This window comes from Hordeum vulgare, chromosome 4H, assembly GCF_904849725.1.
Source record: "Hordeum vulgare subsp. vulgare chromosome 4H, MorexV3_pseudomolecules_assembly, whole genome shotgun sequence".
In the NCBI taxonomy this organism is placed as follows: domain Eukaryota; kingdom Viridiplantae; phylum Streptophyta; class Magnoliopsida; order Poales; family Poaceae; genus Hordeum; species Hordeum vulgare.
In genome coordinates, this window is record NC_058521.1 from 128,681,260 (window position 1) to 128,753,348 (window position 72,089).

Sequence of the window (72,089 nt, forward strand, 5' to 3'; positions counted from 1 at the left end):
TGCTTACATTCTAGGCATTAAGATCTATAGGGATAGATCGAGATGCCTGATAGGACTTTCACAAAGCACATACCTTGATAAAGTTTTGGAGAAGTTCAAAATGGATCAGTCCAAGAAAGGGTTCTTGCCAGTATTACAAGGTATAAAATTGAGTAAGACTCAGTGCCCAGCAACTGCGGAAGATAGAGAACAAATGAGTTACATCCCCTACGCTTCAGCCGTAGGTTCTATCATGTATGCAATGTTGTGCACTAGACCAGACGTCAGCCTGGCCATAAGTATGGCAGGCAGGTTTCAGAGTAATCCAGGAGTGGATCACTCGACGGCGGTCAAGAATATTCTGAAGTACCTGAAAAGGACTAAGGAAATGTTTCTCGTGTATGGAGGTGACAAAGAGCTCGTCGTAAAAGGTTACGTCGACGCAAATTTTGACACCGATCCGGATGACTCTAAGTCTCAAACCGGATACGTATTTATTCTTAATGGGGGTGCGGTAAGCTGATGCAGTTCCAAGCAGAGCGTCATAGCAGATTCTAAATGTGAAGCAGAGTACATGGCTGCCTCGGAGGCCGCAAAGGAGGGTGTGTGTGGATGAAGCAGTTCATGACAGATCTTGGAGTTGTGCCGAGCGCACTAGATCCATTAACTCTGTTATGTGACAACACTGGTGCCATTGCCTTAGCAAAGGAACCAAGGTTTCACAAGAAGACCAGACACATCAAACGATGCTTCAACCTCATCCGCGACTACGTCGAAGGAGAGGCCGTGAATATTTGCAAAGTGCACACGGATCTGAATGTAGCAGACCCGCTGACTAAACCTCTTCCACGGGCAAAACATGCTTGATATGTCTCCAACGTATCTATAATTTTTGATGGTTTCATGCTATTATCTTGTCAAACTTTGGATGTTTTGCATGCCTTTTATTTGTTTTTTGGGACTAAATTATTATTCCAGTGCCAGTTCCTGTTTTTTTCCATGTTTTTGACCCCTTTCAGAGGAGATTTTGAAACGGAGTCCAAACGGAAGAAAATCCCCGAAAAGATTTTTTGTGGAACGGAAGAAGATCGGGAGACTTGGGAGCCAAGCCAGAAGAGCCCCAGGGTCCCCACAAGCCCCCATCCCGCGGCCAGGGGGCGGGGCCATGCAGGCTTGTGGGCCCCCTAGAGGTCCCCTGACCTAGATCTTGCGCCTATAAATTCCCAAATATTTCCAAAAAAATCAGGGGAGCATCGTAATCACTTTTCCGCCGCCGCAAGCTTCCGTATCCGCAAGGTCCCATCTGGGGCACATTCTGGTGCCCTGCCGGAGGGGGCGATTCGGACATGGAGGGCTTCTTCATCAACACCATGACCTCTCCGATGATGCGTGAGTAGTTCACCATAGACCTACGGGTCCATAGCTAGTAACTAGATGGCTTCTTCTCTCTCTTGGATCTTCAATACAAAGTTCTCCATGATCTTCATGGAGATCTATCCGATGTAATCTTCTTTTGCAGTGTGTTTGTCGAGATCCGATGAATTGTGGATTTATGATTAGATTATCTATGAATCTTATTTGAGTTTCTTCTGATCTCTCTTATGCATGATTTCGTATGCTTGTAATTCTCTTCGAGTTGTGGGTTTTGTTTGGCCAACTAGATCTATGATTCTTGCAATGGGAGAAGTGCTTGGTTTTGGGTTCATACCGTGCGGTGACCTCACCCAGTGACAGAACAGGTATGCTATTGTCTCTTTCTTCTTCCTTGCATTTGGTAACTATTGGTTGTCTTGCCAATTTGTTTTCCTATAAAATGCCTATGCATAGGAAGTATGTTAGACTTAGATGTGATTTTCACATTCTTTATGATGCTCTCGTTGTGCTTCAATCCTTACCTTTTATGTGAGCATAATTGAAATCAATGCCTAGCTAAGGGCGTTAAATAATAGCGCTTGTTGGGAGGCAACCCAATGAATTGATCTTTTTCTTTCTGTTTTGTTGCGTCCACACTTTCATAATTCTGTTGTGATTGTGTTTTTTGTGTTTCTTTTTGTGTTTGAGCCAAGCAAAGCCTTTATGACTAGTCTTGGTAATGGTTGTTTGATCTTGGTGGAAAAAGACAGAAACTTTTCGCTCACGAGATGATTTTTCATTTTTATTCAGCAAGAGATTTTGAGTTGATTCTTTTTGCTTCTGATTGAGATGCTTTTTCCCCAGACCTTCGTAAGTTTTCAGATTTTTTGAGGTACCAGAAGTATACGAAGTATACAGATTGCTACAGACTGGTCTGTTTTTGACAGATTCTGTTTTCGTTGGGTTGGTTGCTTGTTTTGATGAAACTATGGTTAGTATCGGGGGTACTAGCCATGGAAAAGTGAGAATACAGTAGAACATCAGCAATATAGATAGAATTCAAGTTTGCTACAGTACCAAAAGAAGTGGTAGTTTGTTTTCTTGTACTAATGTTATCACAAGTTTCTGTTTAAGTTTTGTGTTGTGAAGTTTTCAAGTTTTGGGTGATGTTCTCATGGACAAAGAGATAAGGAGTGTAAAGAGCTCAAGCTTGGGGATGCCCAAGGCACCACAAGCCAAATTCAAGGACACCAAAAAGCCTAAGCTTGGGGATGCCCCGGGAAGGCATCCCCTCTTTCGTCTTCAATCCATCGGTAACATTACTTGGAGCTATATTTTTATTCACCACATGATATGTGTTTTGCTTGGAGCGTCTTGTATATTAGGAGTCTTTTCTTTTTGTTGTGTCACAATCATCCTTGCTGCACACCTTTTTTGAGAGAGAGAGACATGCACTCATCGTGATTTTCCTAGAATGCTCATAGTGCTTCACTTATATCTTTTTGAGCTAGATACTTTTGCTCTAGTACCTCACTTATATCTTTTGAGCTAGATACTTTTGCTCTAGTGCTTCACTTATATCTTTTGACCTAGATACTTTTTCTCTAGTGCTTCACTTATATATTTTTGAGATAGATACTTTTGCTCTTGTGCTTCACTTATATCTTTAGAGCACGGTGGTGCGTGATTTGGTAGTTGGCTTATGCTATGAAAGTAGTCCCAAATGTGCTAGGTACCCAAAGAGGATGCAAAAACCTCCATCTTCATGTGCATTGAGTAGAAAGAAAAGTTTTGATTCCTCTCAATTAGTTTTGAGACATGGATTCGGGAATATTAAAAGCTATGTTAGTAGGGTGTTGTGAATCTAGAAATACTTGTGTTGAAGTTAGTGATTCCCGTAGCATGCACGTATGGTGAACCGCTATGTTAGGAAGTCGGAGCATAATTGATCTATTGATTGTCATCCTTTGTGTTGAGGTCGGGATCGCGCGATGGTTTACACCTACCAACCCTTCCCCTCAGAGTATGCGTTTAGCACTTTGTTTCGATTACTAATAAAAACTTTTGCAACAAGTATGTGAGTTCTTTATGACTAATGTTGAGTCCATGGTATAGATGCACTTTCACCTTCCACCATTGCTAGCCTCTCTAGTGCTACGCAATTCTTGCCGGTGCACAAACCCACCAAATTCCTTCCTCAAAACAACCACCATACCTACCTACTATGGCATTTTCATAGCCATTTCCGAGATATATTGCCGTGCAACTACCACTGTTCCGTCTTATGACTTGTGTCGTCACTCTCATATTGACATTGCATGATCATACTAGATTGTTGCACATCCCGGTACACTACCGGAGGCATTTCCTATGGAGTCATCATCATTGTGATCTTTGAGCTTTGAGTAACTAAAAGTGTGATGATCATCATTATTAGAGCATTGTCCCATGTGAGAAAATAAAAATAAAAAATAAAAAAAAAGAGGCCAAAGAGCCCAAAAACAAAAAAAGTTGAGAAAAGAAAAAAAGAGGCCTAAGATCCCAAATAAAAAAAAATGGGAGAAAAAGAGAGAAGGGACAATGCTACTATCTTTTTCCACACTTGTGCTTCATATTAGCACCATGTTCTTCATGACTGAGAGCTTCTTGCTTTGTCACTACCATATTCTAGTGGGAATCTTCGTTTTATAACTTGGTTTGTATATTCCAATGACGGGCTTCCTCAAAATTGCCCTATGTCTTCATGAGCAAGCAAGTTGGATGCACACCCACTAGTTTTCCTCTTGAGCTTTCACATACTTATAGCTCTAGTGCATGTTTTGTATGGCAATCCCTACTCATTCACATTGATATCTATTAATGGGCATCTCCATAGCCTATTGATACGCAGAGTAAATGTGACCATCTCCTCCTTTTTGGTCTCACAACCACCACCACACTCTATTCCACCTATAGTGATATATCCATGGCTCACGCTCATGTATTGCGTGATACTTATAAAAAGTTTGAGAAAGTAACAGTGCGAAAACAATTACTTGGCCAATTCCGGGGTTGTGCATGATTTACTTTAGTTGTGTGAGGATGATGGAGCATAGCCAGACTATATGATTTTGTAGGGATAACTTTCTTTGGCCTTGTTATTTTGAAAGTTTATGATTGCTTTGCTAGTTTGCTTGAAGTATTACTGTTTTCATGTCAATAGCAAACTATTGTGTTGAATCGTACGGATATGAACATTCATGCCACGTGAAAGAAGTTGCAAAGGACAACTATGCTAGGTAGCATTCCACATCAAAAATTCATTCTTTATCACTTCCCTACTCGAGGACGAGCAGGAGTTAAGCTTGGGGATGCTTGATACGTCTCCAACGTAACTATAATTTTTGATGGTTTCATGCTATTATATTGTCAAACTTTGGATGTTTTGCATGCCTTTTATTTATTTTTTGGGACTAACTTATTAATCCAGTGCCAAGTGCCACTTCCTGTTTTTCCATGTTTTTGACCCGTTTCAGAGGAGATTTTGAAACGGAGTCCAAACGGAAGAAAATCCCCGAAAAGATTTTTTCTGGAACGGAAGAAGATCGGGAGACTTGGGAGCCAAGCCAGAAGAACCCCAGGGGCCCCACAAGCCCCCACCCTGCGGCCAGGGGGGCCGGGCCATGCAGGCTTGTGGGCCCCCTAGAGGTCCCCTGACCTAGATCTTGCGCCTATAAATTCCCAAATATTCCCAAAAAAAATCAGGGGAGCGTCGTAATCACTTTTCCGCCGCCGCAAGCTTCTATCTCCGCAAGATCCCATCTGGGGCACGTTCTGTACCCTGCCGGAGGGGGGATTCGGACACGGAGGGCTTCTTCATCAACACCATGACCTCTCCGATGATGCGTGAGTAGTTCACCATAGACCTACGGGTCCATAACTAGTAACTAGATGGCTTCTTCTCTCTCTTGGATCTTCAATACAAAGTTCTCCATGAGCTTCATGGAGATCTATCCGATGTAATCTTCTTTTGCGGTGTGTTTGTCGAGATCCGATGAATTGTGGATTTATGATCAGATTATCTATGAATCTTATTTGAGTTTCTCCTGATCTCTCTTATGCATGATTTCATATCCTTGTAATTCTCTTCGAGTTGTGGGTTTTGTTTGACCAACTAGATCTATGATTCTTGCAATGGGAGAAGTGCTTGGTTTTGGGTTCATACCGTGCGGTGACCTCACCCAGTGACAGAAGGGGTAGCGAGGCACGTATCGTGTTGTTGCCATCAAGGGTAAAAAGATGGGGTTTTCATCATTGGTTCGAGATTATCCCTCTACATCATGTCATCTTGCTTAAAACGTTACTCTGTTCGTCATGAACTCAATACACTAGATGCATGCTGGATAGCGGTCGATGTGTGGAGTAATAGTAGTAGATGCAGAAAGTATCGGTCTACTTGTCTCGGACATGATGCCTATATGCTAGATCATTGCCTTAGATATCATCATGACTTTGGGCGGTTCTATCAATTGCTCGACAGTAATTTGTTCACCCTCCGTAATACTTGCTATTTTGAGAGAAGCCTCTAATGAACACTATGGCCCCCATGGTCTACTCCACACCGTATTTTCAGCCTTACACTTTTTACTTTGTGCACTTTCCGCCTTCAGATCTCACTTTGCAAACAATCTTGAAGGGATTGACAACCCCTTTGAAGCGTTGGGTGCAAGCTTGTTTGTGTTTGCGCATGTACTCTGGACTTGACGAGACCCTCCTTCTGGATCGATACCTTGGTTCTCAAACTGAGGGAAATACTTACTGCTCCTGTGCCGCATCACCCTTTCCTCTTCAAGGGAAAAACCAACGCAAGCCCAATCTCCGTCAACGTGTCAATTTCTGGCGCTGTTGTTTGAGAAGTAGCAATGATGAACACCAGAACTGTATGGGTGTTCGATTTATTACGATGTAAATCGCATGGTGATGTGAGGACTAGATTATTGACTCTAGTGCAAGTGGGAGACTGTTGGAAATATGCCCTAGAGGCAATGATAAATAGTTATTATTATATTTCCTGTTTAAAGATAATCGTTTATTATCCATGCTATAATTGTATTGAATGAAAACATAGATACATGTGTGGATACATAGACGCAATAATGTCCCTAGCAAGCCTCTAGTTTGCTAGCCAGTTGATCAAGGATAGTCAAGGTTTTCTAACTATGTGCAAAGTGTTGTTGCTTGATAACTGGATCACATCATTAGGAGAATCATGTGATGGACTAGACCCAAACTATGAACGTAGCATATTGATCGTGTCGTTTTATTGCTATAGTTTTCTGCGTGTCAAGTACTTGTTCCTATGACCATGAGATCATATAACTCAGTGGCACCAGAGGAATACCTTGTGTGTATCAAACGTCACAACGTAACTAGGTGACTATAAAGGTGCTCTACACGTATCTCCGAAGGTGTCCATTGAGTTAGTATGGATCAAGACTAGGATTTGTCACTCCGTGTGACGGAGAGGTATCTCGGGGCCCACTCGGTAATACAACATCACACACAAGCCTTGCAAGCAATGTGACTAAGTGTAAGTCACGGGATCTTGTATTACAGAACGAGTAAAGAGACTTGCCGGTAACGAGATTGAAATAGGTATGCGGATACCGACGATCAAATCTCGGGCAAGTAACATACCAAAGGACAAAGGGAATAACATATGGAATTATATGAATCCTTGACACCGGGGTTCAACCGATAAGATCTTTGGAGAATATGTAGGATCCAATATGGGCATCCAGGTCCCGCTATTGGATATTGACCGAGGAGTACCTCGGGGCATGTCTACATAGTTCTCGAACCCACAGGGTCTGCACACTTAAGGTTCGACGATGTTTTAGTATAGTTGAGTTATATGTGTGGTTACCGAATGTTGTTCGGAGTCCCGGATGAGATCACGGACGTCACGAGGGTTTCCGGAATGGTTCGGAAACAAAGATTGATATATAGGATGACTTCATTTGGTTACCGGAAAGTTTTCAGGCATTACCGGGAATGTACCGGGAGTGACGAATGGGTTCTGGAAGTTCACCGGGAGGGGGGAAACCCTCCAGGGGGAAGCCCAAAGGACTTATGGGTGGCGCACCAGCCCTTAGTGGGCTGGTGAAACAGCCCAAGAAGGCCTATGCGCCAGAGAAAGAAAACCAAAGAAAAGGAAAAAAAAGAAAGGTGGGAAGGAAGAGAAGGACTCCACTTTCCAATCCTAGTTGGACTAGGATTGGAGTAGGACTCCTCCTCCTCCTCCCTAGCCGGCGCACCCTTTAGGGCTTGGCCCTCAAGGCAAGCCTCCTCCCCCTCCCTCCTATATATAGTGGTGATTTAGGGCTGATATGAGACAACTTTTGCCACGTACAACTCATATCTAGACACCAAAGTTTTACCTCTAGATCGTATTTTTGCGGAGCTCGGGTGGAGCCCTGCAGGAGTAGATCCTTCACCACCACCGGAGCGCTGTCACGCTGCCGGAGAACTCATCTACTTCTCCGTCTTGCTTGCTGGATCAAGAAGGCCGAGATCATCGTCGAGCTGTACATGTGCTGAACGCGGAGGTGTCGTCCGTTCGGCACTAGATCGGAGCGGATCGTGGGACGGATCGCGGGATGGTTCGTGGGACGGTTCGCGGGGCATATTGTGGGATGTGAGGATGTTCCACTACATCAACCGCGTTTCTTAACGCTTCCTGTTGTGCAATCTACAAGGGTACGTAGATCCAAATCTCCTCTTGTAGATGGACATCACCATGATAGGCCTTCATGCGCGTAGGAATTTTTTTGTTTCCCATGCGACGTTCCCCAATAGTCGCCCCTTGCTGGAAACAGCCGACGACTCCTCATGACGGCTGATATAAGGTGTGGAGTGTATCCTATCTCGACTATATGAGAAATGAGCTTGTTGAGCCACCACCGTATTCAACATCTGAATGGCATTTCTAGCTTCAATCTCAATCGGGGTATTTCCGTGAATGGGGAGCGCCTACAAGTTACACGTTGTAGACAACATATTGTCAATGGGGTTGGAAGAGTGACTCTACGGGTGTGAAAATGTTGTGGTGATGGCTGAGCCAGTTGTGGTAGAGCCGTCTCTACCTGTCCATGAGGCGGATTTTGTGCAACGCATGGCGTGTGTGGACTGGCAAACAAACGAGTCAGCGTCAGGTTTTGCGGCAACCGAGACAGATGCCTCCTATGGTGAACTGCCTCATGAGTGTTCTATTGAAGCCCTAGCCGCCAGGCGTCTGTCCTGAAACGATCCAACTCATCTTGGATTTGAGCCTGTAACTCTGCCATCCTAGTGTTCTCGGCATCAATCTTCCGCTGAAACCTGACCATCTACGCGTGAAGTTTTTCTAATTCCACGTTACGCTCCTCCTGGTTTTCCACAGTGACAGGGCCCTCAAAAAGTTTGGCCATCTCAGCCACGAGATCACTCATGCCCCGAGTTGCCCAACCCGCCGGCGCCGTTGGTGGCTCCTTGTGCAGATGGACCCGGAGCCGACGCGACTCTAGCCATGTAGATCGTGACTTGACGAGGCGGTTCATCCGACTCCCTAGCTTGTTCTTCTTTCAGAAGGTCCCTAGGTCCATCACTAAGAGGCAAGATAGACCCAGTGTCTCCAATGAATGACTCACCATCATGGTTGTTGAGGATATCCTTGCTGCCTACCAACTCATCCGGAAGGCTGAGCCCCTGGGTGAATTTGATGAAAACGTGTCGACGACCGGCTTAACATCGATCGTTTTGCGCACATCGAGCCGGCTCGACGATGGTGGTGTAGATGTCCGACTCGGGCGCCAGCGTGTAGATCTGGCTGAAGGGGACCTGTTGGCTAGACTTGGCTAAGACGGCCTCAAAGTCCCGGTCTGGATTGTTGGTGTAGCGATCGCTACAGTGATTATTGATTATCATAGCAACCCCATACCTCCCAAACCCTGTGCGGGTTCCCTCTGAGGACTCAATTCAACCTTGTGATAGCCCCGTGGTGGGCGCCAATTATCGTGGTTTTGTCACGACAGATGTACTCATGAACGGACTTAGTGATGAGGCCATCGTCGCGGTGTGGCGACTCAAAGAGGTTAATCGGGAGCGAGAGGTGGATTTACCCAGGTTTGGCCCTCCGATGGAGGTAAAAGCCTATGTCCTTATTTGTGTCTATATTGATGGGTATCTCGATTACAAGGATGGTAATTGCTAACCTAGCTCTCGAGAGTTTCTTGCTTGATCTTTCTGACTCGAGGGCTCTCCTTTATATATAAGTAGATGCCTCGAGTTTACAACAGAGTCCGGTCAAATAAACACCCGTGACTTACTAGAACTCTATTCTATCATTCTTCCCAAGTTTAGGAAAACTTACGGCGTCTCTTGCCTTGTGGGCCTGGAGTCACCGTATTCAAGTGTTGGGACGCCATGCGGTTGATTGGATAAGCCCTTTGGTCCATCTTCTTGTCTTCTCTATGGTTTGACCCGGACCAGTATGGCAGGTTATACCATGGAGTTATATCCCCAACATCAGGCAAGACTTGTGTTGAGTCTATTCGCAATGACCTTTGAAGTAATCTTGTAAATCACATTGCATAAGCTAATAGGTCGAAACTGCGACAGGAGGGATGGATTCATTACCTTGGGAATTAACACAAGTATTGTGTCATTGATGCTCTCCGCGCTGCCTTCCCCCCTAACAATCTTGAGTACTGCATCAGTTACCTTTGTACCACATAGCTCCCAATGCCTCTGGTAAAAGTGCATCGGAAAGCCGACAGGACCAGGTGCTTTGGTCAGGAACATTTGAAACAGTGCGGACTTGACCTCCTCTTTAGAATATGGGGCACACAACATCTCGTTCACCTCCGGCTTCACCTTCCTCGGTACACACTCCAGGACATCGTCCATATTTCTAACACCCTCGTTGGTATATAGGGTCTTGTAGAAGTTGTGTACCAGTGCCCGTAGTTCTCCGGGATCTTCAGTTAACACCCCCAGCGAGCTTTGCAGCACCTTGATCATGTTTTTCTTCTGATGAATGCTAGCTCTCAGGTGAAAAAATTTAGTGTTCATGTCCCCCGAGGTGAGCCACTCCACCCTATACCTTTGGCGCCACATGATCTCTTTCCTGCGTAGGAGTTCCACCAGCTTCTCATTTATCTTCAGTTCAACATGTGTGGGTGCAGAACGGCTGGGTTTAGACCGCAGTTTTTCCAGTTCTAGCTTCAGGGTTTTATCTCTTTGTGAACACTGCCGAAGGTGTTAGTATTCCATCATCGTAAATCGTGAGCTACTACCCGAAGCTTTTCCCGTAGTTCCTCCACCCTATTTGAAGGTCCTCGGGATGACTATGTCTCTGCTATGGTTTTATTCCATGTTGAATGCCCTTACCACATAACCTTGTACTTGAAAGAACAAGGCCGTTGGGTTTGGTGCTGATCTCTGTTTAGGTTTGCCAGGATCGGACAGTGATCCGATGTGGCAGCCACCAGATGAGTGAGGTCCATCGCACGGAAAAGACACACCACTCAGAAGATGCCAGTGCCCGGTCGAGCCGTGCCTTTGTACACGTTCCTCGTGTAACTTTCTTTTCAAAGGTATAGAAATTCCCCACATACCCTATGTCAACCAACATGCAAACATCCACTGCCCATCGAAAGGCTTGTATTTGGGCATTGCTCCGCTGACCAACCCCCTCATGCTCGTGTGGGCGTAAGACTTCATTGAAATCCCCCGCACAAAGCAAGGGAAGGCTGCTAGATGTGCTTATATCCTTCATCACCCCCTGGTGTTGTGTCTGAGGCTCGTTTGGGCTTCTCCGTACACCACGGTCAGCCTCAATGGATCAAACCTAGGTTCAAGGACATCACAATCAGGGTGACAAACTGAATAACCCAAAACATCAACTTTTATTTCTTTATTCCAAAAGATACAGATGCCACCGCTTCTACCCTGACTATCTACAGCAAAACCATTATCATAACCAAGAGTTCCTGCTAATGCTTCTACTCTCGAGCCTTTAAGCCGAGTTTCAACGAAGCAAAGGAGGGTAAGGGCGAATTTCCTAGCGAAATCGCAAAGTTCTTGGACTGTCGCAGCCTTGCCCCGCCGCGACAGTTCCAGCAACACACACTCATTAGGCTCGACGGTGCTCGCCCATCGGGCCCGCCAACTTTAGATCACCCTTGGTCAATCCTCCATGGTTTGCTGCCAAACTCTTGTCCCCATCAACTTGAACACTTGTTCTCTTCATCTCCTGTGAGGTACTTGGCCTTGGGGGAATCACATGTGATACCAGCGCCAATTTCTTCCCCTGTTCCATGGCTGAACTCCAAAGTGTCGAGGCTGAAGATCCCCTCTTTCTGTTACTTTCTGCATCCAACATGTTTGCATCTAGTTCACCATCATTGTCCTCCCCCTCATATTGGTTCGACCTCCTCTTCGTCCTCCTCTGCAACATCTACCTCCATCAGGTCCTCTCCATGTATGCATAACCCAAGAGGCCCTGGGATCTTTAAAAACCGGTGCCGAAGGAGGGTGGATGCCATTGCCATGTTCCTTGAAAAGGTGTCCCATCATACCACAGACCACACACCAATCTGGCAGCCTTTCGTATTTGACCTTGTAGATTTGACGTTCACGCCCCTGATCATCGAGACGACATTCTTGAGAGGCTTATTGACATTGATCCTAGTCCAAACCCGATGGAAACTTTCGGTGAAGTCTTGCGACCGAGTCTCGGTGAACAACACCTCGCCCACCCTAGCCGCTAGGGACGGCACCAGATGGCCATAGAGCTCCGACACATCATGTATCTGAATCTAGATATCGATTGAGTCAAGCTTGACGATGGAAGGCTTCGAGGTCCCGTCATATTCCCTAATGATTACAACATCGCCCCAGAAGTGCCACGACCCCTCTTGCATGACCCTCTCCCAATCCCCAAGGCAAGAGAATTGAAGACCACATCGTCAAGGTCTTCCTCCTTCAGGCCCAACTCTTGCATCATCTTCTCGAAGTCGCTCATCCTAGACGAATTCGATGTCGATTCAGAAGCCATGTAGATCACTAACCCAAAAATTAGATCGGGCTGTTACGGGGAAACCCTAGGCTCCTTGCTCTCTCGTGGTCCCCCGCGGCCCGTGCAGCACCCTAGACAAATGAAGAGAAGACTCCACGGAAAAAACTTGACAGAAATGGTCAAACCTGACGGCGATGAGACGCGCAGTGAGAACCATAACCCTGTCGAGAGGAAAAACTAAGAAGAAAGTAAGTAGTGTAGCAACACTAGCCAGACTGAACGATCGGCCCAACCCAGCCCGGCACTAACTTCACTTCTCTCTCTCCAGCTGTCGTCTCCACCCCCAACCCCAAGCACCCAACCGCGCCTCCTCTTCTCTTCCTCCTCCGCCGCCGCCGCCGCGCGAATCTTGAGGGTTCGTGGCATGGCGGACACCCTCGACATGTCGCTCGACGACATCATCACCAAGAACAAGCCCCACCACCGCCGTGGCCGCCACAACCCAGCGTCCGCCGCCTCGGGTGGATCCGCGCGCCCACGCCGCCGCTTCCGCAGCCGCGCCGCCACCCGCGCCGTCGCCGCGCCCTACCACCAACTCAGCCTCCAGCAACAGGTCTATTCCTCCTCCTCGCCTTCTTCGTCGTGATTAAGCAGATGAACGCCCCGTCCACCGCCTCCCAGCGAGCAAAATACACTGCCACCCTCGAGCTCACTCAAATCTTCTTTCATCTCTCATGTTCTTGGAGAGCACAGGTGCCGCCAGCTTTTGGGTATGTTGCCCAGTCGATGGCCATGGTAACGGCGCCGTCTGCCTTGGACTCGCCCACCAAGCTCTACATCTCCAACCTCGACTACAACGTCTCCAACGAGGATATCAAGGTCGCTAACGCTCCTACTCCTACTTCCAGTCTTCTTTGCTACTCCCTAAAAACTGCACTTTCCTTGATTTGCTAAAAAGAACTCGTGATTAATTCACTTGCTCAAAAATAATAAGAGTAGTTAATAATCCCTAAAACTGCACTTTCCTTGATTTGCTGTCCCTAACAAACTCGCCATACATTCAACTCAAGAGATCTCAACGAGTACGTAGGTAATTCATCATCCGTAGCTTCTTCTAATCGGCTAAAACCTCTTGTGTTAACGGCTTCATTCTTAACTGACACAATCATGCACTGGTTCTAGCTTATGTACATAAATTTGCTTTCTTTCACCTTCCTTTACTTTATCTGTTAGCCATGAGTCAGTGCTGAGACCTGGGAGTCGTTTATCTTTAAGCCTTCAAAGCAACGAGTAACTTCTCTCTGTTTATCGTCTCCTTCTCCTAAAGTTTCTCTACAATGTATTGTTTACTTTGCTCAGGAACTGTTTTCTGAGATGGGTGATATCCAGCGCTACTCCATTAACTATGACAAGAGTGGAAGATCAAAGGTTTGCACCCCTCTCCCCGGCACACACACATGCACTTTCTTCACCTTCAATTTTGTTTGAATGGTCATGATTCATCACCATTACTGAATCTCCATTTTTCCAGGGAACTGCAGAGGTTGTGTTTTCGGCAAGATCGTCTGCTGTAGCTGCTCTTAAGAAGTACAACAACGTGCATCTTGATGGCAAACCTATGAAAATTGAAGTCATTGGGACAAACATTGAGGCACCTGCACCCATACCTGCTATTTTTGCTTTGGCTCCACCGCCTGGAAACTTCAGTTTTCCTTCCAAAAGGTTTGTAACATCTACCCCAGGTGCTATGTAGAAACTATTTATATTCTAGGACCACGACATCATAGAAAGAAGAGAATGCAAGATTTGCCGACATAGATGGGAGTTGAATTGGCTCCCTTTTGATGCAGCCATAGGTAGTTATCATTATGTTAAAACTTCATTGCCATATAAATCAATAATTTCAACTGTGTTGTCTCTGAAGATTTTGAGCAAGTGACGAATCAGCAATAAATTTTGCAGTGGACCTGCAATGGGTGTTGGCGGTCGAGGATGGTCTCGTGGCGGAGGTGGGTTCAGTGCTCGCAGCGGAGGTGGGTTCGGTGGTCGTGGCCGAGTCCGTAGCGACCATGGGCGAGGGAAGGGAGGGCGGGGCAACCTGGAAATTTCTGCTGCAGATCTCGACGCCGACTTGGACAAGTACCACTCGGCTGCAATGGAGATCAGCTAAATGGATCTGGTACTGCCTTGCGTCTGTTCTTGTTTTATTTGTAGTGATATATGGCCCTGACCTATATTAGTTGGATAACGATCTTTTATGCTAACCTGGCATGGTAGAAGGTAGCATTGGGTGATGAAAATGGAGGGGAACGTGTTTGTGTGATGAGGTGCCATTGCTTGGTTTGCGGTGTAGCAGGAGGGATGGAATTGGTCTATTTGAGATGAGATTTTCTGAAGCCGCAATCACATTCAACTTCCTGTTTGGCTGGTTTATGTCTTGTTGCTTGTTGTTGGCAACTGATTTGTGGCATGTTGCTTTGACAGTTGATTGATTTGTTATTCAATTAGGGGAGGTTGTAGCCTATGGTGATCTTCCACCAGAGAAGGGAGGAGGCTGTAGAACTACTGCCTATGATGGCAATGCTGAGAAACTAGAGTTAGAGCAGATCAAATCAATCCACGTACCCACAAGTAGAGAGTAGTAGCCCTAAATATGTACTAGGTACTCTTATGAACTAGGGCGGTACTGGGCGCCGGCGCGCAGGTCGCAGCCCAGTCGTTAGATCCACGGGCCGCATCGTTAGATCTCGTATGCAGCGAAAATCCCTCGATGCAGCAAATTTAGGTCATGACGTAGCAAATTTCATTAATGGTTGCAACAAAAATATGATTGTAGCAAAAAAAATATCAACGTGGTCGTAGCAAAAAAAAGGACCGGATTGTAACTCTGAGAACGTGTATGCAACTTTTTTAATGAGCAGTTGTAACAAAAAATAATACCGGTTGTAGCAAAAAAAAACACTGGTTGTAGCAAAAAATCCGACGAACTGAGGTTGCAACCAAACATATATGTAGCTTTTTTAATAAAGAAATATAGTAAATTTGGACACCAGTTGTAACAAATTTAAACGATTACCCCATAAGAAAATGTTGCATGACCATATGGCGGGTCGCGTGGACGACCTGAACGTTTCCCTACGAACTACTGGCTATGATGGCAATGCTGAGAGGAGTAGTATGTATAGCTGGAGTTTAATTACGGAGTATAGTAATAATTAATTGGGGCACACTTATCAAAAAAAGAAGAGAAGTTCCCTAAAAAAAAAGAAGTTCTTATGGATGATTTGTTTGCTGGACGGGAGACGTCAGTCGTCCCTCTCGGGCTCGGGCGCGGGCGGACCGGACCTGTGATCGAGCCATGCGATGATGTCGATGAAGACCTTGTCGATGTTCTCGGGCAGCTCGCCGGAGGTGAGCGCGTGCCACATGCCCGGGTAGAGCTTGAGCGTCTTGTCCGTGCTGGGCGCCTCCCGGCAGAGGTGCTGGCTGATGGAGGGGTCCGTGACCCTGTCGCCTCCCCCGTGCACGACGAGGAAGGGCAGCGTCACCTGCGTGAGCACCTCGCTCTCCACGCGGACGCTGGCCCGGAGGAGCTCCTCCGCCGTCTTGAGGCGCGGCCAGCCCTTGTAGCAGTAGGGGTTCCGGCGGATCTCGTCGCGCTTGGCCTGCGTCCGGTAGGCGGCTCCGATGACGTTCCGGGTGGGCACCACCTTCCACGTCGGGATGAACCTGGTCACGGCCTCCAGCACCTTGATCACCGCAGGGTGCGGCTTCATCTCCTCCGTGATCTTGCACATGGGCGCCACCAGCACGGCGCCCGTCCAGTAGGTCGGCCGCGCCCGGTGGAGGAGGAGCGCCACCGCGCCGCCCATGGACTCGCCCAGCAGGAACCGTGGCAGCGGCGGCCCTGCTGCTTGGTTAGCATTAGCAACGACGGCGGTGAAGTAGGCGGCGCAGTCGCCGAGGAGGACGTCAAAGGAGGGGACGTAGCCCCTGAGGCCGTCCGACTTGCCGTGGCCCTCATAGTCCATGCCGTAGACGGCGTAGCCGGCCTGCGCGAGCCGAACGCCGGTGCCGCGCATCGTCACGCTGCACTCCACCGCGTAACCTGCATACGTCGCAGGGATCCATAAAGCAATAATGGTGTAATGGTGCTAGCTAACTTGATCAATCAGCTCGATCGATCGATCGATGAAGGTACTTACAATTATTGTAGTATACGTGCTAGCGATCGATTAACGTAGTACTACGTACCGTGGCACATGAAGACGAGGGCCTTGATTGGTGTGGCATTGACGGGGAGCCATCGGCAGGTGAAGAGCCTCATCCCGCGCGCGTTCTTGATGTATTCTTCCTCGTATTCGTACCCATCATCGACGTTGCTGCTGCTGGTGCTGAGCTTGGCCATCGTCGATCTCTTCGACCCGTTGTGCAGAAAGAAAGCTAATAATCAAGATCGAAATTGTCTGAAAGCAGGAGAGCACGCGTTCGTATTTATAGATAGACCATGTGGGTGCATGCACGTTTAAATGTATATATAGGGACATACTCCTATATAGCTAGGGTATGTGGGTTCATATTTAAATTGGTATGTAGTTACAGATGGATCGTGCAAGGTGTGGATTGCACGCGTTTGCTTCGTCATTTGTCCGTGCGGATCAAGCAAATGAAACAAAATTAATCACCAACGTAGCAAATCGCTGTTAGAATAAAACGCTAATGCAAGATCATAGACGACACACCGAGACACGATATTTGTTAACGAGGTTCACCGATATGGCTACATCCCCGGGGCATGACTACGGGCGCTCCTCCCCAAGATACCGCAACACCGGCCGCCCGGGCGCCGGCACAAGTCGCCGGCTTCCCCGCGTACCTATTGCTATCCGATCGTCATGGGTTGCAACGTGTGGTGCCCCTCGATATATAAGAGACCTAGGATACAACGTGTCCGACTCCTACACGACTCATACCTATCCACACCAATTACAACTTCAAGTCCACGTAACCCCTTGCGTACATAATATTCGACACAAATATAACAAACTCCACCTTGGCGAATATTCTCCACCACCTAAAAGTCGTCCATGCATCGAGCCTCCATGTACTCCGGACTTGAGTTGTCTTCTTTGTAGCTTACTTAGAGCTACCCGACGGGTCTAACCCGCCGCCACCCTGAGACTCCACCGCTACTCCTGCAACTCCACTCTTCATGACTCCACCTGCAATAGTGCTCCCTTGCAACTTGTAAAGATGCGAAGCCGTCCTCTCTCCTATCATCACGGTCACCTCATCTTCTATGATTTCCATGGTCTTCTTATCCCGATCACAACAGAATTCCATACCACCATCATGAAGAACACCAAGCGAAACTAGATTCCTCCTTAGCCCTGGCACATACCTGACTCCCCGAAGCATCCGCTCAACTCCGTCAAACATCTTGATTTTGACGTCACCTATTCCAGCAACACGATAACCAGTGTTATCGCCCACAGAGGCGAAACCAAACTCACCAGACTTGTACGAAGAGAACCACTCCCTGTTGGGCGTCGCATGAAAAGAGCAAGCTGAATCCAACATCCACGCTTCAGTTTTAGTTGACCGTCTGTCTGATACTACGAGAGCATCACTACTGCTGTCTGAGTCTCCACCATTAGTAGACAGGTTAGCACTAGCCTCACCCTTCAGTTTTGGTCATTCCCTCTTTATATGTCCCCATTCCTTGCACTTGTAGCACTGCACCTTTTTCTTCTTTTTCTTCTCCGCCTCTTGTCCCTTTCTGAGATGATTACCTTTAACTGCCAACCCCAAACCTTGAGTACTATCCCTTTCAGCAGCATTCTTTTGCTTCCTCAACTCATGTCCAAGCAATGCTGTCGTGATTTCCTCATTATTGACGGTTGTCTTTCCATGTGTCAACGTAATGACCAAATGCTCATATGACGGTGGCAACGAAACAAGAAGAAGTAGTGCCTTGTCCTCGTCCTCAATCTTCACATCCAGCCGTGCTAGATCTGTGACCAACTGATTAAAGGCGTTCACATGCTCCACAAGATCCGACCCCTCCTGCATCTTCAGCCCATAGAATTTCTGCTTCAAATACAGCTTATTGGTCGCTGACTTGGACATATAACGACTTGCCAACTTGTCCCAAATTCCCTTAGGAGAATCTTCATCCATGACATGATACATGACCTGGTCTGCAAGGCACAACCGTATGTTGGCGGCTGCCCGCACTTGCATATCCTCCCACATGTCGTCGTCAACCTTGGCCGGCTTCGTCTCCTGCAAACCCTTCAAGATTCCCTGCTGCGTCAGAAGATCCTTGACTCTTGTCTGCCATAGACCGAAGTTACCCGTGCCATCGAATTTCTCCAGCTCAAATCTGGTGAACCCCGGCGCCATGCCGAGCCGCGATCTAACCGACCTGTTGCCGCCGGTCTGACCGCCCTTGCTTGCCTCCACGACTTCCTCACGAAGAAGATCTCCGATCCCAAATTCTTCGTCTGAAGCCACGCTGCAATACGCGATCTACCAAGAAATTTGATCCGCACGGACCCTTGTCCGCCCTTCAGAAAATCAGCGTGAAGCTTCACCAACGCGCAGATGAATCTGCTCTCCGTCGAAACCAATTGCTCCACCTTTTTCCTGAACTGCAGGCTATTTTCTGGTGTGCTTTTGCTACTCCGTACCCAGCCTTTTATTACCGCTGGATATAGCCGGCATTTTCTTTCCCTTGCCCGACACGGAAACAAGACACAAAGCCTTACGGACACGGCCTGCACAAGTCTCCTAACGTGTAGTTTCCTGATTCAAGTCTAATTGCTGATTAGTCTCCTACATCAACACGCACGCAGCCGCCATGCAGCCATGCCAACACGCGCGCAGCCGCCATGCGGCCATGCAGCCACTGCCAATTTAATTCCTAGACTCCTGCGCCAACCATGCAAACGCTGTCTAGACTCCTGCACCAACACGCGTTAGCGCACGCTGCCAACGGAGACCTGCTGCCACATGCTAAACACGCCTGTCTTCGCGTACACAGCCCTGTGCCGTCACCTTCCCTTTCTCGATCCGTTCACCTAGGGAAAAAACTCGCCGTTGTTTCCGGCGATAGCTCACCTTGTCTGATCTTGATTCTTCGTCAGCGATCTGTTACTTGCCATGTCGCGCGTACTCGCCGTACGCCAACCCTGTCGCAACAGACGCCTCCTCGCACATCGTCCGTGCACGAGCTGTGCCGTACCTTGGCCACCTGCGTTGCTGACACAATCCATCCGCAGTGCCTCGCCGCCGCCCTTGTACAGCACCAAGCGCATCATCTTGATGCTCTCACACTTCGATCTATCCGGCCGTCCCCCACGTCTGGTCGCCGGTCTGATCGCGAGTCGAATCCGTCGCCTCCGCAACGTCTTCAACAGCCACTACGCCGGTCCGATCGCCACGTCTAGCCGATCCTTACCGACCGCAGCCCATCGAACGGTCCAGGCCTCCTGCCCGAAGTGTCCGACACCACCGACCGTATCCACGATCGCCGCCGTGCTCCACCTTGCGCCAATCGGACGTTCCCTGGTACCCGTCGAGCATGATCCTCGTATCTCCAGATGATCTTCCGCATAGCCTTCTCGTAATCTTGCTCTGATATCACTTGTTAGAATAAAACGCTAATGCAAGATCATAGACGACACACCGAGGCACGATATTTGTTAACGAGGTTCACCGATATGGCTACATCCCCGGGGCATGACTACGGGCGCTCCTCCCCAAGATACCGCAACACCGGTCGCCCGGGCGCCGGCACAAGTCGCCGGCTTCCCCGCGTACCTATTGCTATCCGATCGTCATGGGTTGCAACGTGTGGTGCCCCTCGATATATAAGAGGCCTATGATACAACGTGTCCGACTCCTACACGACTCATACCTATCCACACCAATTACAACTCCAAGTCCACGTAACCCCTTGCGTACATAATATTCGACACAAATATAACAATCGCAACCGACGTTCACATGTACGTACGTGGACTATACGTGCACGCTCACAACTTATATTTATTTTGTTCAAAAAAAACAATTTATATTTTATATTTATACCATGGATATGGATATATGGATGGAATTGATTATTAGTACATAGACGGATTTATTCCCAGCATTAGATTAGTTCACTCCTCTGGATAGATCCACTTGGAAGAAAACTATTTCCACTTGTGTTTTCCACCAAAGAGACCATGCTTCCCTCCAAAGAGGCGCATGTGCTTGCCATGCTTGAACTTGCCGCCATGGCCATAACCGTAGCGTCCATGCTTCTTGAACTTGCCGCCGTAATGGTGATGGTAACCCGCAGGACGGTGGTAGTATCCGCCGTGACCGTGATGGCCATGGCTCAAGTGGTGCGCGCCATAGGCCGCCGTGGCCGCCGCACCGCCGGCAACAAGCAAAGATCCTCCGTGACCTGCATGCATGATCGATGGATACCCATTCATGATAGATCCATGGATAGAGTTGCAATTTAGCTTAGCAAGGCATATGTTACGTAGGTGGTGATCGATGGATAGATACAGACCGTGATAGCCTCCTTGATGGTGTGGATAGCTGGAGGGTGGATACCCGTATCCGTATGCTCCTGCTGATGGATAGCCACCATGTCCATGCCCGTATCCCTGTGGCTGCGGAGGGTGATAATTATAAGCAGGAGGGCATCCATGCCCGGCTTGTGGAGGAGGGTATGCAGGGTAGGCGATGGGTGGAGACGAGTAGGCGCTTGGGTAGTAGCCCCCAAGCCCTTTGCTGTTTGTGTCGCTACCGCACTCCTTGTTTCCACCTCCCATGGCGATAGATCGACTGGTCTATGCTCCATGTGCTAATGCTTTACTTATAGCCTGGCGAGGTAGCAGTAGCACACCAGCAAGCATCTTCTGAAATTCCTTCTCGATCGGAATCGCTATCTAGCTACCTTTTGCTTTCAATGGACGGAGCAAGTTAACTGCGTGCGTGCAGCTTCTCCTTTGGTTGGATTCCATTTGATATCCTTCTTTAATGCCAGAGATATTGCATGAGTGTGTATCGAACCCTATCCCTCCTCGTTTTTACATATCCTTCTCGTGTCCCATCTCGACAAATACTAGAAAGCATGCATCCACTTCCTCTATGGCCCATCGGCGGCGCGGGGTATTCGTGGGACTTCCTGGAATACCCAAGATTTAGGCTAATTTTTTTTAAAAGGCATCCTAATCAAGCCAGACTAACTCTAACCCAGCCAGCCCGACAACACTGGGGCAAATCATCCAACCCCTTGTAAAGTGGGGCAAATCATCCAATCCCCCTCTCCTCCCCTCGATCCCATCTCCCCTGCTCGTTGCTCCCCTCTCCTCTCGCCCTAACCTGCCCGCCGCCGCCGCCGCCGTCGTCCCTCTCCCTCTCCTCCAATCCAGTCGGCCGACTGGCGCCCGGCCCTCTCCGGCTGTCCTTCCCACCCCTCCGGCGACCCATCGACCAACGTCTAGCGAGGCAGCGACACCCGGCCGGGCGACGGCCGCTCCGGCGCTCCCCTGCCAGTTTTGCACTCTGTTGAGGTGCTACCTGCTGCCTGTGGGCGCTGGCCTGCCGGCTGGGCGGCTGGCCCTACTCCACCAGGCACCAACATAGCACATCGACTGGCGCAACACCGCTCCACTGTTCCACTCCGCCCCAGGTCCAGAATGTAATGTTATGATTATCTCGCTTACGAAACGTGTAGATGTGCCCCTTTCCGTTTGGAGGCCTCGCCCCCAAATAAGGAAAGGGTCGCATCTTAGTCGTTACAAGTTGGTAATCAGAGCCTTACGACCATAGGAACCTTTGTGTGATCAAACTTGGCCGAGTTGAGTCTAGTAAAACTATTTGAGTCTTAGTTATATCGGAGAGTAGGTTTTTTTTTTTTCTCCTCTTCTATGCTCTGGTGAGGTTCACGACTTAGGAAATCTTAATTCTACTCCTCTTCCCGCTCAATTTTTTTTAGGATCACGTGGATATTTTTGGAATCTATATGATGTCGATGTGACGGAGTTCTGTCTTGGTGCCTCGTGTCTGACTTGATTTCTTCCGGGGAGTTGAGCTCCAGGAGATTCTTGAGCACATCGCTATCATTCAGATTTCTTAGTATCTCAGGACGGAGGATGTTCGTAATTGCTTCAATACTAGTAGTGACGGGAGGAGTCCGGCTTCCCCAGTACTGGTGCAGAGAGTTCCGGATGTATCGCCACACTTTGTATCATTGTGATTACGAGGGTCTGTGTTAGATGAAGTTCCGAGATTCTGGTTATGTGTTGACGGATGTGATACACTGGACGGGTTAGTATAGGAGTTGAGTGATTTATTACTCCTTGTATCCGTGGACCAGATTGCATGACCAGATATTTCGGGAGTTCATAAGTGGGATATCAGGTAGTGACTTATAGGGCAATCTTCCTACAGATGCATGATGTGAGGTTGTGATTCGACATTCAGTGGGTCTATTTGTTCACGGTCGTCTTACAACGGTTCTCGTTGTGTCTTATGAGCCCTTATAGCTTGCTACGACTTGGGGACGCTTCGTATGTCGTGTGCACTACCTTGCACAGGATGACAACTGTAAGCTCGAGCCCGTGCGATCATATCCACGAATATATCGTATGAAATCTCTGTCATACGTTTGTTCCGAGCAGTTCTAGCTCATACTTGGTTTGCGAGTGGTCTTTAATCATATGTTGTCGGCAGTCACTTTGAGGAAGCATTCTTACTAATTTTTGTTCGAATGCGATTGCTAAGTATTCTTGTTCAGATATTTCTACCTATTGATTCAGCTTTACCTTGAATGTTATTCTCTGGTCTAACGTGTTGTCCATCTTCAGGATGGCTCCACCAACTCGCCAGAATCCGGGTCGCGAGGGTGCTGATGCTCCGCCATCGCCTCCTCCGCCTCCTCCACCGCTGCCTCCTCCTCCTCCAGAGGCATGGCAAGCGGTGATGGCTGCAAAAAATGCTAACACCCATATGTTAATTCAGTTGTTGCAAGAGAGAAACAATCAGCAACAGGGCAATTTCAACCATGGTGGTCATCAATCTGCTTCTCTAAATCAATTCCTGGCGAACCAGCCGAAGTCCTTCACGTCTTGTGACCAGCCATTCGACGCCGAGGACTAGATTCGGGACATGATCAAACACTTTGAGTGCAGCAATGTCCGTCCAGTGGACTTCGTCAAGTTTGCAACGTTTCAGCTCAAGGGGCAGGCATCAATATGGTGGCAGCAGTTAAAGGACTCGAGGGGAGGCAGAATGATCAGTTGGGACGATTTGTGCGAAGATTTCAGGTCTCACTATATCCCTTCTAGCTTTGTGGAAGAGATGCGTGAGAAGTTGAGACGCTTGAAGCAAGGAGGATGTGACAGCCCGATGCCGACGTTCCAGAAGATTCCCCCTTCTTTCCGTTTTCGTCGTGTGTCTATTTTCATTTGTCGCATCATCATCGCATCATTCACATCATCTGCATTGCATCGGCGTCTCTGTTGTCACCTGTTTTCAAAACTTGCATCCGTTGTTAGTTGCCGGTTATCGTCGTTGTTCGTTCCGAGTCTGACCGCACTCGCACGCGTCCGCGACATCGTCAAAACCCTGTTTTAAAAGTGTGCGTAAAACTTTCTCTGATCGAGATGAAACTTGGCACGCGGTCGTGATTAGATATAGCTAGGCCGCCTGTCAAGTTTCGTCGCGATCGGAGCTCTTTTGTTACCCGTGCCGTTTATTATATAGCTGCACTATAGCCGGTAAATTATCGGACATTTCGGTTTTTTTTCAAAATCGATTCTGGGTTGCCCGTTTTCCCTCTCATCCCTGCTGAGCCCCTCTACATAGTGCACCGACCTTACGCGCAGCCTAGTCCGAAAACCTCCCGGAACCCGAACCTGGCGATCATGACCGTTGGGTCCGGATCAACACCGTTTTACCGCAAAACGTCTTCGGTTTGTCTATTGGACTCCCTAACCTAATTATCCCGACCATCCGATCTAAATCGGAGGGTCTAGATGAACCTAGCCCTAACCTAGCTATATAAATAGCACCCAACCCTAAAATCAAGGAACTGTCCCATCCTATCGCCGCCGCCGCCCTGTGCATTTCCTCCTCGTGTTCAGCACGGGGCCAACCAGCTTCCTCTTCTCCTAGATCCACCTGCAGCAGCCAGCAACCAGGTCATCCCAACCTCCAAGCAGCGCTGGCCGGCGACCAAGCCACCGAAGCAGCTGCCGCGAGCGACCACCCTACATGACCCCATGCCCAACAGCTTCTCTTCTCCTTCCTCCCGTTTCCCTCCCCTACTCTCTCTCTCTGACTCGTCCCCCTCTCTTTCTACAGGAGCAACAACAACCATGGAAGCGTGTGTGAGCTCGAGTCCATCTCGTCACTGACGGGAATCGGCTCCCCTCCGGATGGATCCGTGACCCAGCGCCTCCATGGCCCTGCCGGACCTTGACCCCCACTACCCGGGCCACCCCCGAACACCTAGCGCCGCCCTGAGTACAGCCACGGCCGCACCGCTCCAGCAGGTTCAGTCACAGCCCGAGTCCAGATTCAGATTTGCTTATATTCAGTTTCAGCCTGTATGTTCATCTAGCGTAGGAACCCTCTTTTATCACGAATCCGTCGTAGCCCAGCTGGTCACACCGTTGCACCTCCACCCAGCAGACCAGGGATCGAATCCCAGTGGCTCCAATATGTTTTTCAGCGATTTTTCCTTGCCATTCGCCAGCTACAAGTATTAGGTATAACCGAACGAATGCACATAGTAGCACGAGGACACATCTAGCCCAGTGATCGAATCCTAGTGGCTCCAATATGTTTTTCAGCGATTTTGCCTTGCCATTCGCCAGCTACAAGTATTAGGTATAACCGGACGAATGCACATAGTAGCACGAGGACATATCTAGCCCATTGGTGGCACATGCTAGGACACAGAAGGAGGTCTTGGGTTCAAACCCTGGACTACCCCTATTATTATTTTTCTTCTGTGCCTTGTTTGATTTTCATTTTGCACACCCAAGCGCATGGGCACAAAGCTCCTAGTGGCTGCAGCCTAGTGCACACATTCGGTCCATATGTTTTTTTTTATTTAACCTGTGATTTTATTTAATTTCAGAAAAAAATGCATTGATTTTCAAAAGAGCGTAGTTTCTAAACCGTGCGTCGGATCGAGGTGATCTTTATATGGTTTTGTCGTAGATTTTCGCGTAGAATCCGATTATCCAACTTGCGCATTTGTTTGACGTCGTTTAGCATGCTGTTTGCCTAGATAAACGTGCTGTCCTAATAGGTTTCGACCCGTATTTATTTTTCGTGCAAGACCGGGTTGCCCGTATGCCTTAGATTAAATGCCCGTGTTTTAGGAACCATAATTCCATGTATTTTAGAGCGGTCGTAGCTATTTTTGCATGTATGGTTTGCCGGTAGTTTATTTTCCCGTATATAGGTGTTTATCTCGCATTAATGTGTGGCATTATTTTGTGTTGCAACCCCACATATTTTATATGTTTTCGGGGTAGAAAAATTCGTGTGATTTTTCTGTGCAATTAGTTTTAGCATAAGAGCAAGTTAGTTCGCGCGATATTTTGCCATGTTGCCCTCTTGTTTATTTTGTAGGTTTTATTCCGTGCCCCGTTTGCTTAAGTTGTCAACTAGGCAATTGTTCTTGGGTGTTTAGACTAGCCTCTGGTATTTTTTTTAGTTGCAATAGAAATGCATGTTTAGGTGTGATTTGCTTGCTCTCAAGTGGCTAGAAATAGTGCTGATTTGGAGGAGCTGAAATATTTATAAGTCTGGAATCTGTAATATTTTGTTGCTGTCTTGTCTTGCTTGCTTCTTTTGATCTGTAGCTCTTTTGAGGTTGGTCCAATGGAGTTAGTTGTACCCCTTGTGTTTCTCTAGCATGCTGTTAATTTTCATGCCATTTGGAGTCCTGTAGCTTATGTTTTTTCTGCTGTCAATATAGCTTCAGATCGAAAACTGCACTTTCATGAGGTGTAATTTTCACTAAGTCTGAAATAGTGTGTGAGATGCCATTTTGAGTCTTCTTTTCCTAGTGCTACTTGCTGCCATGCTAGTTTTTGTTAGTTGTTTGTAGTAGTGCTTCTTGCCCTCTTCCGTGCCATGCCTTGCTTGAGCTTATCGGAGTTGTGTAGCCGAAGTTGTGAGGCGTAGAAAATGCTATGTGGCTGATTTTGGCAGATTGTAGTCAATTCTTGTTTTGCTCGTAGTTTTTGAACCGTAGCTCCGATTTGATCGTGTCCTACATGAAACTTGCTTATAATCTCATGTAGTTTCATGTTCTCTTGCTGTTTGTATGTTTTGAAGTGCTCTTGTCCGACGTTGCACACATATTGCATTCATGCCATCATATCTTGCGATGCTTGTAACTTTTGATCCGTAGCTCCGTTGGAGACGTTCTTTATGTGTAGATTGCTTGCCTTGATGCGTAGAATCACGTGAACCTATTTGTTTTGCTGTTTAACAACTAATTAAATGCATCAGCTCAGATATGGACAGAATTGTAAATTAACATGTGAGGTCGTCTCGGAGATGCTATATGTCATTTCCGACCTCATTTAAAATGTCTAGATAGGTAGGTTAATTTCCGCTTCACCTCTTGCAAGTTTGACAACATTAATATTGCCGTGTAAATAAGCGGGAGTGAAATAAATAATTCATATGTGGAGTTTCGTCAATATGCAACTCTTTGCATATTGAACTTCACTTAATGTGTAGTGTTTGATTGCGTGAATTGTCATGCCGTGTCTTGCATGTATTCAACTGCTCATGCATCATATGTGTTGTGCATCGTGTGGTGAATTCGTGTGTTGATTCGTGTTTCCGGTTTGCTTCGTCTCGATAGAGTTCCGCAAGCGTGTCGGATGTGAGGACCCGTTCGACTACGTCGGTTCGTCTGCTTCACGGAGGCATCCTTCTTCCAAGCGGGATCTCAGGCAAGATGATCATTTCCCCAGATACCATTACTATCATTGCCATGCTAGTTTTACTGTTGCTATCGATTATGTCTCGTTGCCTACCACATGTTAAACATCAACCTCTCATCAATGCCATGAAACATTCAACCTGTTCAACCTAGCAAACCACTGATTGGCTATGTCACTGCTTGCTTAACCCTGTTGATAGCGTTGCTAGTTGCAGGTGCAGATGCTTCCATGCGAAAGCATGGGTTCCTTGTTATATCACCATATTAATGCTATTTAATTTAATGCACCTATATACTTGGTAAAAGGTGGAAGGCTCGGCCTTTCTAACCTGGTGTTTTGTTCCACTTTGCCCCCTTAGTTTCCGGCTACCGGTGTTATGTTCCATAATTGAGCGCTCCTAACACGATCGGGGTTGTTATGGGGACCCCTTGATAATTCGTTTTAGATTAAAGCTGGTCTGGCAAGGCCCAACATTGGTACTACATTTGCCTAATCACCTAATAAAATTGCATAGGGACTTCCCGGGCCCCGAGGATAATTTAATCAACCCCCGGGCCAGTGCTCCTCATGAGTGTTGGTCCAAAACACATCACTGTGCGGGGCCACCGCGAGGAAACTCGAGGTTTGGCACTTGTACGCGTCGCTTATCCGTCGTGTCCTGAGAACGAGGTATGCGACTCCTATCGGGATCGTCGACACGTCGGGTGCCCTTGCTGGATTAGTTTTACCTTTGATGAGATATCTTGTGCATCGGGATTCCGGTGATGCTTTGGGTAATCTCAGAGTTGAGCTTTTCCACTAGGGAATCCGACGAGATCGCGAGCTTCGTGATTGAGGATTTCTATGCGGCTTGTGGTAATTTGTGATGGACTAGTTGGAGCACCCCTGCAGGGTTAAATCTTTCGGAAAGCCGTGCCCCCGGTTATGTGGCAACGTGGAAGCTTTGTTTAACACTTGTTCTAGATAACTTGAAGTTGACTTAAATAAAACTTGCCAACTGTGTGCGTAACCGTGACTGTCTCTTTCGTGAGTTCCTTCTCCGATCGAGGACACGGTGGGGTTATGTCCGACGTAGGTAGGTGTTCAGGATCATTCGTTTGATCATCAGTAGTCACGTCCGCTATGCGTAGATCTTCCCCCTCTTATTTCTTGTACTCGTAAGTTAGCCACCATCTATATATGCTTAGCCGCTGCTGCAACCTCACCACTTAACCATGCCTCACCCATTAAGCTTTGCTAGTCTTGATACCTTTGGAAATGAGATTGCCGAGTCCCCTGTGGCTCACAGATTACTACAACACCAGTTGCAGGTACATGTATAGGTTACTCGACGCGAGCGCGTTGGTTGTTCATTTGGAGTTGCTTCTTCTTCTTCTTCATCGATCTAGGATGGGTTCCAGGCCGGCAGCCTGGGATAGCAAGGATGGACGTCGTTCTTATTTTTTCTCGTTTTTTTTCGTCCGTAGTAGGACCCTCCTCTTACCCTTGATGATCATGTAATGTACTAATGTGACTCTGATGTAGCTTGTGGCGAGTGTAAGCCAACTCTGTATATATATCTCTTCTTTTCAGTACATGTACTTGTGACGATATCCATTCTTGCGACACGACGAGATGCGCTTCTATCCCTGACGAGGCCTTCGTGCCAAATTGAGGATAGGGTCGCATCTTGGGCGTGACAGAGGATCCTCTGTGTACAAGTACAACGTCGAGTTCCACGACCTGGCTAGATATGCTTTGCAGGACATTGCAGATGAGAAGAGCAAGATCTATCAGTTCATAGGTGGTCTGAGAGAGAACTTGCAGCTGGCCTTTGCCTTGCACGATCCCGATGAGTTTGGTAAGTTCTATAACTTGCCTCTCAGGGCTGAAGCAGCTTTGCTCAAAGTGGAGAATTCGAGGAAGCGTTTCAGAGACTCCAGCTCCTCGCCCTCAACTCAGGTGGTCCAAAAGTAGCAGAAATATTGGGTGACTCCTCCTCCTCGGCACACTCAACAGTTCAAGCAATCACGTGGTCGTGGTTCTTCCCACCCACCCAACCCAGCTTTCCGACAGAGGTTTTAGGAGCAGAAGCAAGGGAATCCTTGATACGTCTCCATCGTATCTACTTTTCCAAACTCTTTTGCCCTTGTTTTGAACTCTAATTTGCATGACTTGAATGGAACTAACCTGGACTGACGCTGTTTTCAGCAGAATTGCCTTGGTGTTATTTTTGTGCAGAAATCAAAGTTCTCCAAACGTCCTGAAAATATACGGGAGAAGTTTTGGAAAATATGTAAAACATCTACGTCAAGTTCCACTTGAGGGGGTGGGCCAGTGGGCCACAAGCCCTGGCTCCGCCACCACCCCTGGTGGCGATGGGCAAGCTTGTGGGGCCCACACGGCTCTGCCGCCCCAACCTAAGGTCTATAAGTTCACTTTCGTCCCAGAAAAATAAAAGGAGAAGTTTTCGTCGCGTTTGCGATACGGAGCCGCCGCCACCACCACCTGTTCTTCATCTGGAGGGCAGATCTGGAGTCCGTCTTGGGCTCCGGAGAGCGGAAATCATCGCGATCGTCATCATCAACCTTCTTCCCTCTTCAGTTCCATGAAGCTCTTTGTCGTTCGTGAGTAATCTATTCATAGGCTCGCTGGGCGGTGATGAGTAGGATGAGATCTATCATGTAATCAAGTTAGTTTTGATGGAGATTGATCCCTAGTATCCACTATGTTCTGAGATTGATGTTGCTACTACTTTACCATGCTTAATGCTTGTCACTAGGGCCCGAGTGACATGATTTCAGATATGAAATTATTATGTTGTCACCAATATATGTGTGTTTTAGATCCGATCTTGCAAGTTGTAGTTACCTACTATGTGTTATGACCCGGCAACCCCGGAGTGACAATAAGCGGAACCACTCCCGGTGATGACCATAGTTTGAGGAGTTCATGTGTTCACCAAGTGCTAATGCGTTGGTCCGGTTCTTTATTAAAAGGAGAACCTTAATATCCCGTAGTTTCCTTTTGGACCCCGCTGCCACGGGAGGGATGGACAATAGATGTCATGCAAGTTCTTTTCACTAAGCACGTATGACGACACACGGAATGCATGCCTACATCACATTGACGAACGGGAGCTAGCCACATATCTCTCCGTGTTATAACTGTTGCATGATGAATACCATCCAAACAAATCACCAACCCATTGCCTACGAGTTTGTCCTACTGCTGCTGTTACTTGTCTTGCTCTGCTGCTGTTACTACTGTGGCTACTTGTCACGCCCAAGATGTGACCCTATCCTCAATTTGGCACGAGGGCCTCGTCAGGAATAGAAGCGCATCTCGTCGTGTCGCAAGAATGGATATCATTACAAGTACATGTACTGAAAAGAAGAGATATATATATAGAATTGGCTTACACTCGCCACAAGCTACATCAGAGTTACATCAGTACATTACATAATCATCAAGAGTAAGAGCAGGGTCCGACTACGGACGAAAACAAACAAAAAAATAAGAACGACGTCCATCCTTGCTATCCCAGGCTGCCGGCCTGGAACCCATCCTAGATCGATGAAGAAGAAGAAGAAGCAACTCCAAATGAAGAATCAACGCGCTCGCGTCAAGTAACCTTTACCTGCACCTGCAACTGGTGTTGTAGTAATCTGTGAGCCACAGGGGACTCAACAATCTCATTTCCAAAGGTATCAAGACTAGCAAAGCTTAATGGGTGAGGCATGGTTAAGTGGTGAGGTTGCAGCAGCGGGTAAGCATATATTTGGTGGCTAAACTTACGAGTACAAGGAATAAGAGGGGGAAGATCTACGCATAGCGGACGTGAACTACTGATGATCAAATGAATGATCCTGAACACCTACCTACGTCAGACATAACCCCACCGTGTGCTCGATCTGAGAAGGAACTCACAAAAGAGACAGTCATGGTTACGCACTCAGTTGGCATATTTTAATTAATTAACTTCAAGTTATCTAGAACCAGTGTTAAACAAAGCTTCCACGTTGCCACATAACCTCGGGCACGGCTTTCCAAAAGATTTAACCCTGCAGGGGTGCTCCAACTAGTCCATCACAAATTACCACAAGCCGGATAGAAATCCTCAATCACGAAGCTCGCGATCTCGTCGGATTCCCTAGTGGAAAACCTCAACTCTGAGATTACCCAAAGCATCACCTGAATCCCGATGCACAAGATATTCCGTCAAAGGTAAAACTAATCCAGCAAGGCCGCCCGACGTGTCGATGATCCCGATAGGAGTCGCGTACCTCGTTCTCAGGACACGATGGATGAGCTAGACGTCGGGTTCGCTAAACCTCCGGGTGACCAGAGGGGCGCCGGACATCGCTCAGGTGGGGCCAACACTCATGAGGAGCACTCGCCCGGGGGTGGATTAAATTTCCTCGGGTTAATTACTCCCTATGCAGTTCATTAGTTATTAGGCAAATGTAGTACCAAAGTTGGGCCTTGCCAGACCAGCTATAAACTAAAACGAATTATCCAGGGGGTCCCCATAACAACCCCGATCATGTTAGGAGCGCTCATTTATGGAACATAACACCGGTAGCCGAAACTAAGGGGGCAAAGGTGGAACAAAACACCAGGCTAGAAAGGTCGAGCCTTCCACCTTTTACCAAGTATATAGGTGCATTAAATTAAATAGCATTTTAATATGGTGATATGACAAGGAACCCATGTTATCACATGGAAGCATCTGCACCTGCAACTAGCAACGCTAACAACATGGATAAGCAAGCGGTAACATAGCCAATCAGTGGTTTGCTAGGTCGAACAGGTTGAAGGTTATCATGGCATTGTTGAGAGGCTGATATTTAACATGTGGTTGGCAACAAGACATAAATGATAGAAGCGATAAAACTAGCATGGCAATGATAGTAATGGTATCTGAGGAAATGATCATCTTGCTTGAGATCCCGCTTGGAAGAAGAACGACTCCGTGAAGTCGGCGAACCAACGTAGTCGAACAGTCCTCACATCCGTCACGCTTGCGGAACTCTACCGAGACGGAGGAAACCGGGAAAAAGCATCAACACATGATATACACCACACGATGCAAGACACACATGATGCATGAACGGTCTAATGCAAGGCATGAAAATCACAACAATCAAACACTACACATTAAGTGAAGCTCGATATGCAATGGGTTGCATATCGACGAAACTCCACATTTAATTGTTTATTTCACTCCCGTTAATTTACACGACAATATTTAAAATGTTGTTAACATGGCAAGGGGTGAAGCACAAATTAAACTACCTATCTAGGCATTTTAAATAAGACCGGAAACGACATATAGCATCTCCGAAATGAACCCACGCGTTAAATTCTAATTCTATCCAGATTTGTCCTAATCACATTTTTATGTTTGTTAAACGGCAAAACAAAGTAGTTCACGTGTTTCTACTCGTCGTTCTGGTCCATTTACATATATGGCTCATCTCCAACGGAGCTATGGTTAAAACATACGTGCGACACAAGATATTATACCATGAATGGAACATGCATGCAATCATGAAAACGCTGGCGAGAAGGATATGAAGGAGGTGTCGCCATGGCGAACGGAAGAGAACAATGGTGGCAAAGCGGAAACAATGCCACGGCAACATTTCGGTCCCGATAACTCAATGAGGTATCGATGCCAACGAATTGAGAGCGTGTGCGTGTCATGCCAAGAATGATGGGGTGATCTCGGTTACCGAGTTCCCATGTGTCACGCACGGGAAAAAGGGACAATGTGCAACTATCATGGCATCTAAGAAAAGAACAACTCGCAAGACATACAAAAAAGCATGGCTCGAAGAAAAATCACAACAGGGAAAAAAATGACAGGAAAATGCATGGGCTGAATTGCAACATAGTGAAGCGCCCAGAATTAAATCAAACCCGAGGGGTTGAGTGTGTGTATGTGCCTAACAAAAGGAAAAAAACAAAATGACACACAAATTGGGTATAGCCTGGGAATCGAACCCACAACCTCTAGGTGGTAAGCAAGCAAACAGACCAGTTGGGCTACCACATGTGTTACTGACAATATAAATTAGTCAGTTTACAAGAACTAGCTAAGAGACGTAGTGCAGATGTGAAAGAAAAATAAAAAGACAACAGTGAAACAAAATGTGTTGTGCACGTGTGATTTGAACCAGAGACCTAGCTCACTCGGTTAACCAACTGGGCTAGGTGGGGCGCTGGTGATACAACTAGGTTCCTTCGCTATACACACACGCTGAATCTGACACGGGGCTAGACATGGCTGTGCAAAAATTAGTAAAGGGAATTCTGTGATTCGAACCCGAGACCCCTTGGATGCAAACCAGAGGCGCTAGCCACCATGCTACGGAGGTGTTTGTGTCCTACTTAGGACGCTGTACAGTTGAACTAATACCAGGTCGAGGCTTAGTCTCCCACAAAAGCACGGGGATCTCACCATGAGAGGCAGCAGATAGACATGGCGACGAGGATAACACCGGAGATCCGAGCCGCGGGAACGGTGGGGAACGACGCTAGGGTCCGGATCCGGTGAAGAATGACGACGAGCGGCGGTCGGACCTCCCGATCCAAGGCACTGGAGGGCCGGCCATGGTAGGTCCTCTGCGGCTGCAAGCTCTGTTGTTCCTGATAGAGAATGGAAAAAAACAAAAGAGAGAGAGAAAGGTATTCAGACAGTTGTAAGGAGAGGGAAGGAGCAGAAGGAAGGTAATGGAAGATGGAGAGGGAGGACGACGTGCTAGGCACTGGTGACACGGGGCTCCAGCGAAGACGCGGCCTGGCCTGGCCATGCCCCGTTGCACTCCTGTAGCTGCAAAAAATCAGAGAGAGAGAGAGAGAGCTCTGAGAGGGGACAGCAGGGGGAGAGGGAAACAAGGTGAAGGGGACCGGAGGTACCCGGGGTCCTGGCCAGCTGGTTCGGTTGCCGGTCCTATACGAGGAGAGCGAGAGGGCTCGGGCGTGAGGCCTCGGCTGCCGTTGCCACGGCATGGAGGGGCTCCGGCAAGGTTCGCCGTGCTAGCCGAACAGCAACGAGGAAGACCAGGGAGCCAAGCTTCGCGGCAGATGGCTGCGTGCGCTCGGGCACAAGCGATGGGATGGATCAGGAGGTCTCTCTTCGTTGGGTTGTGGATCTGGTAGGCTGAAAGGGGATTGGGCAAGGGATCCGGGAGGATCCCGAGGGAGGTAGACAGCGGGTGGCGGCGGCGAGGGGATGGATGGCCAAGGTCCTCGATTTTAGGGTTGGGTGCTATTTATATATATATATATATATCACGTGGGAGAGGTTAGGGGTGGACCCTCCGATCTCGATCGGACGATCGAGAATACTATGTTAGGGGGTCCAATGGACAAACCGATGACAGTTTGCGGTAAAACGGGGTTGACCCGGATCCAACGGTCACGACCTCCCGCTCGGGTCCGGGGGGAGTTTCGGGCTAGGCTACGTGTAGGGTCGGTGCACTGTGTAGAGGGGCTAGGCGGAGACAAGAGGGAAAACGGGCTACCCGGCATCATGTTATAAAACACCGAAAACGCTTGCGATTAGACCGACTATATTGCCGCTATATATTTACTGGTACGGGTACCAAACGAACTCTGATTGCGACGAAATTTGACAGGCGGCCTAGCTATATTAAAATAAGACCGCACCTCAAATCTCAACCCGATCAGAGAAAGTTTTATGCACACTTTTGAAAACAAGGTTTGACGATGCCGCGGGCGCGTGCGAGTACGGTCAGGCTCAGAACGGACAACGACGGAACCGGCAACTAACAACGGATGCAAGTTTGAAAACTGGCGGCAACGAAGATGCCGATGCAATGAAGATGATGCGATGATGATGCGACAAAAGAAAATAGACACACGACGAAAACGGAATAAAGGGGGAATCTTATGGAACGTCGGTCTCGGGCTGTCACAACTCTCCTACACTACAAGAGGATCTCGCCCCGAGATCCAAGAATGAAAGGGGGAGAGGATGAGAGAGAACACGAGGTAAAAACTTAATTGCTTCTTTGACAAATGAGTGAAACCAACGATCCTTGAAGGTTGCAAAGAGAATAGGAATGATATGAGAAACAAGCAAGAATTCACGGGAAATTTCGGTAGCACTTCGGTAGGAAAATGGGACAAAAGTTTTTCGATAAGAAGAGAGAATTAGACAATATTCACAACAAACAAGTAAAATAGAGCAAGGGACACCATGAACTTGATAGAACAAAATAATAGACCCAAAAGAGCAACATCATAAGGCCTCCGGAACAAGAGAATAGGAACTAGCTCAAGCGGAAGAAGAGAATGAAGAAAAGAATGACAACTATCATCACAATAGAGTTGAAAAGCCTTCGGACAGAGAATTGACGTAGTAGTTGGAAAACCAACAATGAAAAGAACAAGATAGTAGTGGTCTTATGAAAATCATCTCAACATTTATGAGGTGACAACCAACCACTAAAAGGAACAAGGACATATGAAAGCAAAGATATGAAAACTTCTTACACCGAGAGGATACATTGAGAACTGGGATTAATGACAAGCACCATGATAGCACAATCCATAGGAAAAGCTTTAGGTGAAATCCAAACCAAGATAGCTCAATGAAGAAAGCATGAGTTAAGAATAATCTCATGATCAAAGGATTGGTGGATTTAATTATCTCATTCTTGAAAGGAAAACTCTTCAAGGCTCCTACACTAACGGAATGCTATAATACCACCTCAAAGGATGAAGGAGGAAGAATTGCACTTTGAAAAGCAAGAGAAAGGATACTTGAAGTTCTCCAACAAGAATCTTGAAGAACACTTAGAGAAAATAACATCCTTGAAGAACCACCATGACGAGCCTCCGTATCAAAAGGATGATGCAAGATATGAAGGATGAAAGAATAAGATTATGGCCTTGCCAAGATTTAGATGAAGCTTCACAAAGAGATACTGATAGACTTGGAACTTCGGAAAAGAAAGATAAGCACACTTGAGAAAAAGGAATTGATATCATGAGGCACCCCGGAAGAAGAATTGAAATCATTTGATGAAACAAGAATAAGAGTTATGGTATGCTTATCCTTCATCAAATTAAATTGATGACAAGCAACAGATTTAGCATACAACTTATTCCTCTTGAAAGAATCCTGAAGAGATAGAGAGATAAGCACCACTCGAGGCACAATTGAAGGAATCACCGGTTAGAATTCACAATTGAATGGGACACCACGAATTAATGGAGATACATGAGAATGAAGAGAACATAAGCCACCTGAGAGAAACTTGAACAAGGCACCGGATAAACGAGAGACGAACGAAGAGACAACAATTGAGAAGAATCGAGGATGAAAGCTGAAAGCTGAGAACGAAGAATCTTCTAAAATGATGGCCTTCGGAGGATCGAGAATAAAAAACAACTCAGAAATGCACCGGATAGCAAGAAAGGGATACTCACGATTGGAACAAATAAGATGACGACACCAAGTTGAAATGTTGAATCTCCTAGATAATGAACCAAGATTTGAGTGAAACACTCCTTCAGATTTCCAAGCTGAGAATGATGACGAGAAACAACACCACGAATAATTGAGACACTCCGGAATAAAGAAGAATGCAAGATTGAGCCAAATATGAGAATTAATTCAAATTGATCTAGAAGAAGGAATATGAGTGATGAAAATCATACTTACGTCATAGTTGAAAAGATTTAATGAACTCCGAGAAAATATTAAAAGAGCCAGGAAAGATCCTGGGAAAGAACCTGTGGGTTATGGGCCCACTTGAAGAAACCACCGTTAGAAAAGATTGCTAGAAAGATTGATATTGCACCGGTATGAAGAGAACTAGATGAGGTTAGCACCTCGAAATAACTGAAGGATTGAAAACCAGAACTTCTGAAATATCTTTAACACTCTGGATAGAAAGAGAGAGGAATTAATAACAAGATAGGCTCATAAGAATTTCCAACATAGGAAAGAATTTAATGTTTGAAAAGGATATGATGACCCTGGATAACTGAATTAAATTCACCGATAAGGATGACAGGAATGAACAAATATGACACGAAGCTCTTGAGAATCTTCACGATGAATCACCGGTTACGAAAGAAAGAAGAGATAGAGAAAGCATCACTGGAACGAAATGCACTTGGATGAAATCCAATCACTGAAGAAAAAGGGCGGGAGTGCGGGGAAAAACAAAGACGACTTGGGACGGATGAGATGAACTCCGGAATAAAATGAGAGAATGATCTCGCAAAAATTGGAGAGGATTGAATCCACTTGGAGAGAAACACACCGGTTGAAAAGAATTAACATGACGACTCCGGTTGACAAGAATGATAAGACAATTGATTAAGAAAAAGGATTAGCACTCTCATAAACATATGAGAACACCACTTAGAGAAGATCCGAAATCACCACTTGACATCGAAGCAACTTGAATTACCATATTCCAACAAAACAAGGATGCGGCTTGCAATTAGCCAGAACAAACTCATGAGAAAGATTCCGTCCGATATTTTCGTGGACAGGATCGCACGGGCTCGATTTTACAGTAGCCATCAAGTGCAAGGCAGTGCACCCGACATACGAAGCGTCCCCGAGTCGTAGCAAGCTACAAGGACTCTTTAAGACACAACGTGTACCGCTGTCAGTCGACCGTGAACAAACGAATACACTAGATGTCGAACCCCAACCTAACATCATGTATTTGTTGGAAGATTGTCCTATAAGCAACTACTACACTCCCACCTAAGAATTCCCGAAATATCTGGTCATGCAATCTGGTACACGGATACAAGGAGTAATCTCACACAACTCCTATACTAACCCGTCACCTGTATCACATCCGTCAACACACGACCAGAATCTCGGACCTTCATGTACTATAGACCCTCGTGATCACAACGATACAAAGTATGGCAGTACTCCCGAACAATCTGCACCAGTACTGGGGACATCGGGGTTATCTCGCCACTACTAGTATTGAAGCAATTACGAACATCCTTCATTCTGAGATACTAAGAAATCTGAATGATAACGATGTGCTCAAGAATCCCCTGGAGCTCAACTCCCGTGAGACTTAGAGCAGATAGGAGGCACCAAGACAGAACTCCGTCACATCGGCATCATATAGATTCCAAAAATATCCGCGTGATCCTAATTTTTTTTTGAGTGAGAAGAGGAGTAGAATTAAATTATTACGTCAAGATTCCTCACCAGAGCATAGAAGAGGAGAAAACAGAATCCTACTCTCCGATATATAACTAGACTCAAATTAGTTTTTCACTAGACTCGATTCGGCCAAGTTTGATCAATCAAGGGGGCTCCTAGGTCGGTACTACTCTGATACCAACTTGTCACGCCCAAGATGCGACCCTATCCTCAATTTGGCACAAGGGCCTCATCAGGGATAGAAGCGCATCTCGTCGTGTCGCAAGAATGGATATCGTTACAAGTACATGTACTGAAAAGAAGATATATATATATATATATATAGAATTGGTTTACACTCGCCACAAGCTACATCAGAGTTACATCAGTACATTACATAATCATCAAGAGTAAGAGCAGGGTCCGACTACGGACAAAAAAAAAGAACGACGTCCATCCTTGCTATCCCAGGCCGCCGGCTTGGAACCCATCCTAGATCGATGAAGAAGAAGAATAAGCAACTCCAAATGAACAATCAACGCACTCGCGTCAAGTAACCTTTACCTGCACCTGCAACTGGTGTTGTAGTAATCTGTGAGCCACAGGGGACTTAGCAATCTCATTTCCAAAGGTATCAAGACTAGCAAAGCTTAATGGGTGAGGCATGGTTAAGTGGTGAGGTTGCAGCAGCGGCTAACCATATATTTGGTGGCTAAACTTACGAGTACAAGGAATAAGAGGGGGAAGATCTACGCATAGCGGACCTGAACTACTGATGATCAATTGAATGATCCTGAACACTTACCTACGTCAGACATAACCCCACCGTGTCCTCGATCGGAGAAGGAACTCACGAAAGAGACAGTCACGGTTACGCACTCAGTTGGCATATTTTAATTAATTAACTTCACGTTATCTAGAACCAGTGTTAAACAAAGCTTCCACGTTGCCACATAACCGCGGGCACGACTTTCCGAAAGATTAAACCCTGCAGGGGTGCTCCAACTAGTCCATCACAAATTACCACAAGCCGCATAGAAATCCTCAATCACGAAGCTCGCGATCTCGTCTGATTCTCTAGTGGAAAACCTCAACTCTGAGATTACCCAAAGCATCATCGGAATCCCGATGCACAAGATATTCCGTCAAAGGTAAAACTAATCCAGCAAGGCCGCCCGACGTGTCGACGATCCTGATACGAGTCGCGTACCTCGTTCTCAGGACACGTTGGATGAGCTAGACGTCAGGATCTCTCAACCTCCGGGTGACCAGAGGGGCGCCGGACATCGCTCAGGTGGGGCCAACACTCATGAGGAGCACTCGCCCGGGGGTGGATTAAATTTCCTCGGGTTAATTACTCCCTATGCAGTTCATTAGTTATTAGGCAAATGTAGTACCAAAGTTGGGCCTTGCCAGACCAGCTTTAAACTAAAACGAATTATCAAGGGGATCCCCATAACAACCCCGATCGTGTTAGGAGCGCTCATTTATGGAAGATAACACCGGTAGCCGAAACTAAGGGGGCAAAGGTGGAACAAAACACCAGGCTAGAAAGGCCGAGCCTTCCACCTTTTACCAAGTATATAGGTGCATTAAATTAAATAGCATTTAAATATGGTGATATGACAAGGAACCCATGTTATCACATGGAAGCATCTGCACCTGCCACTAGCAACACTAACAACATGGATAAGCAAGCGGTAACATAGCCAATCAGTGGTTTGCTAGGTCGAACAGGTTGAAGGTTATCATGGCATTGTTGAGAGGCTGATATTTAACATGTGGTAGGCAACGAGACATAAACGATAGAAGCGGTAAAACTAGCATGGCGATGATAGTAATGGTATCTGGGGAAATGGTCATCTTGCCTGAGATCCCGCTTGGAAGAAGAATGACTCCGTGAAGTCGGCGAACCAACGTAGTCGAACGGTCCTGACATCCGACACGCTTGCGGAACTCTATCGAGACGGAGGAAACCGGAAACAAGCATCAACACACGATATACACCACACGATCCAAGACACACATGATGCATGAACGGTCTAATGCAAGGCATGCCAATCACAACAATCAAACACTACACATTAAGTGAAGCTCGATATGCAACGGGTTGCATATCGACGAAACTCCACATTCAATTGTTTAGTTCACTCCCGTTAATTTACACGACAATATTTAAAATGTTGTTAACATGGCAAGGGCTGAAGCACAAATTAAACTACCTATCTAGGCATTTTAAATGAGACCGGAAACGACATATAGCATCTCGAATTCTATCCAGATTTGTCCTAATCACATTTTTATGTTTGTTAAACGGCAAAACAAAGTGGTTCACGTGTTTCTACTCGTCGTTCTGGTCCATTTACATATATGGCTCATCTCCAACGGAGCTACGGTTAAAACATACGTGCGACACAAGATATTATGCCATGAATGGAACATGCATGCAATCATGAAAACGCTGGCAAGAAGGATATGAAGTAGGTGTCGCCATGGCGAACGGAAGAGAACCATGGCAGCAAAGCGAAAACAATGCCACGGCAACGTTTCGGTCCCGATAACTCAATGAGGTATCGATGCCAACGGATTGAGAGCGTGTGCGTGTCATGCCAAGAATGATGGGGTGATCTCGGTTACCGAGTTCCCATGTGTCAGGCACGGGAAAAAAAGGGACAATGTGCAACTATCATGGCATCTAAGAAAAGAACAACTCGCAAGACATACAACAACGCATGGCTCGAAGAAAAATCACAATAGGGAAAAAAATGACATGAAAATGCATGGGCTGAATTGCAACATAGTGAAGCGCCCAGAATTAAATCAAACCCGAGGGGTTGAGTGTGTGTATGTGCCTAACAAAAGGAAAAAAACAAAATGACACACAAATTGGGTGTAGCCTGGGAATCGAACCCACAACCTCTAGGTGGTAAGCAAGCAAACAGACCAGTTGGGCTACCACATGTGTTACTGACAATATAAATCAGTCAGTTTACAAGAACTAGCTAAGAGACGTAGTGCAGATGTGAAAGCAAAATAAAAAGACAACAGTGAAACAAAATGTGTTGTGCACGTGTGATTTGAACCAGAGACCTAGCTCACTCGGTTAACCAACTGGGCTAGGTGGGGCGCTAGTGATACAATTAGGTTCCTTCGCTATACACACACGCTTAACCTGACACGGGGCTAGACATGGCTGTGCAAAAATTAGTAAAGGGAATTCTGTGATTCGAACCCGAGACCCCTTGGATGCAAACCAGAGGCGCTAGCCACCATGCTACGGAGGTGTTTGTGTCCTACTTAGGACGCTGTACAATTGAACTAATACCAGGTCGAGGCTTAGTCTCCCACAAAAGCACGTGGATCTCACCATGAGAGGCAGCAGATAGACATGGCGACGAGGATCACACTGGAGATCCGAGCCGCGGGAACGGTGGGGAACGACGCTAGGGTCCGGATCTGGTGAAGAACGACAGTGAGCGGCGGTCGGACCTCCCGATCCAAGGCACTAGAGGGCCGGCCATGGTAGGTCCTCTGTGGCTGCATGCTCTGTTGTTCCTGACAGAGAATGGAAAAAACAAAAGAGAGAGAGAAAGGTATTCAGACAGTTGTAAGGAGAGGGAAGGAGCAGAAGGAAGGTAATGGAAGATGGGGAGGGAGGACGACGTGCTAGGCACTAGTGACACGGGGCTCCGGCGAAGACGCGGCCTGGCCTGGCCATGCCCCGTTGCACTCTTGTAGCTGCAAAAAATCAGAGAGAGAGAGAGAGAGAGCACTGAGAGGGGACAACAGGGGGAGAGGGAAACAAGGTGAAGGGGACCGGAGGTACCCGGGGTCCTGGCCAGCTGGTTCCGTTGCCGGTCCTATACGAGGAGAGCGAGAGGGCTCGGGCGTGAGGCCTCGGCTGCCGTTGCCACGGCATGGAGGAGGTCCGGCAAGGTTCGCCGTGCTGGACGGACAGCGACGAGGAAGACCAGGGAGCCAAGCTTCGCGGCGGATGGCTGCGTGCGCTCGAGCACAAGCGATGGGATGGATCAGGAGGTCTCTCTTCGTTGGGTTGTGGATCTGGTAGGCTGAAAGGGGATTGGGCATGGGATCCGGGAGGATCCCGAGGGAGGTAGACAGCAGGTGGCGGCGGTGAGGGGATGGATGGACAAGGTCCTCGATTTTAGGGTTGGGTGCTATTTATATATATATATCACGTGGGAGAGGTTAGGGGTGGACCCTCTGATCTCGATCGGATGATCGAGAATACTATGTTAGGGGGTCCAATGGACAAACCGATGACAGTTTGCGGTAAAACGGGGTTGACCCGGATCCAACGGTCACGACCTCCCGCTCGGTTCCGGGGGGAGTTTCGGGCTAGGCTGCGTGTAGGGTCGATGCACTGTGCAGAGGGGCTAGGCGGTGACGAGAGGGAAAACGGGCTACCCGGCATCATGTTATAAAACACCGAAAACGCTTGCAATTAGACCGACTATATTGCCGCTATATATTTAATGGTACAGGTACCAAACGAACTCTGATTGCGACGAAATTTGACAAGCGGCCTAGCTATATTAAAATAAGACCGCACGTCAAATCTCAACCCGATCGGAGAAAGTTTTACGCACACTTTTGAAAACAAGGTTTGACGATGCCGCGGGCGCGTGCGAGTACGGTCGGGCTCAGAACGGACAACGACAGAACCGGCAACTAACAACGGATGCAAGTTTGAAAACTGGCGGCAACGGAGATGCCGATGCAATGCAGATGATGCGAATGATGCGATGATGATGCGACAAAAGAAAATAGACACACGACAAAAACGGAATAAAGGGGGAATCTTCTGGAATGTCGGTCTCGGGCTGTCACACTACTGCTGTTACTTGTCTTGCTCTACTGCTGCTGTTGCTACTACTATCGCTTGCTATTGTTGCTACTTGCTACTGCTGTCACTACTTCTTTTCCTTGCCGCTGCTATTGCTCGTTACACTGCTGCTACCCGCTACAATCTTGATCGCTGATCGTTAACGGGAACTGACAATTTCCGTCAACGAGGCAACTTGGCGCCATTGTTACAATCGTTAGAAATAGTCTGTCGTGTCAACAGATCGTTTCTGACACCGTTGTTATCATACTACTTTGCTGTTACTACTTTGCTTGCAGATACTAATCTTTCAGGTGTGGTTGAATCTGACACATTCAGCTGCTCATACTTGAGCGTATCCTCTCACCTCCTGTCTTGCTAACCAACAAGTTTGGGTCGAATACTCTACCCTCGAAAATTGCTATGATCCCATGCGCTGGTGGGCCGTCAAGAACATTCTTCTAGTTTCGATTGCCGGAGAGTGCTAGTAGCATTCTTCTGGTGCCATTGCAAGGGGAAGAACAGTTGACATCAATCCTCAAGTGTAATTCCGTCCCCCGTCAGATGTTACTTGTCACAAGTGTGGGCAGAAGGGTCACTACTCCAACAAGTGCACCTCTCAGCAGCGTCTTCTGCCCCCTCCTCCAGGGAAGCCTCCAGGCAATGTTATGGTGAAGTTCAATCCCAGGTCTGTGAGAGTCAATATGGTGAATGCAGCTGAAGGAGAAAACTCCCCAGACGTGATTATGGGTAATCTCCTGGTTAATGATTTTCCTGCAAAGGTTTTATTTGATTCTGGTGCATCGCATTCATTCATTTCAAGGCCTTTCTCACTTAAGCATGGGTTCCCAACTCGTGATATGCCTAAGCCTCTGTCAGTTGTGTCTCCCGGCAAGATCATGAATTCCCACATGGTAGTACCGGATATCTCTATCAAGATGGGTGTTTATGCCTTTATGGCTTCTCCTATTGTCCTTGGCAACTCTGATATTGATTTGATCCTTGGGATGGATTGGTTGGCTATGAACAAGGCGTCTATTGATTGTGAAACTAAAGAAGTGAAGCTAAATCATCCTTCGGAGGATGTGATTATCTTCGCGGCGCGTGATGACACGGTCCGTCTGTTTTCCTTGAATGAGAAGGGTGAGATCTCTCCAATTTCTCATGTCCCAATGGTTTGCGAGTATGAATATGTGTTTCCGGAAGATCTACCAGGAATGCCTCCGCACCGGACAGTTGAGTTCGTAATTGAGCTTGAACCGGGTACTGAACCAGTATGCAATCGGCCGTACAAACTAGGTCCAGAAGAGCTGAAGGAGCTGAAGAAACAACTTGATGAGCAAGAGCGTCTGGGTCTAATCAGACCAAGCTCATCTCCTTGGGGTTGTGTAGTTCTTTTCGTCAAGAAGAAGGATGGCACAGACCGACTCTGTGTCGATTATCGTCCATTGAATAAGAAGATGACCAAAAACAAGTATCCACTTCCCAACATCAATGAGTTGTTCGAGTAATTGAAAGGGGCTAAGATTTTCTCGAAGCTTGATCTCAGGATGGGCTATCATTAGATTCGCATTCGTGAAGAGGACATTCCCAAGACTACTTTCAGGACAAGCTTTGGCTCGTATGAGTACACAATGATGTCTTTCGGTCTCGCCAATGCTCCACCGACCTTCTGTCACATGATGAATTATATCTTCTCCCCATTCAAGAATGAATTTGTCTTGTTGTATCTTGATGACATTCTGGTCTTTTCAGAAACTGAGGAAGAGCATGAAGAACATCTCAGGCTTGTGCCTGATAAGCTAAGAGAGCATAAGTTCTATGCAAAGTTTTCAAAATGTGAGTTTTGGTTGAAGAAGGTTGTGTATCTTGGGCACATTATCTCTGTCGAGAGCATCACAGTTGATCCATCAAAGGTGCAGGCCATTGTTGAGTGGGAACCGCCGCAGAATGTGAAGCACTTCGAAGCTTTCTCGGGCTTGCAAGCTATTGCAGAAGAATCATTGGGAATTTCTCCAAGATTGCTAAGCCTCTCTCAAGCCTTCTTTAGAAGGGTGTGAAGTATGTCTGGTCTCCAGAGTGTGAGCTGGCCTTCGACACACTCAAAGAGAAGCACACTTCTACTCCAGTCTTGATTCCTCCGGATGATTCCAAGTCTTATCAAGTGTTCTGCGATTGCTCTCTTCAAGGTCTTGGTGCAGTTCTGATGCAAGAGAAGAAAGTGGTACCTTATACCTCGAGGCAGTCGAAGCCAAGTGAGAAGAATTACCCCACTCATGATCTTGATTTGGCGGCAGTGGTATATACTATGATGACTTGGAGACATCTCTTGTTGGGCAGACGAGTTGAGGTCTACACCGATCACAAGAGTCTCAAATACATCTTCACCCAGCCTAACCTCAATCTTCGACAAACACGTTGGGTGGAAATGCTCCAAGATTACAATCTGAGCGTTGACTACACTCCAGACAAAGCTAATGTCATTGCAGATGCTTTGAGCAGAAAGGCTTACTGCAATAGTCTCATTCTGAAGCCTCTCCAGCCTGATCTTTGTGATTCTTTCAGAATGCTCAACCTTCAGTTAGTACCTCAGTGATTTCTTGCTAATATCCAGATATCTCCTACCTTGGAAGACCAAGTCCGACAAGCTCAACTTCTTGATGCAATGGTGAATAAAGTTAAGATTGGCTTGGCAAAGAGCATTCCCAAATATAAGTGCTTCCGTGTTAATGACAGAGATACCTTGTTCTTTGAGGATCGCCTTGTCGTTCCGAAAGGGGATCTCAGGAAGGTTATCATGGAAGATGCTCATAATTCCCTTCTCTCGATACATCCAGTGTTGTGGTTTTGCCACGGCAGATGTCCTCGTGAGAGAACTTAAGTGTGAGGCCATTGCAACAATGTGGCGTCTTGAGAGGGGTTGGTCGGAATCGAGAAACGCGAGTTTACCCAGGTTCGGCCCCTCCGATGGAGGTAAAAGCCTACGTCCTACTTGTGTTTCATTGATGAAGATGATGATCTCGATTACAAGGGTGCAGAATCGGCACCTCTAATCTCGTGGGTGTCTAATCTGTCTATCTCATGATTTGTCTTGGCTAGACCTAAGTTGTAAATCTGTCCAAAAAACCTGACCCTCTTGGGGTGTATCGCCCGTCCTTATATAAGATGAAGGGGCGGGTTACATATAGAGTCCAAGTCGGATTTAGGCTTAACCTATTATGACTCTCCATCACGGGCTTCTCTTCGTGGGCTTCTGAGTCCCGGGCAGCTTACGACCGGGCGGCTTACAACAGGGCTGCTGAGTCCCGGGGAGCTAACAACCGGGTTGCTGAGTCCTGGGCGGCTTACGACCGGGCTGCTGAGTCCTGGGCGGCTTACAACCGGGCTGCTGAGTCCCGGGCGGCTTACGACCGGGCTTTCAACCGGGCTGCTGAGTCCCGAGCGTCTTACTACCGGGCTGCTGAGTCTCGGGCGGCTTACAACCGGGCTTCTCTTCGTGACTCATCTTCACGGACTCGTCTCTGGAACTTGACTGTCTGATGGGTCATAACTGTCTGTCGAGTCATAACTGTGTGCCCAGTCATAACTGTGTGCCGGGTCGTATCTGTCTGCCGAGTCATAACTGTCTGCCCAGTCATAACCGTTTGCCGGGTCATAACCGTTTGCCGGGTCATAACCGTCTGCCGGGTCATAACTCTCTGACGGGTCATAACTGTTTGTCGGGTCATACTGCAGGGTATATCCCCGACATTAGCCCCCAGGTTAGCTTGAATTTATTCATGGTAAGCTCCTGAAATAAGAATAGCAAATATGCTAAGTGACCGGCTCTCTCCCTTGGCTGGTTTATGAAGTGGCTCCTGAGAAATCCGGTCTCTTCTTCATTTGAATGAGCCGTTTTCACAATCATCTTGCAGGTCCATGTCCTTTGCAAAATAAATACATATGCGATTGAGTCGGCCTCCAATGCTTTGGCTTGATAAAAATTTGGGAAATAAGAAACCCACACAATGTTGAACCAGCTTCTCTTGCTTCGGTGGGTTATGATTGACAATGGCGGTCATGATTATTGGTAGTGCCCCGTCAAACAACTAAACTTCAATTGACTATATAGAATTATTGGGGATAAAGAAATCCGTGTGATGTTGAACCGGTCTCCCAATACTTCACCTCCATGACGAAATGAAATGTGCTCTTCAATTTTTTGATATATCCATATTACCTGTAGCCCCCAAGGGCCGCGTCATGAGTGTGTGATGGGTTGGGTCTTCAATTTGAACCTCATGATCTGTGAAACAACTTAGTGTTGTAGCCCCCAAGTGTTGGGTTGTCTTGCCTGCGACAACCTGGGACTTTAGAAATTATGATCTGAATAGTGTAGCCCCCAAGCGTCGAGTAGATTGCTTGCGGTGACTCGGGACTTCCACGTTCTTCAAAATAAAACATCATATGATGTAGCCCCCAAGGGCCTGGTCATTATGCAATAATGAGCAGGGACTTTGTAAGTCTGAAGACGGAACCTTGAGCAGCAATGTGTAGCCCCCAAGGACCGGGTCATTATAAAAATGATGAGCCGGTTCTTCCTTGAATCCATACTTGAATAAAAAGTGACCCGTAGCCGGGTCTGTTGATGATGTGATGATTTTAAAACCGGATTGCATTAGCGCCCAAGTGTCATGGCACATGCTTGCAGTGACATGGGACTTTCATACTTTGATGTAATCTTGATTTGAATAATGTAGCCCCCAAGTGCCGCGTTGTGTGCCTGCAGCAACTTGGGACTATTCCTTCCATTGTAGAATTATATTCACTCTCATGATACCTTTTTGATGAAAGAAATCCTTGGCCGTGGTTGCAATGTAACCCGAAAAATATATGGTTGAGAAATCCATAAGTGTTGTAGTTTACTACAGAGCATAAGTTGAAGAAATCCAAGAGCCGGTCAATTAGATGACTTGGCATTATATGTGATAGGGCGGCTCTTCGACAATAGTCAATTCTTTCGAGCTGGCTTAAAAACCCCAATCATTTAACACTGGTTATGATAAACCATGATGAAAATCTAACCAAATTGGCTATTAAAGATATATTTGCTCCTGCAAAAAAAATATGCTTTGCCCCGGTTTGAAGACCGACATGATATGTATGTATGATGTATGATGCAATGCAATATGATGCATGTATATGATAGAATAGTGTTGGTTACAAAATAGCCGGCTCAGTGAGTCTCGGTGGTTAAGACGAGCTCTCAAGGCTCTAGTGGTACCCAAAAGAGGTTAAGACGGCTCAGTGAGTCACGACAGGTTATAAAACTTTTATGAAACCTTGTGGCAATGCCACAAAGATAGTCATAAAATTCGTCGGCTCGATGAGTTGCAACAGGATAGGACGAGTTTGCAAAACTCTAGTGCTACCCCAAGAAGGCTTTTGCAATAGCCCGAATTATTTAGACCGGCTGATCAGGCGCGAGTCAAGCTTCAGCGAAGCAGGTTCAGTGAACCAATGGTTTGTCTATTTTCCATGCATTGGCTCTTGCCGGTACCTTTCATGTTTTAACCAAGGCAAGTTCAGGGTCCAGAAATGGATTGACTCGCCAAGAGTACATGGGACCATAGGGCGATTTGTCCAACACACAGTCCAGTATAACCATTTGTAATGCGTTAATTTTTGGCTAGCCAAGAGGGTATTCATGCTGATCTCAGTGAGAGGAAGCCCCCAAGTGACCCATGATTAGGGAAAAAACCAGACATAGGATTGCCGAAACGTATACGCTCTTACTGCAAAACGACTTGGGAGTTAGTAGCCCCCAAGTAAGCCGCCTTAATTCTCGGAATCATATAGGGCGCCCATGTTTGAACTGTGCAACGTGGCAACTTTGGTCCTCTTTGGCTTACCAGTATCCAGTTTTGAAATAAGTGCAGCATGGCGACCTATGCTCTTTGATATCGATAGCGTCCATGCTTGGACGACTTTATGAATCATCTGCCAATAAGGTCGGGCACCCATGTTTGGGCGGTCTCATCATGGCGACTTGCCTTCTTAGGCGATCTTTAAATCTTCTCATTAATGAGGCATCAGCCCCCGGGACCGGCTTAATTTTTCTGTAACGACCCGGGGTTCTTGAATTATTCATCCCAGGTTAGCGTACCGAGCCATGTCCATGTAGCCCCCGAGTCTTAAGTCTACTCAAGGAGGCGGCTTGAGAATCTCCATACTTGATTGGGACATAAGCCGGCATAGGGTTATGGTGAATAATGGACTTTTGACCCGTGCTTAATTCTTAGATAGCCCGGCTCTCGTGGTTCCTCCAGGACCACTTTCCTTTTTTCCTTTGCTACTTGCTTTGAATTGCCGGTTCAGTAATGGCCGGCTCAAATTGTATCTTCACGAGGGATGTTTCTGTGTCAAACTCTCCTGTTACTTTTGATATGCTGAAGTAGATAATATTGGCCAATGCACTGATCCATTGAACAGTCCGACGCAAGTTACAGCTGGTCTATATTTCGATGACGTTGAGTAAGACATGAATGCCATCTTTCCTTTGCCCCAATGTCATTGGGGGGAACAGGCCGCAAAGGCAGCTTGCATGCACCCGTTGGGCGGCTCGTATAGGCGAGCACTCCACCGATATGTTGATGTTGATTAGACCGTGGGGACGGCAGTTTGCACGCGTCTGTTGGGCGGCTCATCCAAGCGAGCACTGCACCAATATGTTGATACCATATGGACCGCGCGGGCGGCGTCTTGCATCCGTGTGTTGGGCGGCTCGTACAGGCGAGCACTGCACCGGCTGGTTGATATAATCCAGACTGTGAGGGCGGCGTCTTGCGTCCTTCTTTTGGGCGGCTCGTATAGACGAGCACTGCACCGTCGAGTTGACATAATCAGGACCGTGAGGGCGGCATCTTGCGTCCATCTTTTGGGCGGCTTTTGCACGGACGGTAAGTCGACCGTTGCTTTGTAAGCCATCGCGGACGGCGAGTGAGTCGCAGCGTTGCACGGACGATTAGTCGGTAGTACGATGATATTGACGTGAGCTTCACATTTATGGTCTAACGTCATACCACCTTTATAATAGATAATTGTCATGCGTAAAAATATCACATGAAAAATCTTTATTCTCGAAGGAATTATAGTATATTGATAAAATAAATAGGATAAATAGCACCTGATTTATTTAGCTGGTGTAGCCCCCAAGGTAGCATCCGTGCAATGTCCACCTCACTGCTGCTTGCTTTGGACTAGTTCAGTGCGCGCGTATTGCAGTATACTAGGATCCCTCCATCGTTTTCGTATGCCATAGTCGCGGAGGCCAAGCAGAACCGATAGGACGACGCGTGGGGGTGCGGTACTGTGGGTGGAGGCAAGGCACTGTAGGCGGGCCGCAACAGTGCGAGCATGCCGAGGGCTTGGCGGCGCAGCCGACGGCGGAGAGCTGAGTCGCTGTGAGTTAGGGCAAGGCGAGACCGCGAGCGGAGGTGGATGGTGCGGCAGGCCATGGCAGAAGCGGGCGCAGGGCGTGAAGCGGTGGAACCTGGCAATGAGCGGGCAATGCGAAACCCGCGGGACCAGTGCGGCACAGTCAGCCGGCGAGGCTAGGCGCACGGGGGCTGCTGTTGCGCGGCAAGTCGGTGGCTGCGGCGGCTCGATGAGTGTCCTTTGACTCGGCGGTGGAGTGGCCAGGCCGAGTGAGCGCACGGGAACGATCGGGCCGGTGCAGCGACGGAGTGGCGAGTCAAGGTGCGACAGAGACCGGAGATGTGGCGGCTCGAGGTGCGACGACGGCTCCCGGCGTGGAGGTGGCGAGTCGGGTGGAGTGCATAGCAGAGGCGGCGGCGGGAAGCGAGGCATGACTGTGGAGGTGGAGCCGATGGTCTCATCCACTTCTGGGTCAAAACCTGCTTCTTTCTTTTCTTGATCCGATCGATGGAACAACAACTCCAGATCACCTTATATTTGAAACTGCCCGTGGTCTTGTTTTGCAGGTATTTGCAACAGCTGAAACAACAACCATCTGATACAGAATTAGCATGCAACATCCTTGGTGGCGAGTTTATCTGCAGCACGGGTGGTTGTACGAAGCCGGTGGCTTACAAAGAGAGGACGAGGCAGCCACGATGATGCGGTGGTTGGCAGGTGAGATGAGGCTATGTCCGAGGCAAAAATTGCGGCGTTGACTCGGTCGGTGTGGCTGATGACAGGTGGCTTCCGGGGGACGCGGAGGTGTATGCTGCGAGAGCGGAAACTGTGCGAACACGTCAAGGTGTAGCCTGCTACCGGAGCAGCGGCGCGTAGAGGTGGGTCATCCAGAGCAGGAGGCGAGGTGCTGCCAGAGAGGCGCAGTGGAGCCGCGGGCCGGCGCGCGGAGGTGTATGATGCCTGGTGTAGTGGCACATGAAGGCGGCTCGAGGCAAGGCAAAGCAACGGCCGAGCCGCCCAAGGGAGGCGCGAGCGGAACCAGCCAGGGGCGGCGCTAGTCATGGGGTGGCAGGAGTCTGTGTGGCGCGGCGCGAGGCGGTAAGGTGGACACGGTGCGCAAGGGACAGTGCACAAGATCGACCGTGGCGTGGAGTCGATGGGAGCGGGGCAAGGCGACGCCTTGACTCGCCGCTAATAGTGGGATCACCGGCAAACTGGGATGACCCGGCAAGATATATTGCGGCTTGGATCCCGCCTCCCATGTTGACTCGGAGGATGAAATCGTCAGTCTTGAAGCTCCAAACTAGTCGATCTCGGAAATGTTTTCTTCTACTGATCGATCACGGCTGCATCTTCCAGTTGCAGCGGTGGGGCGCACCCAATGAAAACTTAATTTTTCTTGAATTCAAACCTCGTATGTCTTGAGTGATTGTTTCCTGTTGTCTTTTACTCATCCAACCGATAACAATCTTCTTGATCTGTGAAGAATTTTCCTCCAAGAACACAATACCACCGTGCGACACGGCCCCACGGTGGGCACCGACTGTCGTGGTTTTGTCACGGCAGATGTCCTCGTGAGAGAACTTAGGTGTGAGGCCATCGCAACCATGTGGCTGCTTGAGAGGGGTTGGTCGGAATCGAGAGACGCGAGTTTACCCAGGTTCGACCCCTCCGATGGAGGTAAAAGCCTACGTCCTGTTTGTTTTTCATTGATGAATATGATGATCTCGATTACAAGGGTGCAGACTCAGCACCTCTAATCTCGTGGGTGTCTTATCTGTCTATCTCATGATTTGTCTTGTCTAGACCTAAGTTGTAAATCTGTCTATTAAGACGTCTCCAAAAAACCTGACCCTCTTGGGGTGTCTCGCCCCTCCTTGTATAAGCTGAAGGGGCGGGTTACATATAGAGTCCAAGTCGGATTTAGGCTTAACCTATTATGACTCTCCATCATGGGCTTCTCTTCGTGGGCTTCTGAGTCCCGGGCGGCTTACAACCGGGCTGCTGAGTCCTGGGCGGCTTACGACCGGGCAGCTTACAACCGGGCTACTGAGTCCCGGATGGCTTATGACCGGGTGGCTTACAACCCGGCTACTGAGTCCCGGGCGGCTTACGACCGGGCAACTTACAACCGGGCTGCTGAGTCCCGGGCGGCTTACGACCGGGCTTTCAACCGGGCGGCTTACAGCCGGGCTGCTGAGTCCTGGGCGGCTTACGATCGGGAAGCTTACAACCGGGCTTCTCTTCGTGACTCATCTTCAGGGACTCGTCTCTGGAACTTGACTGTCTGACGGGTCATAACTGTCTGCCGAGTCATAACTGTCTGCCCAGTCATAACCGTGTGCCGGGTCATAACAGTGTGCCGGGTCATAACTGTCTGCCAAGTCATAACCGTCTGCCCAGTCATAACCGTCTGCCGGGTCATAACTGTTTGCCGGCTCATACCGTGGGGTATATCCCCGACATCCAGGAAATTCCAAAATGTATCAGGATCTGAAGCAGACTTTCTGGTGGACTCGCATGAAGCGTGAAATTGCTCAGTTCGTGAATAAATGTGATGTCTGTCACAGATTGAAAGCAGAGCATCAACGTATAGCAGGTCTCTTGCATCCCTTGCCCATTCCCGAGTGGAAATTCGATCATGTTGAGATGGATTTCGTCACTGGGTTTCCGAAGTCCAAGAAAGGCAACAATGCCATCTTTGTTGTCATTGACAAGTTGAGCAAACTCGCTCATTTCCTTCGAGTCAAGGAGTCTATCTTGGCAGCTCAGCTTGCAGAGTTGTATACGTCAAGGATAGTCTCATTGCATGGTGTTCCAATGCTGATATCTTCAGATCACGGAAGCATCTTTACTTCCAAGTTCTGGGATTCATTTCAGTCTGCGATGGGTACTAAGATTCGATTCAGTACAACCTTCCATCCTTAGACTAGTGGGCAAGTTGAGAGAGTCAATGAGGTCCTAGAGGATATGCTAAGAGCTTGTGTGATTTCGTTTGGCATGAAATGGGAAGACTGCCTACCTTTTGCTGAGTTTTCATACAACAACAGCTATCAAACAAGCTCAGGCAAAGCTCCATTCGAGATTCTTTATGGCAGGAAGTGCCATACCCCGCTCAATTGGTCAAAGACTGGCGAGCGTCAAATTCTTGGGAATGACATGATTGCTGAAGCAGAAGAAATGTGCCGTGTCATTCAGGATAATCTCAAAGCAGCGCAGTCCCGTCAGAAGAGCTACTACGATAGCAAGCATCATGACATGACTTTTCAGCTCGATGATTTCGTGTATCTCAAAATGTCTCCCATGAAGGGCACTCAGCGCTTCGTCATCAAAGGAAAGCTTGCTCCTCGTTTTGTTGGGCCTTTCAGAATTGTTGGCAAGAGAGGCGATCTTGCATATCAGTTAGAGCTCCCTTCCAACTTCTCAAATCTGCATGACGTGTTTCATGTCTCTCAGCTCCGGAGATGCTTCAAGACTTTCGAGCGCACAATTGATCTCCAGGATATCGACCTCCAGCCCGACCTATCCTACCATGAGCATCCAGTTGTAGTTCTTGAAGTGACTGAGCGCAAGACCCACAATAAGTCAATCAAGTTTCTCAGAGTGCAATGGTCACATCATTCCGACAAAGTGGCCACTTGGGAGTGCGAGGATCACCTCCGTTCCAAATTTCCAAAGTTCTTACAGTCCTAGATCTCGCATCAAGATCCTCTTGTAGTGTGGAAGAGTTGTAACAGCCCAGTTGCTTTCTTTCCTTATTTGTACCCCTTTCCAATTGTGGAACCCTATTGAACCTTTGTTATGGATGTAATGAGGTGCTTATCATTTCATGTGTTGTCATTTCATGTGCATCTCATGCATCATATCATTATGTTTGTGGTAGCTTTCTTCTTGTCTACTTTGGTGTGGTGATTTCATGTGGCTTGTGTGGTATTGTGGAGTGTGGTGTGGGTGCAACAATGACCTCAAACGTTAAGTTGCACCATAGCCCAAAACCCCTCTCTTTTTATATTTCTTTGAAGCATAATTATGTTGTTGTTTTGGGGTTTTAAAAATGTTCATCCTTCTTGGAATTTCTTTCAAATATTTGTGGATGACAAACCTCACTCATTTGAAATTATTTTTCTTTTTGTTTTATTTAAAACATGGGCTGATTTATAACAAAACAATTAATTTACTTTGCTCTAAAATGCCTCCTCTATTTTTGTAAATAGGAGCAACATTTGAGGGACTTATAATTATTTTCAGTTTTGTTCCTTTTTATTTTTTTCCTTCCGTGGCTTTATTCCAAAAACTGGTTGTTTTATTTTGTAAAATAAAAACCAGCGTTTGATTTAAAACAAGTGTGAGGGAGTTGGATGGGCTCCTGGCCCAATTCCTTTTTCCGTGGCGCTAGAGCCCACTCTCCTTTCCTTCTTCCTCATGATAGCGTCTCCTCCCGTTGCATGCTTTCCGTCAGGAGCGAGAGAGAGCAGAGGATCGTGCGGCCCACGGACGTCGAGGACGTCCCAACCCGCGCCTATTTAGTCCCCTCGGCGTGCATGCCCCGGTAGGGTTTCCCTCCTCTTCTCCATCGCGCCGCCAGCCTCGTTCCCCTCTCCTTTCCTCCCCCCTCTCAGGTAAGAAATTCACAGAGAGATTCAGAGAGAAGGTATAGGATCAGAGAGAGAGTTCGTCGCTGGCGCCGTCCCTCCCATCGTCACAGGTGCACCTCCGTCGAGTCCAAGCACGCACGGAGGATACTGGATCCTCCGTTGATCCATTCCCGACGCTAGGAGGGTGGTTCCCCTCCTCTGCCGGCCTTCCCGTCGGCTTCATCAGGAGACGGAGCGCAGAGTTCGTCATCAGCTCCCTGCCTCTTCTTCCTTCTTCTCGGCGTCGAGCGTCTCCCCGAGATCCTCAGGGTGAGCGCCCCTTCCTTTCCTTCCTTCCCGCGTGCTAGGGCCGGTGCCTGTGCCTATTTGCCCGCCGCCATCGAGCTCCGTTCGGGCCGGAGCAGTGGCCGCATCGAGCCGCCGCTACGGGTTCCCTCCCGTGGATTTAGGCACGGGAATGGAACCCCCTAAGGTTCCCGCATCCCCGCCGGTCCCTAGATGCAGTCGCCGTGGCTGCATCATCGCTGGAGCCGAGCTCCTCCTTCCCTGATCTTGAGGTAGAAGAAGATGTTTTGCCGTGTGTTGTAGCCTAACTGGTTCAGAACCCCTTCGGTTTAGAACCCCCTCGTAGCCCAATGGTTCCAGTGATGTGCCCCGACCAGAGAGGTTGTGGGTTCGAATACCCTGGCGCCCCTTTTGTTTTTTAGTGTTTTTGTTCCCTGTGTGATTTGGTAGCAGTGCAGGCTTAGCTGATTTATCCCCCTTCTTAGATCAGCAAGAGGGTGCTAGCCCAATGGTAGCTGGTGAGAGTTGGAGTAGAGAGGTGGTGGGTTCGATCCCCCCTCTTGCACCTTAATTTTTTTGCTTTGTTGGTGGTGGATGTAGTATTTTTCTCTAGGTGTTACATTTATGTTTTCATGCCCTGTTTAGTGCTTCATATTAGGTGGAGCTTTGCTCTTTTATTGGTGATTTATTGATGGAACGGTAGTGGGTGAACCCCACTACAGCTTGGGGGAATTTATTTTGTTCTTAGGTCTTTGCATGTACTTATTACACCTTGTCAAAGTGGGCACTTGACTGATATGACAGATTTGTGAAAACCTGAGAATTTCACTAAGTTTGGGAATCTGGAGTTATTTTCTTCCCCTGTTGTTTTGTTTATATTTGCTCGTCTGTTGGGAATTAGCCCAAGCAACAAACTAATGTTTGTTTGTTGTAATGTTTGTCTAGATCCCTGTAAAATTTCATGCCCAGATACCTTATGTAGATACCATTTTGGAGGCTGCCAAAATGCTTCAGAGCATAAGCAGCTAGTGGAAATCTGTTATTTTCACTAAGTCCCAAGCTGTGATATTTTGTCCAAGTTAGAGGCTGTAAATCTACTGATGTGTGGGCCCTTTGCTTTAGCTACTTGTTAGAGGTTGTAATTTAGTTAGATGGCTTGAGTTTCATGTCTTGTTTGAATTATTTAGAGGGCTATAGCTGTTGTAGATCTTGTAGTCAAAGTGCTATGTTGTTGTTAAAACAAATTGTGTGCCTAGATGGTTTTAGAGCTTGTGTGAGCAATGGTTGATGGTGTGGTGTGTTCTCAGGCACCATTCCACTTGTATCTTGATGCTTGATCACTTAGCAACCTGGTTACACCAGTGAGTGCCCATTTAATTGAGTTTGTGGCTGTTTGAACCCGTAGACCTTCGTAACTTGTTTTGTAGTTTCCAGTTGATCCAAGACTCCGTTCACGACGTTCTTCAAATGTTTTTGCATCATTTTATCGTGATGCATATGATTATGCCATGTTCATGCATGCCAAGATAAATTAACATGAGGTTCTGTCCAGAATATAAAACAACTCAACTAATGCATGTGAAAGTGACTAGATTAGTGGTGCATGTCTTCTTCTTCACACATGCATCATGTTGGTTGTTGCATTATGTTTTGCTCGTGTTTATTTGCTGTTATCTTTTATTTGGGTAGCATAGGGAACTGAGAGCGATTACGTGAATTCTGGAGAGTTTGTGCAGGAAGAACAAGAGCAGTTCCAGTCTGAAGAAATCACAGGCAAGATGACCGTGACCTAGATACCGTTTCTAGCTTTGTTATGCTTAAAATCACGTTTCTATCGTTACATGATCGATGCCTACCACATGATACATATGCCATCTGTCTTTGCCATGAACCCCAAACACTTCCCGCTCCTAGCAAACATTGTTTGGCTAAGTAGGCTTGCTCAACCTCTAATGGATAGCTTTGCTAGTTGTAGGTGCCAGCTGGTCCATGAGATAACATGGGCATTTTGATATCATTATGTTTAAACTGCTATTTAATTAACACACCTATATACTTGGTAAATAAGGAAGGCCTAGCCTTTTGCCCGGTGATTTGTTTTGTTGTTGCCGCCTTAGTTTCGGCTACCGGTGTTTTATTCCATAACTGATCACTCCTAACATGTTTGGGGTTGTTATGGGGACCCCCTTGATAAACCGTGTAGTGTTAAGGCTTGTCTGGCAGGACCCAACTTTGGTTTTAATTGCTATAACTTAATAATTGAATGCATAGGGAATAGCTACCCCGAGGAATCTAATCAACCCCCGGGCCAGTGCTCCTCATGAGTGTTGGTCCACCCACCTAGTAGTCAACGGTGCCACCTCGGGGCAACCCGAGTCGTGTGGTTATCATCCACTATGCATAGACGGTTGTGTCGTGAGAACAAGATACGCGGCTCCTATCGGGTTCGTCGACACACCGGGTGGTCTTGCCAGATTTGTCTTACCTTAGCGATATATCTTGCACATTGGAATTCCGGTGAAACTTTGGGTCTCCTCAAAGTTGAGGTTTTCCTCCAAGGAATTCGATGAGATCACGAGATTCGTGATAGAGGATTGCTATGCGGCCTGTGGTAATTTGTATTGGACTAGTTGGAGCACCCCTGCAGGGTTTAATGTTTCAGAAAGTCGAGCCCGCAGTTATGTGGAAAATATGGATATTTTGTTAACATCCGGTTCTAGACAACTTAAAGCAATTCTAATAAAACTGCCAACTGAGTGCGTAACCGTGACTGTCTCTTTCGGAGATCGTTCTCTGATCGAGAACACGGTGGGGTTATGTTTGACATAAGTAGGTGTTCAGGATCACTTAGTGATCAATCTAGTATTTGACCGACTTGCGTAGACCACCATATGTTTACTCTGATCATCGTAAGGTAGTCACCATATATGCTTAGGTTGCTGCAAACCCATACACTTAACCTTCCTCACCCATTAACTCTGATAGATTTGATACCAAGGTCATTCGATTGCTGAGTCCTCGTGGCTCACGGTTTACTACAAACACCCACAGGTATAGGTACGCCTGATGCAGGAGATCCTGATGACAACCAGCTGAAGTGGGAGTTCGATGAGGACTCTGGCAGACTGTACGTGACTTATCCGGAGGACTAGAGGCCATGGTCGTGATCATGGGGCCAGCATGCGGGATTTCATAGCTTTTTCTGTTTCATCTTGTCCGTAGCTGGACTAAACCATGTTCTGAATAAGTGTGCTTGTATGACTATTTGACTATGTTCTTATCACATGGCAAGTGTATGCACTACTTGTCACTCTTTCAGTTATGTAATGTTATGATTATCTCGCTTGTGAAACGTGTAGATGCGCCCCTTTCCCTTTTGAGGCCTCGCCCCCAAAAAGGAAAGGGTCGCATCTTAGTCGTTACAATATGGGTGTCCACGGCTCCGACGTTGATCATTGATCGAAAGTTTTCCGGTCATGTCTATACTTCACTGAACCTATAGGGTCACACACTTAAGGGTCTTCTATCTGCTGAATACTAGACACGGAGTCTGAGAGAATATCATCGGAAAAGTTTCAGGGACAACGGAAGAGTTCCGGAAATAGAACACAAGAATTTTTTTGGTAAAACCGAAAAGTTGTTTCGGAGTATACCATTACGTCAAATTGGTTTCGACACACGCGTGGAAATTATTGGAGGGTACTAGAATTGTTCTCGGAACTTGTGAGATTTTTCACAAAGAAAAACTGGAAATGTTTTGGACTGCCGGAACCGCTTTGGTTGCTTTTCGCACATGAAAATCATTGATGTGAAAATGTTTCGAAACGCGTCCAAAATTATTTTAGTGGGTACTCGAAATGTTCTAGGCCTATAGAAAAAGTTTTGGATTTTTCACACACACAAAAATGTTTCGATGAATAGTGAAAAGCACTGATTGGTTGCTTTTTGGGAAAACATCTAAAGGGAATCTTCCCAAAAGATCTAGGGATGACATGGAATGGTGGGACCCCCTTTTTGGGCTGATATTTTATGCCACCACCACCTCCTCCTCCCCTATAAATAGAGGTGGAGAGGTGCTATCCACACTCACTCTTTCTCACATACACATGCCATGCATGATCTGCCTTTCTCTCTCTGTAACGCCCAAGATGCGATCCTATCCTTATTTTGGCATGAGGGCATCGACACGGATAGAAGCACATCTTGTCGTTTCGCAAGAATGGATATCATTACAAGTAGATGTACAGAATAGATGAGTATATGGAATTGGCTTACACTCGCCACAAGCTACATCAGAGTCACATCAGTACAATACATACATTAGAGCAGGGTCCATCTACGGACGAAATACAAACGATAAAAGAACAACATCCATCCTTGCTATTCCAGGTTACTGACCTGGAACCCATCCTAGATCAAAGAAGAAGAAGAAGAAGAAACTCCAAATAGCACAATCAGCGCGCTCACGTCAAATTAACTCTTTACCTGTACCTGCAACTGGTGTTGTAGTAATCGGTGAGCCACATGGACTCAACAATCTCATTTCCAAAGGTATCAAGACTAGCAGAGCTTAATGGGTGAGGTATCGTTAAGTGGTGAAGTTGTAGCAAGCGACTAAGAATTTATTTGAGGTGGCTAACTTACGAGTACATGCTTAAGTGGGGGATGATCTACGCATAGAGGACGTGAACTAATAATGATCAAATGAATGATCCGAACACCTACTTACATAAGACATAACCCCACCGTGTCCTCGATCGAAGAAGGAGCTCAAGAAAGAGACAGTCATGGTTACGCACTAAGTTGGCAAGTTTTAGTTAAGTTTACTTCGAATTATCTAGAACCAGAAGTTAAACAAAGTTTCCACGTTGCCACATAACCGCGGGCACGACTTTCCGAAAGATGTAACCCTATAGGGGTGCTCCAACTAGTCCATCACAAATAACCACAAGCCGCATAGAAAGCCTCGATCACGAAACTCGTGATCTCCTCGGATTCCTTAGTTGAAAGCGTCAACTCCAAGATAGCCCAAAGCATCACCGAAATTCCGGTGCACAAGATATTTCGTAAAAGGTAAAACAACTCCAGCAAAGCCGCCCGATGTGTCGGCGAACCTGATAGAAGCCGTTTATCTCGTTCTCTGGACACGACAGATGGGTCACACTAGGAGTAAAACCAAACCTCGGGTTGCCCCGCGGTGGCCCCATAGTGTGCTAGTTTGGGCCAATACTCATGCGGAGCACTAGCCCGGGGGTTGATTAATTGTCCACGGGGCGATCAAACCCTATGCGGTTCATTAGTTAATTAGGCAAATATAGTACCAAAGCTGGGCCTTGCCATACAAGCTTTAACTGAGACGAATTATCAAGGGGGTCCCGATAACAACCCCGATCGTGTTAGGAGCGCTCAATTATGGAATATAACACCGGTAGCCGAAACTAAGGCGGCAAAGGTGGAACAAAACACCGGGCTATAAAGGCCGAGCCTTCCCCTTTTTCCAAGTATATAGGTGCATTAAATTAATTAGCAATTATATGGTGATATAACAAAGAACCCATGTTATCACATGGAAGCAACTAGCAATGTTAACACATGGTTAAGCAAGCGGTAACATAGCCAATCACTAGTTTGCTAGGTTGTGAACAAATTGACGGTTTTCATGGCAATGTTGAGAGGCTGACGTTTAAGTGGTAGGCAGCGAGACATATCGAAAGAAACGAGACAACTAGCATGGCAATAATTGTAATGGTATCTAGGGAAATGATCATCTTGCATGTGATTCCTCTTGGAAGAAGAATGAATCCATGAAGCACACGGACCGACGTAGTCGAACGGATCCTTACATTCCGACACGCTTGCGAAACTCTATCGAGATGAAGCAAACCGGAAACAAGAATCAACACACGATATTCACCATGGCACATGCACAATATGATGCACACACTAATATGATGCATGTCCATTTCAATTATGCAAGGCACGGCATGGCAAATCACAACAATCAAACACTACACGTTAAGTGAAGCTCAATATGCAACGAGTTTGATATTGATGAAACACCACATATGAATTATTTAGTTCACTCCCGTTTAGGTACACGACAAATTTAAATGTTATTAAACATGGCAAGGGGTGAAGCACAAATTAAACTAACTATCTAGGCATTTTAAATTAGGTCGGAAACGACATATAGCATCTCCGAACTGACCCCATGTCTTAGTTTTGAAATCTGTCCAGATTTGTCCTAAACACATTTTATGTTTATTAAACGGCAAAACAAAGTGGTTCACATGATTCTATTCGTCATTCTAGTCCATTTACATATATGCTCATCTCCAATGGAGCTACGGTTCACTAGGGATGAATTAAACCGTTTTAACACGTTGTCACGCAAATGAATGCAAACAACACGCTAAACAGTTTTAAATATGCATGAGAGTTGGAAAATATTAATCTACGCAAAATTCTAGACGTTTTACATATATAATTTGTCGCGATTAGACACACGATTAAAAAACTGCGGGCATTTTAAAATCATGCTTTTTTCTAAAAAATAATAAATTCGCAACATGAGAAAAAACGTTCGTGGGCCGAATCTGTGCATGGGCCTAACCACGCATGGTGCAATATTCTAAAAGGCGCACAGGGCGCCGATTACGGGATCACCTCGGCCACTTGGGCCGGCTGGTCTTGGTGGAGGGAGATGACCCATGAGGCGGTGGGCCACGGGAGAACACAGGGGTGGGCCGACTGCTGGCCCATGTGGGGTGAGGCGGCCCACGCGGGCGAGGCGCTACTCCTCGTCGTCCCCAACCTCACATGGCAGGGAGCCGGCGACGCTGGAGGTCGTGGCTGGCAGCAAAGTGCTAGAGATGGGGCACGGCGGCGCGGGGGAACGGGTTCCCGAACCGGATCTGGCCGGATCCGCCGGATGGGGTTCATGGCGGTGGACAGCGGTGCACATCGGAGCACCCTGCCATGCGAGGCAGCAAGGAGCAAGCTCCAGGGACGGCGGCTGCGGTTTGCGGATGCCCGGAGGGGACGGCGGCTGCTGGCTCCAGGCTGTGGCGGCGGCTCGGCCCAGCAGGGCTGGCCGCTGCTGGAAGAGCAGCAGCTCGGGAGGAGCGGCGGGAGGCTGTGGATCGGGAGCTCCTCTCCCGACCTTGAGCTGGGCGGATGGGCTTTGCGGGCCTGACCTGGCCTCGGGCGGGCCCGGTGGCTGGAGGTGGGAGAGAGGAGGCAGGAGTGGTGGTCGAATGTTGGTGGGTGCGGATTTTGAGGTAGGGTTAGGGTTTCGAGGCTAGGGGCTATTTATAGGAAAACGGGGTGAGGCTTTGCAATTTTTGTCCGAATTCAGACCGTAGGATCGTGATCGCACGGTCTCGGCTGCGCCCTAGAGTTAGGTGTCCGTGTTAGAGAGGCTAGGGGGGGAAGAGAGGGAAGTTGAGGCCCGGCAACGAGAATTTTAAACACCAAAAAACGTCCGACGATAAACCGAAGACGGTGCCGCTACGGTCGACCGTTCGGGTATCAAATAGACTCCGATTGGGACAAAATTTGGCAAGCGGCCTACCTACAACAAAACAAGACAGGACGCCAAGTTTCCACCCAATCCGAGAATATTTTTCATGCACTTTTAAAAACAAGATTTTTATCGATGTCGCGGGCGCGTGCGTGTGTGGTTGGTCTCGAAACGGTCAACGAAAAAACGGAGAGAACCGACAACTAATAACGGATGCAGTTTTGAAAACTGGCGGCAACAGAGTGCCAACGTAATGCGGATGATGCACATGATGTGATGATGAGTGCGACAAACAAATAAATCACACGACAAGAACGAAATAAAAGGGGAATATTCTAGAGCGTCGGTCTCAGGCTGTCACAACTCTCCTACACTAATAAGAGATCTCGCCCCGAGATCTAAGAATGGAAGGGGAAGAGGAAGAGAAAGCAAGAGGTAAAACTTAGTCGCTTCTTTGACAAACGAGTGAAACCAATGAATCTTGATGGTTGCAAAGAGATGGAGAATGAAATGAGAAACGAGCAAGAATTCAAACAAAATTTCGTCAGCACTTCGGTAGGAAAAGGGGACAAAAATTTGATAAAATTGAAAGACCTTGACAAGATTCACAACAAACCAACTAAATTGATAATCAAGGAAAGAACATGATCTTGACAAAACTAGATAATTGATTCAAGTAGGAACTAGATCATTGGAAGAAGGAATGGAGAAGAAAATGAAAACTACTACCACACTTGAATTGAAGAGCCTCGTGACAAGAATAATTGAACGAAGTTGTTGGAAATCAACATGAAAAGAAGAAGCTTGTAGTGGACTTATGAAAACCATCTCAAATAATTAGGTGACAATCAACCACAATCAAAACAAGGATTGCTTGGATGCAACAAGAAATGCACATCTTCTTACACCAAAAGGATACATTGAGAACTTGGATTAATGGCAACACCATAATAGCAACAATCCTTAGACAAAGCTTCAGGTGAAGTCTAAACCAAAATAGCTCAATGAAGAAATCACGGGTTGAAAATATCTCATGATCATAGAATCGGTGGGTTTAAATATCTCATTCTTGAAACAAATTTTCTTCGAGACTCCTCCACTAACAAGAATGCTATAACACCACCTTAAAGGATAAAGGAGGAAGAATTGCACTTTGAAATTCAAGACCAAGAATACTTGAGGTACTACCACAAGAATCTCGAAGAACACCTTGAGAATGAAGAGATCATGATCCGCCTAATAGAAAACTTCAACAAGGCACCAGAATAATTGAGAGACGAACGACGAGACAACAACTGAGAAGAATTGGAGAATGAAGCTGAAAGCTGAGAATGAAGAAATCTTCTGAAATGATGGCCTTTGGAGGATCAAGAAATAAAACAACTCTGAAATGCACGGGATATATATGGAAGGAATTACTCATGATCGAGAATAATTGAGAAGATCACACGAAGCTGAGATGACAATCTTCAAAGAATGGAAAAAGGCTTAAGAAAAACACCTCTTCGGTCTTCAATGCAGAGAATGACGAGAAGGAGCACCACCAAAATTACTGCGACACTCCGGAATGATGAAGAATGAAAGGTTGAGCCAATGAAGGAAATTAATTTGATGACGACCTTGGAGAAAATATGATCGATGAAAATCACACTTACGTCATAACTGGAAAGGATAAGAGATCTCCGGGAAAATATTAGAATAGTGAGGTAAGATCCTCGGAAAACCTGTGGGTTATGAGCCCACTAAAACAAAACACCATCGAAAAGATTGGTTGCACCAGTATAAATGAAAACTAGATGAGGTTGGGAACCTCGAAATAATTGAAAGGATTGAAAACAAGAAACATCTAAGGTATCTTCAACACTCTGGATAGAACAGAGATGGATGAAAAACCAAGAAATACTTGAATAAGAATTTCCAACACAAGAATCATTGAACAAAAGAAAATGATATGATGAACATAGAGAGCTTGAATTGAATCCACCGTAAAAGAGAACAAGAATGAAGAATGATAAACTTGAAACTCCTGAGAATCTTCACAATGGATCACCTGATACCAGACATAAGAGAAGATGGCGGAAGAAACACTGAAAAGAAAGGCACTAGGATAATAATCTAATCACTGAAGAAAAGGGTGGGAGGGCGGGGAAAACAAAGACAACTTGGGACAAATGAGACAAACTCCGGAAAGAAATGAGAGATTGATCTTGCAAAATTGGAGAGGATAGAATTCACTTGAAGAGAAGCACACCGGTTGAAAAGAATTGATGTGACGATTCCGGTTGAAAAGAATTGATAAGACTACTTGATTGAGCAAAAGAATTAATTAGCATTCCCATAGAATATGATAACAACTCTTGAAAAAGATATGAATTCACCACTTGACATCGAAGCAACTCGAATTACCATATTCCAACAAAACAAAGGATGTGGCTTATGAAACAAGCCAGAACAAATTCATGACAGAGATTTCGCTCGATATTTTTGTGGATAGGATCGCACGGGCTCTATCCTATAGTAGCTATCATGTACAAGGCAGTGCACATGACATACGAAGCGTCCCCGAGTCATAGCAAACTACAAGGACTCTTTAAGACACAACAAGAACCATTATAAGACGATCGTGAATGAATGAATCCACTAGATGTCGAACCCCAACCTCACATCATGCATCTGTTGGAAGATAGTCCTATAAGTAACTACTTGAATTCCCACCTAAGAACTCCCGAATTTTTCTGGTTATGCAATCGGGTCCACGGATACAAGGAGAAAATTTCACTCAACTCCTAACATCTAACCCGTCCAGTGTATCACATCCGTCAACACATAACCAGAATCTCAAAACCTCATTTATCTCAGATCCTCGAAAACACAACAATACTCAGTATGGCGGTACCCCCGAACTCTCTACACCAGTACTGGGGATACCGGGCTTATCTCACCACTACTAGTATTGAAGCAATTTCGAACATCCTCTGTCCTGAGATACTAAGAAATCTGAATGACAACGATGTGCTCAAGAATCCCCTGGAGCTCAACTCCCCGGAATAAAATCAACACAACGGGAGGCACCAAGTCAAAACTTCGTCACATCGACATCATATTGATTCCCAAAATATCCGCGTGATCCTAAAAAAATTGAGTGAAAAGAGGAGTAGAATTAAAATTATTACGTCAAGATTCCTCACCAGAGCATAGAAGAGGAGAAAAAAGAATCCTACTCTCCGATATATAACTAGACTCAAAGCAGTTTTGCTAGACTGGACTCGGCCAAGTTCGATCAATCAAGGGGTCTCCTAGGTCGATACTGGTGTGATACCAAGTTGTAACGCCCAAGATGCGATCCTATCCTTATTTTTGCACGAGGGCCTCGACAGGGATAGAAGCGCATCTCATCATTTTGCAAGAATGTACATTGTTACAAGTACATGTACATAATAGATGAGTATATGGAATTGGCTTACACTCGCCACAAGCTACATCAGAGTCACATCAGTACAATACATACATTAGAGCAGGGTCCATCTACGGACGAAAAACAAACGATAAAAGAACGACATCCATCCTTGCTATTCCAGGTTGCCGACCTGGAACCCATGCTAGATTGAAGAAGAAAAAGAAGAAGAAGAAACTCCAAATAGCACAATCAGCGCGCTCACGTCAAAGTAACTCTTTACCTGTACCTGCAACTTGTGTTGTAGTAATCTGTGAGCCACATGGACTCAGTAATCTCATTTCCAAAGGTATCAAGACTAGCAGAGCTTAACGGGTGAGGTATCGTTAAGTCGTGAGGTTGTAGCAAGCGACTAAGAATTTATTTGAGGTGGCTAACTTACGAGTACATGATTAAGGGGGGGATGATCTACGCATGGAGGACGTGAACTAATAATGATCAAATGAATGATCCGAACACCTACTTACGTAAGACATAACCCCGCCGTGTCCTCGATCGAAGAATGAGCTCAGGAAAGAGACAGTCACGGTTACACACTCAGTTGGCAAGTTTTAGTTAAGTTTAGTTCGAGTTATCTAGAACCGTAAGTTAAACAAAGTTTCCACGTTGCCACATAATCGCGTGCACGACTTTCCAAAAGATTTAACCCTATAGGGGTGCTCCAACTATTCCATCACAAATAACCACAAGCCGCATAGAAAGCCTCGATCACGAAACTCATGATCTCCTCGGATTCCTTAGTGGAAAACCTCAACTCCAAGATAGCCCAAAGCATCACCGAAATTCCGATGCACAAGATATTTCGTAAAAGGTAAAACAAGTCCAGCAAAGCCGCCCGACGTGTCGGCGAACCTGATAGAAGCCGCTTATCTCGTTCTCAGGACACGACAGATGGGTCACACTAGGAGTAAAACCAAACCTCGGGTTGCCCCGCGGTGGCCCCGTAGTTTGCTAGTTTGGGCTTACACTCGCCACAAGCTACATCAGAGTCACATCAGTACAATACATACAATCATCATGAAGAAGAGCAGGGTCCTTCTACGGACGAAAAACAAACGATAAAAGAACGACGTCCATCCTTGCTATCCTAGGCTGCCAGCCTGGAACCCATCCTAGATCGATGAAGAAGAAGAAGAATAAGAAACTCCAAATAGCACAATCAGCGCGCTCACGTCAAAGTAACTCTTTACCTGTACCTGCAATTGGTGTTGTAGTAATCTGTGAGCCACAGGGACTCAACAATCTCATTTCCAAAGGTATCAAGACTAGCAAAGCTTAATGGGTGAGGTATGGCTAAGTGGTGAGGTTGTAGCAAGCGACTAAGCATTTATTTGAGGTGGCTAACTTACAAGTACAAGATTAAGAGGGGGATGATCTACGCATAGAGGACATGAACTAATAATGATCAAATGAATGATCCTGAACACCTACTTATGTCAGACATAATCCTACCATGTCATCGATCGGAGAAGGAGCTCACGGAAGAGACAGTCACGGTTACACACATAACCGTAGACGGACCCTGTTCTTCTTCATGATGATTGTATGTATTGTATTGATGTGAACTTGATGTAGCTTGTGGCGAGTGTAATCCAATTCCATATAATCATCTCTTTAGTATATGTACTTGTAACGATATCCATTCTTGGAAAACGACAAGTTGCGCTTCTATCCTTGTCAAGGCCCTCGCGCCAAAATATGGATAGGATCGCATCTTGGGAGTTAAAAGTTGGTATCATAGCAGTACCGACCTAGGAGCCCCTTGATTGATCGAACTTGGCCAAGTCGAGTCTAGTAAAAACTACTTTGAGTCTATTTATATATCAGAGAGTAGGATTCCTTTTTCTCCTCTTCTATGCTCCGGTGAGGAATCTTGACATAATAATTTTAGTTCTACCCCTCTTCTCACTCAATTTTTTATGATCACGCGTATATTTTGGAATCTATATTATGTCGATGTGACGGAGTTCTGTCTTTGTGCCTCCCGTGTGACTTGACTTCTTCCGGGCAGTTGAGCTCTAGGGGATTGTTGAGCACATCGTTATCATTCAGATTTCTTAGTATCTCAGGACGAAGGATGTGTGAAATTGCTTCAATACTAGTAGTGGCGACAGGAGTCCAGCATCCCCAGTACTGGTGGAGAGAGTTCGGATGTACTGCCATGCTTAGTATCGTTGTGATTACGAGGATCTGAGGTAGATGAGTTTCTGAGATCTCTCGTTGTGTGTTGACGCATGTGATAGACTGGACGGGTTAGTGTTATTGCTAGGAGTTGAGTGATGAATTTTACTCCTTGTATCCGTGGACCCGATTGCATGACCAGAAATTTCGGGAGTTCTTAGGTGGGAATTCAAGTAATTACCTATAGGACAATCTTCCAAGAGATGCATGATGTGAGGTTGGGGTTCGACACTGAGTGCATTCGTTTGTTCAGGGTCGTTTTTACACAGGACAGTCTCGATATATGTCATCAGTATGCTTCGACAAGCCATGTAGTTCGCTACGCCCAGGGAGCATATTCGAGCCTCATTTCAACATGACAACCCGATGTACGAACGAGCCCATGCGATCCTATCCACGAAAATATCAGATGAAATCTCTGTCATGAATTTGTTCTAGCTTATTTAGTAAGCCTCTTCCTTCGTTTTGTTTGAATATGGTAATTCAAGTTGCTTCGATGTCAAGTGGTGATTTCATATCCTTTCCTAAGTGGTGTTCTGATATTTCTATGAGAGTGCTAATCATTTTGCTCAATCAAATTGTCCTATCAATTCTTTTCAACCGGAGTCGTCATGTCAAGTTCTTTCAACCGGTGTGCTTCTCTTCAAGCAATTCAATCTTCCCCAATATTTGCAAGATCAAACCCTTATTTCTTCTGGAGTTCGTCTCGTCTCTCCCAAGTTGTCTTTATTTTCCCTCCCACCCGCCCTTTTTCTTAAGCGATGAGATTCTCATCCAAGTGCTTGTCTTTCATTGATGCTTCCAGTATCGTTTCCTTCATGTTGTATCCGGTGATTCGTTGTGAAGATTCTCAAGAGTTTCTAGTTCTTCATTATTTTTTCTTCCCGGTGGATTCAATTCAATCTTTCAGTGCCCATCATATCCTTCTATTTGTTCAATGCTCCCCATGTTGGAAATTCTTATTCAAGTCTTTCTTGGTTATTCATCTCTCTTTGTTATATCCAGAGTGTTGAAGATATCTGAGAAGTTTCTTGTTTTCAATCCTTTCAATTATTTTGAGGTTCTCACATCATGAAGGTTTTGATTATAACGGTGCAATCTCTCTTTTCTATCAATTGTTTCTATGGTGGTTTGTTTTGAGTGGGCCCATAACCCACATGTTTTCCTAGGATTTTCCTCGCTCTTCTAATCTTTTCTGGAGATCTCTAATTTTTTCAAGTATGATTTAAGAATGATTTTCATCAGTCATATTCCTTCTCCAAGATCATTTTCAAGTTATTTTCATCTTTGGCTCAACCTTTCCTAATTCATTATTCCGGAGTGTTTCAGTAATTCTTGATGGTGATTCTTGCCATCACTCTCAGCTTGAAGACCCAAGGAGAGTTTCTACTGAATCTTGGTCCGTTCTTTTGAAGATTGCCATCTCAGCTTCGTGCTATCCTCTCAGTTGTTTTCAATCATGAGTAATTCCTTCCATATCTATCCGGTGCATTCCAGTGTTGCGTTCATTTCTCGATCCTCCGAAGCCCATCATTTCGGAAGATTTCTTTGGTCTCAGCTTTCATCTTTCATTCTCAAATTCTTCTCATTTGTTGTCTCTGCGTTCGTCTCTCAATTATTCCGGTGCCTTGTTCAAGTCTTTTGTCGGGTGGATCATGATGTCTTCATTCTCATGTATCTCCATTCATTATTGGTATCCGCCTTCATTCCAAATTCTTATCGGTGGTTCTTTCAAGACTTCTTCAATTTGTGCCCTATATCTCTCTTCAATCTTGCCAAGAAGAATAAGTGGTATGCTAAATTCGTTGCTTCTCATCAATTTAACTTGATGAAGGGTGAGTATAACATAATTCTTGTTCTTATTTCTTCAAGATTTTTCAATTCTTTCTTCCGGAGTTGTTCATGGTATCAAATCCTTTATCCCAAGTGCTTCGTCTTTTCTTCTTTCCAGAGTGCCAAGTTTTCTCAAGTATTTTTTTCGTGAAGCTTCATCTATATCTTTGCAAGGCCTCAATCTTATTATTTTCAACCTTAATTATTTTCTATCATCCTTTCATTCCGCTGTTCTCCAAGAGGTTCTTCATGGAGGTCCTTCAAGGTCTCAATTCATTCTCAAGGTGTTCTTCAAGATTTTGTTGGAGGATTTCCAGTGTTCTTCTCTTGCATTTTGAAGTGCAATTCTTCCTCCTTTATCCTTTGAGGTGGTATTATAGCGTTCTTGTTAGTGGAGGAGCCTCGAAGAGAATTTATTTCAAGTATGAGATAATTAAACCCACCAATTCATTTGATCATGAGTTGTTTTAACCCATGATTTCTTCATTGAAGTTATCTTGGACTAGATTTCATCTAAAGCTTCTCCTAATTATTGTTGCTATTATGGTGATTATCGTTGACCCAAGTTCTCAAGGTATCCTCTTGGTGTAAGAAGTTTTGCATGTATTGTTGCTCCCAATCAATCCTTGTTTCTATTAGTGGCTGGTTGCTACTTCATTATTTTGAAATGGTTTCCATAATCCCACAACAAGCTTGTTCTTTTCGTTGTTGGTTTTCCAATTACTCTTTTCAATTCTTCTTGCAAGGATGCTTGCAAAATCCAATTGTGGTAGTAGTTGTCACTTTATTCTCCATTCTCTTCTTCTCAATGATCTAGTTTCTATTTTCTTGTTCCATAGTTGTTGTCATGTTGCTCTCTTTTATCCATCATCTAGTTTTGTCAAGATTGTGTTCTTTCCTTTCTTATTCATTTAACCGGAGTGTTGTGTCTTCTTTCATGTTCTTCCTTGCTTATCATTTTAGTTGGTTTGTTGTGTTTTCTTGTCAAGATCTTTCTATCTTACCAATTTTTCCCTCTTTCCTACCAAAGTGCTGCCGAAATTTTGTTTGGATTCTTGTTTGTTCCTCATTTCATTCTTCATCACTTTGTATCCTTCAAGATTCATTGGTTTCACTCGTTTGTCAAGAAGTAACTAAGTTTTACCTATTGCTCTTTCTCTTCCTCTTACCCTTTTCATTCTTAGATCTCGGGGAGAGATCTCTTGTTAGTGTAGGAGAGTTGTAACAGTTCGAGACCGACGCTCCAAAAGATTCTCCTTTAGTTCCGTTGCCGCCCTATGATTATTTGTTTGTCGCAATCATGATCGCATCATTCCCATTATCTGCATTGCAATGGCACTTCGTTGCCGCCAGTTTTCAAACTGCATCCGTTATTAGTTGCTGGTTCTCTCCGTTTTGTCATGCACACTTTGAGACCAACCACACACGCACGCACCCGCGACATCGATAAAATATTTGTTTTT

The 72,089-nt window shown here is 46.4% G+C and overlaps 3 protein-coding genes across 3 annotated transcripts; 1 reads left to right on the forward strand and 2 right to left on the reverse strand.

The window, feature by feature from the left end:
• Window positions 1-12,648: 12,648 nt before the first annotated feature.
• LOC123448119 (THO complex subunit 4B-like) lies at window positions 12,649-14,803 on the forward strand. The gene is made up of 5 exons (XM_045124894.1): window positions 12,649-12,983; window positions 13,124-13,249; window positions 13,730-13,798; window positions 13,902-14,092; window positions 14,333-14,803. Exons 1-5 carry the CDS (start codon window positions 12,795-12,797, stop codon window positions 14,538-14,540), a joined length of 783 nt encoding a protein of 260 aa, XP_044980829.1. The 5' UTR covers window positions 12,649-12,794; the 3' UTR covers window positions 14,541-14,803.
• Window positions 14,804-15,675: 872 nt separating this feature from the next.
• On the reverse strand, window positions 15,676-16,778 carry LOC123450349 (caffeoylshikimate esterase-like). The gene is made up of 2 exons (XM_045127649.1): window positions 16,625-16,778; window positions 15,676-16,478 (listed from the first exon to the last, which is right to left on the reverse strand). The coding sequence occupies exons 1-2, from the start codon at window positions 16,776-16,778 to the stop codon at window positions 15,676-15,678; spliced, it is 957 nt and encodes a 318-aa protein (XP_044983584.1).
• A 3,579-nt stretch (window positions 16,779-20,357) lies between these two features.
• LOC123448120 (glycine-rich protein A3-like) lies at window positions 20,358-21,228 on the reverse strand. The gene is made up of 2 exons (XM_045124895.1): window positions 20,937-21,228; window positions 20,358-20,825 (listed from the first exon to the last, which is right to left on the reverse strand). Exons 1-2 carry the CDS (start codon window positions 21,199-21,201, stop codon window positions 20,569-20,571), a joined length of 522 nt encoding a protein of 173 aa, XP_044980830.1. The 5' UTR covers window positions 21,202-21,228; the 3' UTR covers window positions 20,358-20,568.
• Between the last annotated feature and the right edge of the window lie 50,861 nt (window positions 21,229-72,089).

Bases quoted from the DNA above. Each gene is read 5' to 3' on its own strand.
- LOC123448119 (XM_045124894.1), top strand. From the start codon at position 12,795: ATGGCGGACACCCTCGACATGTCGCTCGACGACATCATCACCAAGAAC. The intron at 13,799-13,901 runs GTTTGCACCCCT...CCATTTTTCCAG, and splicing joins ACAAGAGTGGAAGATCAAAG to GGAACTGCAGAGGTTGTGTT. The intron at 14,093-14,332 runs GTTTGTAACATC...TAAATTTTGCAG, and splicing joins TTCAGTTTTCCTTCCAAAAG to TGGACCTGCAATGGGTGTTG.
- LOC123450349 (XM_045127649.1), bottom strand. From the start codon at position 16,778: ATGGCCAAGCTCAGCACCAGCAGCAGCAACGTCGATGATGGGTACGAA. The intron at 16,479-16,624 runs GTACGTAGTACT...CGACGTATGCAG, and splicing joins CCTCGTCTTCATGTGCCACG to GTTACGCGGTGGAGTGCAGC.
- LOC123448120 (XM_045124895.1), bottom strand. From the start codon at position 21,201: ATGGGAGGTGGAAACAAGGAGTGCGGTAGCGACACAAACAGCAAAGGG. The intron at 20,826-20,936 runs GTCTGTATCTAT...TCATGCATGCAG, and splicing joins CCATCAAGGAGGCTATCACG to GTCACGGAGGATCTTTGCTT.